Source organism: Agelaius tricolor, unplaced genomic scaffold, assembly GCF_023055355.1.
Source record: "Agelaius tricolor isolate 1412-34295 unplaced genomic scaffold, bAgeTri1.0.p SCAF_2, whole genome shotgun sequence".
NCBI classification, from domain to species: Eukaryota; Metazoa; Chordata; class Aves; order Passeriformes; family Icteridae; genus Agelaius; species Agelaius tricolor.
In genome coordinates, this window is record NW_027269262.1 from 66,424,553 (window position 1) to 66,496,641 (window position 72,089).

At 38.5% G+C, this 72,089-nt stretch overlaps 1 long non-coding RNA gene across 1 annotated transcript; it reads right to left on the reverse strand.

The window, feature by feature from the left end:
- Window positions 1-4,677: 4,677 nt before the first annotated feature.
- On the reverse strand, window positions 4,678-59,086 carry LOC139600815 (uncharacterized). Its single transcript, XR_011682678.1, has 3 exons — window positions 59,008-59,086; window positions 33,477-33,549; window positions 4,678-6,702 (listed from the first exon to the last, which is right to left on the reverse strand). It is a non-coding gene; the product is annotated as an uncharacterized lncRNA (long non-coding RNA).
- Between the last annotated feature and the right edge of the window lie 13,003 nt (window positions 59,087-72,089).

The window sequence follows — 72,089 nt, forward strand, 5'->3', positions numbered from 1 at the left end:
TGGGAAGAGTGCTCTTGGTTCTTTTGTTGAGGTTTTTCAATTCCTAAGAGTTTTATGTCTTTATCTTCAGTCCTACACATTCAATATTTATTTTCTAGAAGAAATGAAAGAAAATTTAACATTTCTAATGTGCTTTTGACTTCAAAAATGTATTTGAAACATGACAAAAACCCTTGCTTTCAAATATGTTTTCTCCAAAGCCAGTAATAGGTTTTAATGGCTCAGAAAGAATATAATAAATACAGCATCATCAAACCTAATCTACCATGAGAAGAATAGTAATATCAAATGGCCTCTCCTACAGAAATGTATTTTAATTAATTACCTAATTTGTTGCAGCATTTGTAATATATATTTAATGACACTACAGTCTGGCACAGCCTTCCAGACAGCGTTCTGAGGAAACATGATCTAAGCATAGCCTCAAGCTGATATTATCAAATAACTCACCATGCTGTGTAAAAAAATCCAGATAAAACAAGCAGCTAATGTTTCAGCTTACAGGGCCCCAGGAAAGCCTCTTTTCACCCTAGCATTTCTCTCTGGCAGCTCCATCACCCCTGCCTTTATATCTGGAACATGCAGTAAATAAATATTCAGCACTGGCCTGACTGTAGGTAGCACCAAGCAAACAATAACCCATTACTATATATCACACTCCAATTACTAAAGATCTTGCCATGTGTCTAATAGTCTGATATAAACAGTCCATTAGGCTTTCTAATGGTGGTGTTAAATAAAGGGTGAACAAATAGTACTAGAACAGCAAGAAGCCCCTGGGCAGCTTTGCATCCTGCCATGCCACTCCCTTTAATGAGATTATGTTATTGCTTTGGTCGATAGAAACTCATTTGAAGGTTTCCAGTTCTCCTGCCCTTTTGTGTTGTACTGACAAGGAAGATGTATCTAAATATTTACCCCTTGGTTTATTTTCTTCAACAGAGTAAAGTTCTTGCCCTTTATTCCTACCTACATCACTGCCTCTTTTTGCCAGACAGAACAATGCATCTCTCCTGGTCAAGTAGGGAATCTCTGGTACAGCCACTCCCTGGAATCTAATGCAGCCCATGAATCTCTCAGCATCTTTGAGAGAAAGCATCAGTCATGTTAATGACCCCTGCACCAGTGTTCTGGCAAGGCATTGTAAGAGTTTATTCAATTACGGTACAATATTTTTTCCAATTAGGGGAATGTCCATTATTTTTCTTTATTTTAATTAAAAATAGTAGAGCCTTTCAAAGTAAGAATAACTACAAAAAAAAGCTACTTAAGACTTGGAAACCTAAGCTCAAAAGACAACATATCAGAAATAATGAGTAAAATAATTTAATAACAATTTAATAATTTAAAAAAAAATAATTGAAGAAGTATTAGACTAGAATAAAAATGTTTACAGAAGTGTAAAACTAAGTTTCCTTTATAATGGCTATAGCATAGTTGGTGTGTGTAATACAGAAGATTGGCAACGAAACACCAGAGAATAACATTCAGTAATGATCTCCATCATAGATGAAGCTGCCTTAACTGCTGAGCTTAAGTACACTGAAGAAAATGACAAAACTGACTTTAAATGCCTGAGTCTCACAGACTGATTATTGTTTAGTTTAAGCTATAATGAACAGTAAACTATGGACATGCTGTTTACTTTTAGAGATGTTAGTATACCAGAGACAGAAATTAGGCAGCTCTTTAGTTTAGATCTAGCTGACAAAACCTGTTAAATTGTTGTAAAAACTCAATTTTGATATCATACACTAACCAAGTCCAGAATGATGGGGTATTTCATATGTAAAACACAATAAAATGTTACATGTAATATTCTGGCACTTATAATTTGTTTCAGCAGTGTTTCTTTCTTTTAAATTCTGCTGATTTAGTAATCACAAAAACAATCAACAAGCTTTTCATCCATTGGTCCTCTATGAAGCTAATGGATTTAGCAGGAACCATGATAAAAACCAGCATCATAGCACTGGAGTGATGCAGTGCTGCACCAAGGGGACCTCCTTTCAAGACTAGAAAATAAGCTGGCATCTTGCTTTCAGTAATTTTGGGGAAACTGCCTGATATAACACCTTGGGTGTCATCTAGGGATGACTGTGACTATGGTTTGCAATGTATTTTACTGTATTTTACAGACGAATTTTCCAATTTTTTCCCTGTTTTCCAAATTTTCCACAGTTGTCACTGAACAAACTTTGCAATAATATCAATCAAAGATTACATGATAAATTCTGCTCTGCATTGTTTTGTTCAGTTTGGTCAGGATTTCCCTAATGGCTCAAGCAAAATGTAATGTAATCAAGGATACAAAGAGGCTCTATCACTTTGTGACACAGCCTCAAATAGAAAAACATTTTTAAATAAGTGGTTGTGCTCCAGAACTTCATGGTGAGGAAAGGGGATCTCCTGGAAGCTCTCAGGAGCCAGAGTTAATCAAATGGGAGCAGAGACTGCACTTTCCTCCAGTATACCAGCTGCTAGCTCTGCATCTGTAGGAGTGTTCTTTGTTCTTCTAAGAAGGAAGCAGTTAAAAATCTGAAAAGGACAAAATGAAGAGCATTCACAGAAGTCACAGAATGAGAAGAAGATTCTGTTCCTTGAATAAGTTGAGGCCTGAAGTCATTTAGTGGAAAGCAAAAAACCAAAAGCTATTGGAAATGAGACTGCACACACAGATGGAAGCCACATCCAGGGATGTCAGGAGTTTCTGATGGAATTGACAGATATTAAGGCAACCTACATATTAAACTTCACAGATTTATGTTATATGTCGTTTAGACTGACCTCATTTTAGATACCTAAACTGTGGATTTTTTACCTCTGACCTCATTGCTGGAGGTTCTTCTTGTAATTGACAGTACAAAGGAGGTATATAGGTAGTTTTAGGGCATATTTCATCTTAGCTGCTCTTGCCTTAGATGAATCTCATTTTACAAATGCATATTTCATTTCACTCATTAAAAATTAATTTTAGGCCACCAGTTCAGTCACAAAGCCAGATCCACATTATAGTCAGTCACATCAGATCAAATGTGAAGCTGGAAATGTCAATGTCCCAAACCACAAATATTTAGAACAAAGAATCTGAAAAGCTTCTAGCTTGTGGAGAAAAAAGAAAAGAACTTCTAACAGCTAAAAATCATCAGCCACTTAGTATGCTATGAGGAAGCCAACAGATATTGAATTTGGACTTCTTGTTACTATGACTTCATGCAACATCAAGTAATGATTAAAGCAGGGTATGAGGGAGCTGTTATGCTGTATTACCCTGGCATATCACTTCAAGGAAAAAGAGATTGTAAATCACAAATCATTGACTGGTCTACTTGAACAACCTTCACCACTTCAGACATTGTAAGAAAGCCAAATGGTGATGTGAGGCCACACACTGATGTTAAGAAATAGTCTATAAATAATCTCTCTCATATTAACAATAGTAAAAAACAGGAAGAAAAACTGTAGCAGTTTAAACTTTTCATACATTACCATCTTCAACACACCTGAGCATGAAATGAAATGCCTCCTGGTTGTCTCAGTTCTGCAAGAGCCTTTTAGATTCATTAAAGTGTTGAAGACATTTCAGACTTAATAAAGGGCCCTCATTTAAGACATGAGAATTAAAGGCAAGCAGTCAGGTAACTGTCTTTAATTCCACAGGACAAACAAATATTTGGTAAGAGGGTAAACAGCAGCTGCATAACCAAACAGGACTGGAAAGAACAGTCTGGCTCACCACACCCAGTCTCATTCTAAAATCTCCTGAACTTACAAATCTCCATCTAAAGAAAATTTCTTTTTTATCCTAATCCCTTCCTAGAAGTCTATTGCAGAATCATCACCAAACCTTTAAACCAAAGATTTTTTTTTTTTTTTGGTCATAAAAAAAAAAAAAAAAAAAAAAAAAAAAAAACATTAACAGAGGAATTTCTGCAGTTTATTTGCAGTCTAGGCTAATTGAGGAGAATGCTGCCTTTTTCATAATCTCTGACCACCTTGCTTTCCATATCAGCTCATATGTCACAGCAAACCTTTTACTCAGTGCAACTTCCTCTTCAGAATACTTCTTTGAAGCATTATTTCTTTGATTGAAAGAGAATACCTATGTGCCGATTTTGGCTAAGGTAGAGTTAATTTTCTCCACAGTAGCTAGTATGGGGCTACATTTTGGATTTGTGTTGGAAACAGAGGGATCTGTGCTTGATAACACAGGGATGTTTTAGCAATAACTGAGCAGTGCTTACACAGGGTCAAGGCCTTTTCTTCTCCCCATCTTCACACCAAAGGAATATGTGAGAAGAAGCATAATATGAATCATTTTTACTACTTTTTTAAATTATAACTATGATATATAGCTTATCAGAAATGACAAACGATTGGCCATCAATGTTTTGCAATTTTCCATATCAGTGCTCCCTTCTCTTTTGAATAGCTGGAGTCATACCTTGCAAAAGCTCCCTCACTGCCAGAATTCTGCCAAGAGTTAATTTTATTATTTATTTATCTCTGAATGCTCAGTCCCATTTAAATATCCATATTCTCATTATATACCCAGAAATATTTACTGTTCATTACTTGCTGCAGTTCCACTGAAAATCTTTTGGTTAACCACTAGGGAAAAGAAATGACACTGTAAGAGTTAGATGTGCAATAAGGCTTTATAGAGACAGAATAAAAGCCAGCAGAAAGTTGAGGAGTTAGGTCTTGAAATGAAAAAGTCGAGATTCTGAGGTGTGAGGGTGTAAAGGGGTGAATGTTGCCCAGGAGATGGAAAACCACATTAAAAAAGATTTGTCTGCTGTACTACACTGAAGAAAATTGTTAGCATAAAGTGGAGGAAAATTGCAAATTGAGTGAGTAATAAACACAGATGCTTGAACACAAAAAGCAAATGCACAATCAATATTTATTTGCAAACATATATGGGCAGAAGCAATTGTTACCCCTCAGTGTCACATTAAGTGTAAAAGGGATCTTGCAATAATTGGGTTTTGCCATTGTTCCGGTCAAACTACATAAATTCTGGAAAGCTGCTGAACTTAAACATGTGTGACTGCAGTGAAATCATTTTCCAACTTAGAAAAAAGCCTTCAGGAGGCTCTGTCTGTGCTATAACCAAATCACCACAAGGAAATTACACCCACAACCTACAATTAGGCAAAACCTGACTAAACAAAAGAGGCATTCAAAAAACTTAACACATTTAAAAGCACGAGCTCTGCTCTGACATTTCAACTTGCCCTAGTGTGGACTTGGGCTTTATTTTTTTATTTGAAAGTCCTATGGCAAGGCCCATCTGGTCTGTGTGAGTTCAAAAAGAGAAGAACTTTGTCTGAGACACTCACACAGGTCAATATGAAACTCCTCAAAGGTCTCCTTCATATAAAATGTACATGCCCAAAAAGATTAGGCGGCTGCTGCTACTGGGCATTGCATCCCAGGTTTAATCTGTTGGCTATCTTAATTATTTCCTTCTGTATTACTTACTTCATAAAAGAAATTGCTAAAAGCCCATATGTGGTGAAAGTCCACCTGTTACTTGTGGATATAAAAAGCCTCCAGAGAAAAATGTAGGAGTAGAAAATACAGAAGCAATTATTTTAGCTGCGACAAAAGCAGATTTTACTTACTACGTTTTCCTCCTCTAAATAATTCAGCAACTGGGAGATTTCATGTCAGCGATTTCATTATAGGAATGAAATTATTTCACAACCCCCTTTCCTTTCACAATTGACACAGGTTCAGCTCCTCAGAGAGACTCTTGAATTCTTAAATGTCAACACTAGTGCTAATAACCGTCAGCCCCTTCACTTTGTTGCTTAAATTTCCTTAGCACATGGAAGAATGGATCCTTTAATATCTGGATTACTGCATTTCTAAAGAGAATGGAAAGTGAGCTACACTGTAACTAACTGGGCATAATGAGCTTTTACTGGGATTTAGAAGATGTTAATAACCACAGTCTGTCTCCTTAAATTAAAAACAATACCTGGCCTCTTATAGTTTTCCCTCGCTTGGTATCTGTCTTGTTCATACTTTATGGTGGCTGTCAGTGCATTTATTGTACTAGAAGTGAAGATTTCCCAAATGGAAGATGTATTTCTAGGAAAAACTGCCACCACTGTACAGGTAAGAGAAATACTGTCCTTTAATAAATATGAGCAAGAACTTTGAGTGAATGTTTTAATCTTTGCACAAAATATTGAAAATTGTCTTCCTGTAGCACAGAGGAAATATTAAACCAGCAGGGCAGTTAATGCACTTCCTGGGACTAATATGAAAAAATAATGAGATAAAATCAGATAAATTATGTTAAAGACAGGATATGAAAATGCAGGCACAACAGTACACCTGCAATAGCAAACAAGAGGGAAGCAGAGGTAAATGGTGTTCTGTAGCACAGCCCATTGGCAGCAGCATGCTGAGGGCACTGTATTAATCTTTTCCATCTTCACTGTATTAATCTTTTCCAACCTGACTTTTAAAAATATATATATTTTTTCCCTGAAAAGTACATTTCTGTATTCTGGGACAGCTATATTTCCTCTAGGTGCTGCAGGAGCTTTCCCACTTGTTCTCTCTGTGTTTCTATGTGGCAGTGGCATGTGCTCCCTTCCCTTCTCAGTCCATGCACAGCAGTGAGTTCCAGAGACACATTTTCTCTGTTCCTCTTCTGACTGGTGGTAGAACAGGCTGGATAATCTGCATGCAAGCACAAAAAAAGGTAAGGATTGAGAAATATTTTCCCTTTCCAGTCATCCTGCATTCAGTACCCCACCCTGATTTATAAAGTATATTATACTAACACCTAAGGAGACCTATTTTTAGCAGTCTCTGAAGGCAAGGGACATAGGCACATTCCCTGTTCTAAATCCTGCCTACTTTCTCTCTGAAATAACCTCTTGCAAATGCTGCCCAATTTCAAAATGCTGCAGCCCATTCTCAGCACACTCCCCATGCCTCCAGATCTCCCCGAGGGATAACAGGGACATGAGTCCCCACACTCCCTTCACAGCTCCAACAGAGCTAATTTTTAAAACCCCTTGGTTTTGTAGTCTTTGAGAGATGTAACTACATTTTTAAGCTGCTGAATCTTTCTTTGTAATTTTTAAATCTGTTCTGGTACAGGGACTTCCTATAACTGAGGAAAATCCTGTTCAGATTGCTAATAAGGGAATCTATCATTAAAATAGGCAAATTTCTAAGAGCAAAAAACAAAAAAATCTCTTTTGTAAATAACAGCACTACCTCTATAGATATCTTGGAAATTCAGTATTTTCTTGAACCTGTAACTTACTGGTGATTATGATGCTTGAATGTGACTCAGTGATTTAAACATAATCAACCATTTTTCTCTTTCTATTGTCTCATTTTCTCACTGGTAATTAATGTCTTAAATGATGCATTCACTGGATTATAGAAAAACCTCTGCTCGACCATTTCAGCTTTTTTACCTTTTTCAGATTCTTTCCCAGAACTCACCTCTGACAAGTGTCGTTGTTCCAACTAATTGTTATTTTTCAGAGTATTTCCTCCCTTTCTTGCAAGCACATATACTCATATTTTTCCCCAGGAAAGGGAATGGAAAAGGCAGCACAACAAGTCCAGTTTTCATGAAGAAAATCACCTTCTTCAAGCAGAGTTCTAATCCTCTGTCAAGCAATACCAAAATGTTCCAGGCATCATGACTAATGGTGGGGTGACTCCCTCTTACTGGCATTGCACACACCACAGCACCTTCCAGGAGACCAAGTCCAACACCAGGAAAAGCTGCCCAGTGTCCTGCTTGAACTTATGCTTTCAGAAAGTGAGAAACTTCTGTCTACAAATTGTAGTTAGAAAAACATTACTTCATGTCAAAACATATGTAGAGGAGGAAGTCAGTGATCCCTAGTATTGGTTTCTTGAAAGTGTTTTGTCCTTCATGAATTTCAGAAGCCTGAGCATTCATGGAACAAGATAAAGTAGATTTATTTTTTGTCTCTTAATATACAGCATTTATTATTTCCTCCATAATGTAGATCAGAGGAAAATTATGCAACTGATATTACATGGAAAGATGAAATTGCTTCTTTAATACCTCTTAGCAATTTCTGCAATCTTTGGAATTCTTCTGATATCCTGTTCTCTGAGAGATATATGGGTCACTTCAGAAAGACTAAATCCAAGCTCTAAGAGCTACATGTACTAATTAGATTTTTCAATAAATAATTTAGCAAGCCTGTTTCAGTTGAGAGGTTTCATTAAATACTTGAAAATAATTTAAAATTTTGTATCTTTTTACATCTGACCCAGGTTTGTCTCCCCAGAGATGTCTCTAGGTTTTTAAATGCAATTGCACTGTTATTCCAATAAACCATTTGCAGCTATTCTGCATACATTTGCTTTGTCATATTGATTATTTCAATTGTTCTTTTTTAAATTTTGTCTAGAGTTCATTGGTATTCACTCTTTAAAGAGGGAAACCTTAACCTGAGGCTTACAAAGGTCTATCTTGCCTCTGGAAATTTTTCTGCCATGGGATTAATGAAAGTTACATATAAAATAATACGAGAAGAACACCATATTTTACTATTCCACCCTCTTTCACAAATTTTATTTCCTCTCTTAATTTTAAATCACTTTTGCTTCGTAATTGAGCAGATTTTTTGTTCAATATTTTCCTTTCTTATAACAAACAAGGCTTCAGTCTGTGAAATCTGCATGGGAGTATAAGAATGTTCCTGTTTTGTGGGTGGTGTTTCACGTCATTACAGTGTCTTATTAATGGCTCCGTTGTACTTCTCTGAATAATTAAATTCTGCTAATGGCTGTAGTATTTTAATGAGCAACATAATCCTTTTTTTTTATTATTATTACTGCCAAAGAAGAATAGGAAGATGCCAACCACTAAAATGCAGCTCTTGTGGAACCCAAGGACATATATTTAGCATAAATCAATCCCATCAGAATGAACTACAGAACAAGGCAAAGAGTTTTTCTGGAAGACTTTCAAAGCACCATCAATAAAGTGATGCTACGATTGATTACTTCTCAGCACACATTCCAAGATAAATGACCTGTGATTCCATTTAAAAGTTAATGCTGAAAGGTCTTCAAATGCTAATAGCAAAGAGCAAGACATAAACACTATAAAAAGAACCAAACAGATATTAGAGACAAAAAAATACAGACATGCAGATATACTACAAAAATGCACACAAAGACCTTTTTCAATACCCAAATATGTTTGTTTCACAGGTATTTACAAAGTAAAATATAGTTACTAGATAGATAAAACAATGAAACTTTGAAGTTAATCCACAAGTTAAAACTCTTTCAGCAAGATAAAACTTGTTTCTGAGTTTTATCAGTTACTGTTTAAACTCCTACATTTCTCTCTTAATAAATCCTGAGTGGCTAAATCACACCATTAAAGCACAGCATGCAGTAGGGTTGTTTGCTCAGAGCTCCTTTGTCTTGGAGGCAGCTTATGGCAGCCCACTCAGCAGTCCATTCCACAATAAAAATGGGAAATACATAGACTTGCGTTCTCCAGGAATCTTGACAGTTCTGTAGATGTGCACAGATGTCAGACAAACAAATAGAATGAGACAGACAAACAAATAGACTGTCCAGACCTCTTTTGGCCTTTGCAGTGTGGAAAGGCACTTTGTTCATGATGTTATGTCACTACTGCCAGCCCAGGCAGACACACACAACACAGCCAGGATCACTTAGGAGCCAAAACCAGCTTGTCCTGATGGAGCCATTTCTGGGAAGTCAACAACACGTGTGCAATGCATTTACACCAGCATCTAGAGAAAGATTTCTATGCCACGTAGAAGGGAGGTACTAAAATATATTCCACTCAGAAACATTGGATGGTAACAAACAGTGATTTTAATATAGAGGCCTATGAAATACTTATGGGGAGGGGCCATTATGGAAAGGCATATAATTGTCACCTCAAATAACCAACAACTGAATGTCATAACCCATTTTGCTCCTTCCAGTCTGCCACCCAGCTTGTGTTTATTTGCAAACTGGCTTTGGTCCACATTTACCAGGACAAGCTAGTTACAAGGGAAATGTTTCTATTTAGAATAGATACACAGTATAATTTTTTTCCCAAATGATTATATATTAACCTGAAGACCTATGAAAATCTGCTTTTCATTTTTGACATTCTTATTAAAAGATTGTCTCATTAAAAATGCTGGCTCATTCTGGTGTTTTTAGTTTGGATTACTAAGTAACATACACTTGCAAATATGCCTGGTGACTCATGTGAAAACAGAAGTTATTTAACTTGCAGACAATTTTCCTACTTCACTGCAGAGATTCCTCCATTGTCAAAGATACCTGTTACCAAGAGCTACATTCACTTCTTACACTCACAATGGCTACAATCACCTGCACAGCTGTCAGCCAGACTTGGTGGCTAATTGTATTTCTGAAGTGCATTATATGTGTTCTGCTAATAGAAATAATGAAAGTTTAATGTTCGCTGCTCCTAGAGCAGAATGGTGATGAGTGTATGATTTTTAAAAACAGATTAATTTATTGAAACTATGCCTTTTTTGCAAGAAAATGAGCATGTCAATCTTTATAATAGAGAGGAAAGAGAAAAAACACTGCCATGTCATTTTCGACCACAACAAAAGTGCATTGGATATTTTATCTTTAAAGAAAAAAAAAAAGCTCCTTTTTTCCCTCTCTAAGAAGAAAGATGAATAATACAGACCTGTACTTTCCTTGAAACTGCTGTGCTGAACCAAGAGTGATGACAGGATCTGAGTGTGTCTTGAGCAGCAAAAACAAATAAACTTTTTCATCTGCAATACTTTAGAACAGACTACCTTACATTAGTTAGGAATAATTAGAATCAAAAGATAGCAATTTTAGAACATGCCCAGCTTGAATACACAGGGATGAATTCCTTGATCAGGTAAGATTTGATGGTGATTTATCATTTTAGACCAGTAGAAAATCCAACTCCTCCATTACAAAATTAACATTAGACATAGTATCAACAAAAAAGTATCCACCTCTACAATATTTTGATCAACCTCTTTAATTTCTTGTTCCAATGATAAACGTAAGGAAATAAAATCTTTGACCCTCATTCAGATCCAGGTTGAATCTTGGGATAATCATCCTCCAGAGATAAGAACCATTGTCTCAATGACTGTACTCTGCTGAGACTCTGGCAACAGGTATTCAGATACCCTTTATTACCTTTAAGGACATGGCAACCACTAGCAAATGAAATCACCTAACAATGCTGAACTGTATATTGATATTGTAATCACAGGATGATTCTTGCATATTAGATAAACATTTTTCAATTTGAATAATACTACTTTTCAATTAATTTCTTATTCACATCTCCAACTCAAATTACTAAAGTGCATCAAATATTCACAACTATCATCAATATCTAGCTGCCTGAGAAGGAATCTCTAATGATAACATGAATAAAGCAAAAATGTTGAATGTGATCATAGAATAATTTATTTTTTACCTTTCATTATAGCAAGAACCCTTTGATGCATATTTTAACGAATACCTTCTTCTAGCTGTAAACTTTAGAGTGTTGTGAAAAAATAAATTGGAGGATTGCTTTTTTTAACTAATGAGTCAAATTTAAATCTTCTCATCAGCACATGTATTTACTATGCCTCCAAAATGTCCTTATGTCTGCTTAAACAAAGCCTTTATAATAATTCAACCTGATTTCCTTCCTCCCATCACCCGTCAGGGGGTTCACTGAATGATCTGACATGCATAGTACATTATCTATCATAAAGGATGATGAATACTTATAAACCCCTGCTTCTGTGGAAATCAGGACCTATGTGGAGAAGGCCTGGACTTGGTGAGGTCATCTACTCTGGGGCCACTGCTGATCCTGTTGGGCCATGAGCAGACAACAAGAGTCCACCTCAAAAAGCCCAAGCCCTTCCCAGTGGGTCATTGGAAGGAAATCCAAAGGAAGACAATAGCGAAGGCCATGCTTAACATTTCCCAAACTAAATTGAGATGTCATTTCAAAGATTAAAATTACTGTGCTTGTTTGCTTTTGGGCAGTAAAATTGAGAGGAGATATAAAAAGAGCTTCAAAAAGGAAAAAAAAAAGTTTTGGGGAACTTTTATGCAGTAAGGAAAGAAAAAGTATATGTATGATAGAATAGGAAACTTTTTATAACTATTGAGGAAAAGTTACATAAAATATTTCTCCACTCTGAGTGTGTGTTCATGTGTGTCCTAGAATTGTGCACACCTATAAAGACACAGGGAGAGATGAAACTGCACAAGTTGTGCATTATTGTAACAAGCATTTCCTTCCTTCTCAATGTGCTCAATATTATTTGTGGATCACACTCAAAAGTTCAAATTCAATTTCTGCTCAGGTAGGAGCCCAGCTAATGCCAATGGGAGTGTTATTCATTTCAAGGATTAAAAAAATAATAATTAGACCCTCAGGTAATAAAATATCTTACCACAGGGACATTTTATTTTAAAGATCCTATAATTGTTTCCTCCAAAACTTTATGAAGCAACAGACAGAACCTCAACTACAAGCAAAGGTCCTGCCAGGTGAATGGCCTCATGTACACACCCTTTTTTGGGCAAAAAAAAAGGTTTCTGACCTGACAGGAAACACAGGAAACTGCCTCCACTTGCAATTGAGTTCTGGTCTTAATGGCTTTTTTATGAAATTCTGTGGGCAAAAGGACAGGCATTCTGTCTGGTCTTATATTTTGGCATCCAAGCTCTGCATTTTCACACCACAGATAACCTGAAATTGAAAATACTTGTCACAAGAGGGTTATTTTTCCATCATCAGTTTTCAAAGCTGTCAGTGAAGCATCTTCTAGGAATCCCCATGGGCTCGATTTCTGCTTGACTGAGGTTAGATTTCTCTGCCAAACCCCCTACAAGGAAGGCAGAATACATCTCTGCACAAAGGAGGCAAAAATGCAATGAAGCCCTCCTCATGTGTGAATGAAATGCAAGGGAGCACTTCATGGATAGCTGGAAGTCATAGAGGAGCTTTTCCCATTCCTGGTGTTCTACCTTAAAAATTAGACACCTGCCATCCTAATAGATGTGAATCTAAACCATTGACTTTGGGCTCTCAGAATCCTTGCAAATCCTACCAGAATTTTCCAAACTGTCTTGAAATTCACATTAGTATAAACTTGCTGGTGATTTTTTAGGATGTGTATGAGCCATTTGTTGCATAATAGCATTATTAAATGTCCTGCAGCTAAGGAATCTTTCCTGTATAGAAGAGCTGTTGCCTACATTTCTCTGACGTCTAATTCTGCTTAGATTTATGGTGCCTGCTCACTGTCCATTATTAAATGCTTCTATTAACTTTTCTGTTACATTTTTTCACAGCTTACAGCTCTATAAAATTGAGTAACTATCTATGCAAATTCATATCATTTGCATTTGTAGAAGTCCTGATCCAAATAAATGTGTTATCTCTCTACATATTTGGTATATGTAGAAGCAAACCTTTTCCTAGTTTTTCAAGATGCAGTGACTTCTCATATTTCACCAAATCTGATTAAAATAAGCCTCTGTACCATCTTATGATGATGTGGGGGCAAGGTATAAAGTTAGAGTCAGATCTGACCAATATGTAGTGGTGACAGCAATTCTTTAAGTCATGATCTTCCTTAGTCAAGAACTTCCAAATTTGTTTTGGTTTTCTATCTATGGACTAGGTCCACAAAAATATTGCATTACAATTATTTAAGGACGTTGTTTTCTTGGTTACTCTTACCACAGATCCAGATTTCCAAGTTTCAGTAGTGCTATGCCAGGTGCCTGGAATATAACTATATGCAAAGATTTAAGATTTCCCTTTGTCCTTACTCTTTCCTACTGAACAGTTTAGGCAACTGGCTCCCCAGCCCAGCACTCTTTGTGGATAACATTCCCTTTGTCCTGCAAACACAGCTTGGAGGTCACACTGAAGGCTGTAGAGAGTTCTCTAGGGCTCAAGGAATCAATAAATGGTAGTTCACAATCAAGGGAGATCAGTTAGCTTCTTCCTTATGCTCACTGTCACAGAGCAGGTTCATGATCCCGTCAACCTTTTTGCACTGAAAAGGAATGGAAATAAAATTTACCTCTTTATTGTCCATTGCCAAATTTATCTAATGCAATTTTGGAGAAAATATTTCAACAGCAACTTTATTTTTTTAACATTTTTTTGGAAAATTTTGGTGCTCCTGCTACTCAGATATATACACAATTCTGCTATATTACTCAAGCTACAGTTATTCTACCCTGATCTATTAAAAACATTTTTTTCAGAAGTCATGTCCTTCACTTCTTTGTATTGTAACAAACCAAAACAAGCTCCAAAGAAACAAAAATACAAACAAACAAATCACAGTTTAAAAAACTAGCAAATCTGTGGTATACCTTAAGAATGATCCAGGTCACTATGTGAATGAGTGCAATACTTCACAGTTTTATGTTATTATTTTTAATCTCCTTCAATAGTCTTCAGAAAGAACTTTGCCCAGTATAGCAAATAAAACAAATGAATCCTGAATCAATCATCTAGTCACAAAAGATCCATATGGAGATTTGTTTTATAGGTGTTATTCTTCTATGAATAAAAAGGATCAGAGAATCAAAGAACTTAGTGCAATCATGTGATTTCATGCCAGTCAGTGAAATATCACTGAGGGCTTGTAGTGGGACAGCAATATGGGACTATTTTGCTACCACAGAAAAGAAAATGTAGAAAGTTTGCAGGAAAAAGTTAAAAATAAGGAAAAAATATGGTATTTTGAGACAGGAACTTTGTAGTTTTGCAGAAAAAATTAATCATAAAGCTTATTTTCCAGAGAAAATTTCTGAAAATTCCTCAACTTGTCAAAAAATCTTTGCAAAGGGAAGAGAGAGGTACTTCTATTCTTAAATTCTTTCAATTCTTAAATTCTATTCTGTGAGTGATATACATTTACACTATCTTTTGGTGATATGAAGAAACTCAAAGGAGAAAGAATAGTGAGTATCATTAATAAAGACATTAAAATGTACCCTTGTGATCAATGTTTCTCAGGATTCAGGGGTTTATTCAAGCTGGTAGAGTAGAATAGTCAGATCCACACCTTATTTTATTCCTCATCTAAGTCTAACTATCATATCCAGAGTTTGGTATGTTGATTTCTCAATTGATCATACCAAAGTTCTACACATTCCCTGGGTCTCACAGGCCTCTAGGTCTGTGGCATTTCACCTACATCTTTTTTGTGTCTTTTCAAGCAATAACTCTTGCTGCAACTATGAAGAATATTTTCTACACATTTTTATTTTCCTCTGCTCAATTTCAAGACTTATCAATACCTTTTAGAATCTGATTATGAAACTATATTTGCTATGCATCAGAGAGCAACAGTCATGACTCCCCTTTCTCCTATCAGAAGCAGAAGGGTTCTCAAGGTCCTGTGAGTAGAGATGGAATAGAAATAAAGATGCAATTACTCTTGAAAATATTTTCACACAACAGATATTTTCTGGGCCCAGCTTACTCTCACAGTTGTTTCAGTTTTATGTTCATAGTTTCTAAATCCTAAAAACTATGGCACCAGAACATGTAAAGGAAACTTTCTAATGGATGGACTGACATGCTGCCACTGTATGCTTTGAGACAAAACACAAATGAGACAAAAAGAAACACAGAAATCAAAGGAAGGCCTGAAGGTGAGATTAGTTCTCCTGACAAAACCTCATTGACTTTTATGGTAGAGGAGTTTGTCCTAAGTTTGAATTGATTAAAGGGAAGTCATGAAGGGAGGGATGCAGAGAGCATTGGGAAATGGCTTATGGACCTATCAGGTATTGGAGTGAGCTAAAATTAATGTTCTCTTGTCTGGTAGACTTCCTATCTGCTCAGGGTGTGATCTCATTGTTCAATCTGTGGAGAACTGAATCTGCAGAATTTTAGGGATCTAACTTTGCCACTAGGTCAGCTTTGTTAACAGGAGAGTAGTTATACTGAGATAGTATCCCAGACCTCTGTTACAATGAGTTTGGGGTTGGTTTTTTTTCCCTTAAAAGTCCTTCCTTTATTGATAGATGCTGGGACTCATGGATGCAGTTTCTGGGACTCATGGATGCAGTTTCTTCATGGATGCAGGCTGGGAGGAGGAGGGGGTTACCCTGCAGCAAGAAGGGTTCATGTCTGAAATGTTTGAAACAAGGCAAGAAGCACAGCCATTCATCTGTGGTTAGTTTTTTAAATGATTTTGAAATAATAATTTCATTTGGTTTAAGTTGGGATTAAAGGTTCCCTTTAATAACGCAAAAAATCAAAAATGGCTCAGAACAACATTGGCCAATCAGAGTTTAAAGCAGTAAAATTCAGTCTTCCCTAAGCAGAGGAAAAAAGAGAATTAAAAACAGACTCTAAGAACTTTCTCCAAAGTTAAATCCAAAAAGAAGGAAAAGAAATATTGATGTAATCCTCGACTTTAAACAAACACAGATTTTGACTATAAATCTCCTAATTATCTCTTGTCATTCACAAATTTCTGAAAGAATTATAGATATTAGTGGCTTCATCTGAGGTCCTTTCCTTTGAAATATTTTTATTTCTATTCCCTGTTGTGCAGGAATAGAAATAAAATATTTTTATTCTATTCCCTATTGTACAGGACCATCTTGTTTCTGACTTGAGTGTAATCACTTGTTCTTAAGCACTCCAGGGTAAGCTTCTCTCTTTTGCAAACTTGTTTCTTTCCCTAGGTCTCAGATCAGTTCTGAAGTTCAGATTTCTAGCAGTTTAGAGTAATTAAAATTCCACTTAATCAGTAACTTTTTGCAGAGGCATCTTTTATCCATACAAATATATCTTTGAATGCATTTTCTCTCCTTAGAAGACAGAGGCTTATACTAAACATTGGTTTTACACCCTTTGCTCCAGTTACCCAGTTGCTAAAGATTTTTTCTTTTCTTTTCTCTTTTCTTTTCTTTTCTTTTCTTTTCTTTTCTTTTCTTTTCTTTTCTTTTCTTTTCTCTTTCTTTTCTTTTCTTTTCTTTTCTTTTCTTTTCTTTTCTTTTCTTTTCTTTTCTTTTCTTTTCTTTTCTTTTCTTTTCTTTTCTTTTCTTTTCTTTTCTTTTCTTCTTTTCTTCCTGGAAAGGCTGCATTTTTATATAACCCAAGCCTATTGACCACATTTTTCAAATCAGTCTTTGTTTGCACTAAGGATCCCTGAGCTGTTTTGGATTAAGCACCAGCTCCTTCTCTGTCACTGCTTTGTTTATGGGAGAGATCTTCACAGGCATGTTGATGATTCAGTTATGCCTAGATACAGATCTTCTCCTGTTTTGTATTCAAATCCATCAAACATCACACAGATCTACCCATTATCTGCTGAAACTGCCTGTATTTGAAAACAAATTTTGTGCTCTGTGGGACATCCCAGTTCAAAACAAGGGTAAAGCAAGTATTTAGGCAACATGGAGAAAAGTAAGAGGAAGAAATGAGAAAAAAAGAAGGAGGCAAACCAGAGGAAATCCAGTAAACATGTTTTTCTTAGCCAGTTTTGTTTGAATTGCTTTTGTTTTTTTCTCTGACCAAAGTACAAACATTCACTCCTCTGGGTTTTACTCACTAGCAAATGATCTGGACTGCATCCTTCACAGAGACATTCACAAAGTCCCTCCTCTACAGGACATGTTTTAAGAATAAGTAGGTCATAACCTCTAGCTTCTTCTAGCAGTGTTCTGAAAACTTGAATTTTTTTCAGATGCCCCTTACAAGTGGCAAACAAATGAAAGTAAAAAATGGTATTTACTAAATAGATGCTGTTCACACTGATCCTCTTAATTTTTGTCAGATTTGGCATTAAATATTAAGTGTTTATTCAAACAGGACTGAATCAATAGAAAAGAGATATCTAACAGCTACATTAGCATTCTGCAGCTGCTACATAAGTAAAAGCCTTTTATGTTAGAATTATGGTTACTGTATCAGAACAAAATCATGTTCTTGTCTTCTAAAACAGAAAATTCCACCCAAAACAAAAGAGACTTCCAAAAGCAGCTCAATATCTAAGACAGGTAATTACAATATGCATGCATCTTTGTAAATTATGACACAACTGTGGCAAGATGATAAACAACAAAATGTTCCTCTGTTTTTCATAATAAAGATTCTGAAGAAAACCATATAGACAAAGTCTCCTCAAACTCATTTAGTAAGCAGGGTACACCTCTCAGAGATTCATCACCTTTAGATGAATCACCTTTAGAAGATCTAGCACTATTCTTTGTAGATGATTTCATAGCCTGATGTGATAATCTGCAAAGCTATTCCTTGAAGTTCTTCATAGAAAGGAATAAACACTCCAGAATTTTCAAGTGCCATAAGCATAATGGAGTCAAGGAAATATCTTGTTCTTCTCCATAGTAATGAAAAAAACATTGCTTTCACTTTCAGCCTTGAAAGAGTCCAGTACCAAAGTCAAAAGCATCTCATTCATTTGCATCTCTTCTTCAGTCTGTCTTCCTTAAAATTGAAAAACTTCTCTTCCCCTCTTTTTGCCTCATTCCATTTAGGGTAGACATAACCTCCAGTCTTAAGCACAGAGCACTCTCCAGAAAGGTGATGGATGCAATCAGAATCCACTCAGGCTCAGGGACAGGGAAATGTAGGGAAGAAAGAGAACAGCAGAACCATGAAAACAGTCTTTAAAGGAAAGCTATGAGGTAGTACTTTTGAAAGAGGGTACTGGACTTAGGACCTGCAGTAGAAAGAACCTTTTAAAGTCTCAAACCACTGGGAGGACAAAATACTGGTGACAAGCCAAGCAGAGGAATTGCCTGCCTCTTCAGAAATCTACTCTAGATGGCTCCCAGCCAAACAGGCCATTTCCCTGGATCATAGGGAGCACAGATCTATTTGGTTTATATCTAGAATGGACATTGAAAAGAACCTACAAACACTCGAACACTGCATGCTGTGGTGATCATATAATGATGTTTAACACCTCCTAAATTTCCATTTAGACACTGATTTACAAGGTTTTGTATACTCCAGCTCCATCTCATTTACTCCCCTGGAGACATAACACCTACCTGCCTGCAACAATTATTTTGTGAGTAAAGCCTCAGAGGTGCTGAAGAAGGGTACCTTGACTGCATCCGTGGTAGTGTGAAACCTACTAAATTACTCTAGACCCACAAAGCAGACATTTTTTCCCCACCTAATTTTCCCTTATGTCCTAATCTATAGTATTTTTGAAATATAGTACTAAAGGAAATACTGGTTTATCAAGTGCCTCTTTAGAGCTCACTTGTGGGATGCAGAAATACCGGTTGCCTCTCTTGTTCTGTGCCTATTTCTGCCATTTGGCTTCATACCTGGAGAATGGTTTTCACTGTAAATTGAGCCAAAAATAAAGCAAGAATCAGTAGTGCAGCAGTTGGACTTTACTGTGATGCTGTTGGTACCCATTACATTCTCAGTACACCGCATATGAGAGGTCTGGTCATTCTGTGAAGCAGAAGTGAGAGCTAACCATGCAACTGAGAGCTAGCCATGACCCTGCCTTCCAAGCTTTCTCCCATTTCTGGTGTAAAACACTTAAATACTGCACAGAGAGATCTTGGATAGATAGAAACTGAAATCTGAGAAATGACCAACTGTTTCTTACTAACTCTGTAGTAATCTGGAAACTACTTCATCCATTTGCCCTTGGGTGAAAAACTGAACATGAATCCAGGGATAACAGTAAAAAATTTCTCCTGTGGCAAGAATTAAGGAATCAAATGGTTTTTATTCCAATTTACTTTCTAGAAAAACATTTGAAAAAAATAACTGTTTGAATGAACATTTTTAGTTCACTCTATGGAAAAAAATTCCATTGTCCATGGGGCATCTCTCACATCAAATTTCTCATAAAAATCACCATTTAATAGATAGAAAACAGCTTGATGTTGGCACTGATGCAAAAATTACTCTAATATCAGTAATGTTTGCTCGGATAATTATGTTTGCCACATCATTCTTCCTATTATCACTCCACTCCTCACACTGTGGAGAACAGACCCAATTTTTCAAATCAAATCCACATTGGTATGTGTATTTCAGAAATTGATATTGGGACTACTTGCAAAAGTCTTGCTGTAAAATCATAGAGTCTATAGAACACTCAAAAACCAATGGAAGAATTATTCCCAAAGCAGAAGGCAACATCCCTGACTCAGAGCTGGTTTTCCACATTGCCAAGTTGAAAAGAGAATCACTGTTTCTCTTAAAAATCATCCCTAGAGGAGAGGATTGTCTTTGTTCATCTCTTTGCAACTCCAGTGCAGTTGTATGCATTTTAAAATAAATTATAGAAGAATCCTGAATGCACTAAAAAAATATTTAAATAGGAATAAAACAGCTCCACTTGTAACTGGGTTATGGTACACATTGATTATTTTGGGCTGCTGAATTTCCTTTTGGGATCACTTGGAGCCAAAACTTCAGTTCTAGGAACTGTCTGTGGGCTATCTTAGTCTCAAAGGACAAAGTTGGCATAAAGTTTGTTCTTGGCCCACTACCAAGGTGTTTTCAGGAAAGGGAGGATTAGCCAAATAATCCTTGTCAAATATTCAGTGATGCTTAGCAACATGCTGCAGTCTTTGCAATGCTCCTGCACCTCTTCCAACACGGCATAATTCTCATACTCTCAACAGAGATCTGTACAATCCTATCCCAGCATGGGCTGAATTATTTTGCTGAATTGACTCTATAGCCTATGGAGGGCAAACAATGATAACAAAAGAATGAAAAAATTATTTTCAGGCGAGCTGAATGCAGATGGTACCTTTTGTCATCTAACATCTTTGTCATGTGGGCCTGTGCCTGGATATTGTACTGGAGGTTGTCCCATTCTCCATGTTTGTCCTAGAGGAGTACACAGTGTCTGTTAACCTTATAGTCATCTCATGGATCTCTCCTATTTATAAAGCATATTGTGTAAGAGCAAAACTTTAGGGTAAATTTTGAATCAATAATTGTGAAGTAAAAAACCCCAGAACTTCTAAATGGACTGGAACTGATACAAAGCTTTTTACTATGTACAAATGTACTGTTTTTAAACACAATTGAGGTGGTCATATTTGTCAGATAGCCTTCCACTCAAAACCAAAACCTGCACCTGACTGGACCTTAATGCAGATCACTTGATGTTGAAATTACTGCTCCATTGAGTAGTTTGCTAAAGATGGCTTTGTTTGGGAGTCATCATGCCTTGAGTTGCAGGATAATTCACATAGAGATGTCTACAGTTCACATGGAGAGTCCTTATTGATGCCATTCCTAAAGTGGCAGTAGTCACCACAGGGTGAAATAAATCATCTTAAGGTTTCATGATTAAATTTGAAGTTCTATCATCAGGGCAGTTTGTTTATCAAAACATAGCAGCCCAGCAAACATGATGAGAATGCATTTCAGTTCCCTGAGCCTTTAATCATTAACCTGGCAATGCTGCTGTTCTTAGTTGTCTATGCAAGAATAAACCAGATCCCACATGCTCCCTGGATTCCATCACACTCAATTTTTATTACTCTTCTCCCTCACAGAGACAGAAAATAACATCTGCAATAGATATTGGATAATGGGTAAAAATATTTGTTAACAAATAATAGAAATTTTTAAGAACAGAATGGCAAAATAAAAAGGCTGAAGAGGAAGTGATCACAAAAAGAACAAAGATAAACCTAATCAGACTAAACATATCCATGAAAATACACTCCCACAATAAAAATTTTTAAATTGAACATTTTTAAATCTGTTACATTTCACATTGAGAATTCATTCCTTCAACCCTAACACATTTATAAAATGAAAGGATAAAAATTATCCAATCCTGCAGTAACAGTTATCCTTCATGCCAATCGTCCAGGATACCATAGTCTCTGAAATGAATGGTCATTAGATATTCCCTCAGAAATCTCCATCTATCATAAGAGTTATTCAAGCAATATGAATAATTTTAGAATACCATCTATAAGATCTGCTGCTGAAAAGAGGATTCATGTTCCAGAAAAGAAAACATGTATGGGGAAGAGACAGAAAAAGACAACAGTTTCTTTAATATTTGGTCACAAGCTCAAAATTGCTCAACTACAATAAAAAAATCTTTACAAAGTGAATAGTGTTTGTGCAGAGATGTTCTATAGTCCATTTATTTCTGTGTTTTTCTCACAATACCTAAGGAATAATTGCTCTTAGAAGGTCTGCAAATTGCTCTGTGTGTCCCCTATCCTTGAGGACTAAAGTGCACTCCAAGTAGAACTCAGTCAGAGTCCATACCTGGATGTGCACAGGCATGTTTCCATATGGATCCATAGGGATATTTCCAGGTTTTAGGATCCAGGTTATATGATGGCACAGACCTCACTCAGAGCTTCTCAGAGGCAAAACCATCAATTGCTATCTCAAGAAAAAAATAATTTTTACCTGCAACACCAAAAAAGAAATTCTGCAGTACTGACATAAGCAGGCAGCTGGTATGATCCCTGAGAAGTATTCAGAAAGGTTTCATGAGAAATTGTGAACAGAGCACTAGCACAAGAGACTCAGAGACCTGTGGCAGGTCTGGGGAAACTCCAAGCAGATTTGATGTAGGTGGGAGGTACCAAGGAAGGGAGATGTTTCCATGACTTTTCATATGCTTCCTGCCTGCAGGAGCCAATCTGATTTCCTAAGAAGCTCAGCAGCCACCTCAAGAGGATTTTGTCCTGGCTGGTGGCTACAGTGCTAGGAAAGGTTTCCCAGATGCATCTGGTGGTGAAGCAGAAGCAGGGATGTTGGGCTGGGATGTGCAGATACTCAAGGAGCAGACTTCACCCAAATGCTGCTGCTTGCAGGGGAGCACAGTTGAGGGAGAAAGAGCAGCCACTGCATCCATTGGTGAGTCAGGGAAAGCCAGTGCTACACAGGGAAGGAAAAGGCAGTGTGATGCACCCTCTAACATGGATCTGATTCCTTGGCCTGACAGCTCTTTCATGGCTGGCACAAACAAAACAAACTCTTGTCCTCCTAAAACCCAGGAACCAGAGTTAAGGAATATAAAGACTCGCAATCTGATTTTCCTACTGCTCTTTTCTTTCCTTTGTTTTCCACAGGAAAAGCCAGTTCTTGGAGAGTCTTTAGTTGGAATGAGAAATGCCAGCTCTCCAAAGAGATGCAAAGTGTTGCTATAACCTTTCAGAGGGCACCAAAGTCAGCCAAAGACAGAAATGTCACTAGATCTTGTCTTACAGTGCCCCAGCCTTCAAAAATTAGTGCCTCCTGCCTCAGGTATAGCAAGCAGGGAGCTCCACCAAATTTCTCATCACATGCTAAATGAAAGGAAAAGTACACCCCTACTGTAATGTCAGAAATGCAAATAATGAACAACAAGAAGAGCAAATATTGTAACTCAAATATTTATAAAAGGCTGCTGTACTGAATTATCCAACCTTTTAGTGATCAGCCTCAAAATTATATGGTTTTGCTAACACTGGTGTATCTACACTTCTGCCCTTCCAGATGGATGATTAACTAAAACTGTATGTTAGCATGTTTTGTTCAGCATAGCATCTTTTAAAAGCACTCCACAGATCATCTATAAGAGATGATGTTCTGCACAACAGAAGGAAGAAAACATATTTCAACAGGGAAAGAACTATTTTCTCCAGGCCAAAAATAAGAAGAAAAACAACTGTCACACAAATGTCTAAGTACATAAATAGGGTTGCCTTGGACTTGTAAAAGTTCTGAGAAAACACAATTCAAAGTTTGCATTGTTCTGAAGGAGTGTAAGGGAGCCCAGGGTCAACCCCAGTGGCTCCAAAATGGTCAGATTGGTGCTGTAACACACTGAAAGCTGGCAGCTTTAAAGGAAGACTATCCTCAATAAATTAATCAGTGTCATTTGATAAAACTTTTGGACACTAGCTGTTAAAGCAATGCAGTCTGTCAAACAGGGCTGTGAAGGAAAGCAACATCTGATTCAGAGGTGTCAGCTCGGAGAGAACGAGAGAACATGGCTGAGGGAAAACAGCTCTGCTTGAGAGTCTATAACTGCTCCTTCCTGTGGTGGCATTGGAACTATAGCTGGGATGGATTAGTGGCTTCAGATGGGAAATCAGTAGGGAGAAACTTGAAATCCATTTTGTGCACTGCTGTGCTAATGTGCCAAATGCCACTGTCTCCTGGTTGGCTGCCTCAGGGAGGGAACTTGCAGTTTTCCATCAGTTTCTTGTAGATTGCCAATCTGGAAGATTTTAAGTCAAGCAAACCCATGTTACTTCATTGAATCAACAACACAGAATGAAAATCGTCATGAGCTGTGGCATTGTAATAGTGACTTCAGTCATAAATTAATAATATTATTTGAGAACACAGAAGTGTTAGAGCAGAGATTGCTTGGAACTGTGGTCTGAGATTATGGAGATGAAGCATCAAGAGAAATTATTTTCAAACTCCCTCTTTTCTCCCTGATCTTCACCTTTGTAATTAATTCTGGGATGCAGACCAAGCTGTGAGGAACACATACATATTAGGAAATGTATGTAAATGTAGTGGCCACTCTAGGGTCCTCACAGTCTACACAAACTAGAAATGGAAGCAGAATCTCATCTTCCATTTCCTTGATGAATCGAGGAATTTACTTGCTTGCCTGGGGCTATGTGGGAAGCCTTTGGCAGCAGGCAGGACCTCTTCTGCCAGGAGTCCATTCAGTCTGCTGCCCAGGACACCTTCCCCATAGCCACTTATTATTGTATCTACAGGAATGCCTCGATGAAGGCAGGAATGATGCATCTGACTCCATCTTCTCAGGAGGCTAATTTACTACTTTTTTGTACTACTTTATATTAAAGAATACTATACTATACTAGACTAGACTAGACTATAGAATACAGAAAAGGTACTTACTGAATGCTAAAAACATAATCATGAAAACTCATGACTCTTTCCAGAGTGTCAACACAGCTTGGCCCCAATTGGCCAAAGAGTCAAAACAACTCACACCAGAATCCAATCAGGCAATCACCTGTAGGTAAACAATCTCCAAACACATTCCACATGAGCAAAACACAGGAGAAGCAAATGAGATAATAATTGTTTTCATTTTCTCTGAGGCTTCTCAGCTGCCCAGAAGAAAAATCCTAGGCGCAGGAATTTTTTCAGAGAATGTGAATGCCACAGCCTATCAGCTATTTGCTTTTGTATGATTCCACCACGCCTTAGAAAATACGCATTAGACATTTGCAAAAAGGAAGCAGGAGAAAAGGTCTGCAAAAGAAAAAGTAAAGACATTCCTCAAAGACAAAAGTTCTCACCCCACTGGCCAAGGTGAGCTTACCCTGGAGAAGTTCAGAGGATAAAAAATGTGTCTGCAAAGAAAGAATTAATGCCTGATGAATCACTTACAATGGATGAAAACTGTAAAGATGATTGATGGTATTTACATTCAGCTAGAGTAATAGCCCTGCACTAACCTGTTCAAACCTATAAAATCCAAGTCTGTTTTCTTACACTGTTAAGGTCAGTGGAAATTTTCCCTTGGTTTTGTCTATAAGAAAAGGAGACAGAGGGGGGTTAAGTATGCTGTGAGTTATGTTAAAGCAGTGTTTGCATGATCTAATGGCAAATTATTAAGTCCTGGCACGCAAGAACATGATCATTCACATTTACAGTGTGGCAATTAAGAGGACAGCAGACATATGAGATAAAAGGGCAGAGAGGGGGGAGAAAGAGGAAGGAAGAGGACAAATTGCAAACCAACCAAAATTCAGTATACAAAACTGTACTTTAGGTAGGGAAACAGTATCAACTTCAAAGCCTCAAACTGAAAGCTCTTCTGACATTTTCCCATGAAATAGCTTGTCATGTGAAAATGACAAATGACTGAAGTTGAAAGTGCTTAAGGAAAATTTTCCCCATTATTTTCATAAGTCCAATGATTTTAGACTATAGTTCTTATGGCAAAGACAGAAAAAAGGACAATTTCACTATGGAACAGCTAATAGCCTAGTGATCTCTGCACTCTACCTGCCTGCAGGTAGGTTGTGCTATTTTCTAAGAGAATACCCTCAGTACTAAACTGCTTTACAGTGAGCATGTTCTCTCTCTTTTTTTGTTTTGTTTTTTTTTTTCTTTAATACACAAAATACTTTGGAACATTTATTTTTCCCTTTTGATTGTGGAAAAGCAAGAATATATATAAAATATTCACAAGTATTTAAAAAATGTGGTGTCTTCAGTGGGCCATATCTAGCATTTAGGTCATGTGCCTATCATGTTAATTGAGTGTCACTATGCATTAAGAGCTGGTGGCACTTTTGAGAGGAGGGAAGGGGAGCAGCTCATTTAAAGTTGTTACACCATGAAAGGCTGCCTACCAAGGCAGGCTGAGTGATTCACAATGAATAATTTATTCTCTCCTTTCTCTTGTGGAGTAGAGACAAGCAGGTTGTGAAGGGCTCCTTTTTTCTACTATATTGTATATATATCGTGTCTATTTTGTTTCTCTAAGCCTGACCAAAAGCCAGCCCAGGTTGATGGAGGACTTTGAACTCAGACATGCTCCATGGTTCACAATGAATGCCAGTAGGTAGCAACCCAGGCAAAGGTATGCTGCCAGGACTTTTGCTATATAGAGAGGAAAAAATCAATGATCCTGCTTTAAGAAGCAGATTATAACATACAGTCCAAACTGGAAACATCTTAAGCAGCTCTGAAGTCCCTCTGCAAGGGTTTTTGCAGGGACAATAATTTTGGAGTCAGGAGCATCTCTCTTATGAGGAGAAACTGTGGGAGCTGGACCTGTTAATTCTGGAGAAGACAAGGCTGAGAGGGGATCATCAATGCATATAAATACCTCAAAGACAGGTGCCAGGGGGATGGTGCCAGAGTGTTTTCAATGGTGCTCAGCGACAAGATAGGGAGCAATGGCCATAAACTAAAACACAAGAAGTTGTACCTCAACATGAGGAAGAACTTCTTTACATTCTGGGTGGCAGAGCACAGAAACAGGCTGCCCAGGAAGGCTGGCAAGTCTCCCTCTCTGGAGACATTCAAAACCCAGAAAACCACCTGGACACATTCCTGGACCACCTGCCTTACACGACCCTGCCTGGGGAGGGAGTTGGACTCAATAATCTGCAGAAGTCCCTTCCAATCTCAACAATTCTGTGATTCCGTGAAAAGATGCAAACACAAATTCACCACTTTCTCCCATCAACATGGGACAAGATCACAATAAGAAATTCTTTACTAGCCCTTCTGAGCATAGTTTTCCATAACTGCTCTATGAGAAAGGGGATAGAGTATACAAAAAGACGACTGCTTATTATGTGAATATTAGGTTTTTTCTTCTAAGTGATAAAAATTACATGAGTACTACTACTAGTATGAACAAAACCACTTTTCCACTATGTTGTTCATATTTTCTGTGACCATTCTCATTAGATAATCACTGCCACTTGATCCTCAGAGATTAACAGAAAGTACACACAAAAAGGACAGTGAAAGAAATTACACTACCAGTAAATATTGGAAAACAATTTAAAATATTCTGACAACTTTCCTAGTTTAGATGTATTTCATATCTCAGCTCAAAAGTGAAAGAAATAAATTGAACCACAGTTTGAAAAGCTGCATGGAACCTTTTTAAGCTAATTGCACCATTTTTCTGAGTGTCTGCTTGATAAATTTGGGAGATTAGCAACTTTCTTGTACAGAGACATTTTTAGTGTGTACCTCCTGGGAATTTTGCAGCAATAAGCAACATCCTCAAGCAAGAAAAGAAGATCCTCTTAATATTTAAAAAATCTAAACCAAATCCTAGCAGGGGCCACATGGCACTCTCCCATCCACAACCCAGGAACTGGTAAGGGTCAGGGCCAAATTCCAGTTACAGTTGTGGAGGTAGCCACTAGTTTTGCAGTATTTGAATGTATGGGTGGAGGCAGTTCAGTGCTATTTTGAAATACTGGCATAAACATGGCTTTAGAAACCTCAGCCTGTTGTTTTTTGACCCATGATCAATAATAATTTAATGACATTTGCAGGTTTCATTTGTTGGTTGGTTGGGTTTTTTAATATTTTTATTTTGGTTTGAATGTGGGCAAGAGAAACCACACAGTAATTTAGGAACAATATCATCCTCCAGGATGTGGTAGACTCTTTAAAACAGAAACTTGAGCCCTAATGTTTGGCATGAGTGAACCACAGTGACCAGACTCTACATGAAGATGGGTTGATAGGGTTGACGTTCCTGCCATATAAAGCTCCATCCTGGACCTGAGAAGCATTTTTCAATAGAAGTTTAGCTGAAATGGGGTGTTTTCAGTGAATTGTACTTTACAATATAAAAAAGGCATGGCAGATATTTGAAATTCCTTTGAATGTCATTTGCTGGTTTTGGTTGAGATGACAGAGTTAAATTTCTTCACAGTAGCTAATATAAGGCTGTGTTTTGGATTTGTGCTGGAAACAGTGTTCAGGGATACTTTTGTGTTTCTGAGCAGCACTTACACAGAGTCAAGGCCTTTTCTGCTTCTCCCACTGGCCCAGTGGTGAACAGGCTGGGGGTGCATGAGGTGCTGGGAGAGGGCATGGCTGGAACAGCTGGTGCCCACTGACAAAAGGGATATCCTAGACCATGATATTCTGTGCAAAACAATATAAAGCTTGGGAAAAAGAAGGAAGGAGGGACCCTTGGAGTTATGACATTTGTGCTCCCAACTAACTGTTACACGTGATGAAGCCCTGCTTTCCTGGAGATGGCTGAACCTCCTCCAGATGATGGGACATGGTGAAAGAATTCCTTGTTTTGCACTGTTTACATGCACAGTTTTTATCTATTAAACTTTTATTTCACCATGACTTTCTTGCTTTTACTCCTCTGATTCTCTACCCCACCCCAGTGGTGGGGGGGAGGCAGAAGTGGCTGGATCATGCTTAGTTGCTACCTGGAGTTAAACCACAACATTCCTTATCAGAATATAATGTGGGGTTCAAAGCATTCATGACATATGATGACATGATGACAGAGTTGATTGGACTGTGCTAGATCTAATTTATAGTTGGTGTTGCTGTTTAGATATCAACTGCCAAGCTCCTGTGCTTGCCATGGGGCTTGCTGGCCTGACTATGCTTTAGAATCTAGTGCTCATTAGTGGCTATTTTTTGCTTCCACTGCTTCTTCTCTTCCTCTGCTGCGCCTGGGAACATTTTGATAATAACAATTGTGATGTGCCCAGGCTGGCGGACAGCCAGGGCATCACTGCTGTGCCTGTGTTGCTGAGCTGGAGAGGCTGGAAACCCAGTGTGAAGTTGAGCTGAAGGTTCTGTGACCTGTGGATGAGCCCACAGGGGTGCAGGGCACCCCAAAATGTCTGTGGCCATGGAAAAGTCCATACCAGAGCAGGTGCATCTCAAAGCACCAGTGGCCATGGTTATGGTCTGTGCTGAGGCAGGCACACCTTGAAGCACTGGTGGCTGTGCATGAGCTTGTGAAGGAGCACCTCAAAGTGTGGGGACACCTCCCACATCTGCTACACGTAGCAGTGATCCTTAAATACGAGTAACCTCTGCAAACAATGAGCACAAAGTGTTTTGTCAAATGAAAATTATCTATAACATTTCAGGGATTCTGCAGCTAATTATCCATCTCAAAAGAAAAGCGGAAGAAAATAGTTTGAAATATTACAGCTGGTTTCAATTCAACTCAAAGAGAAGAGCAGGAAACACAGGCTCCATTTCCCATTCAAGAACAAACACAAAGCAACTCTCGTGATATGTAAAGGCCTGCACAACAGCCCCTGTCACAAGGAAGGGACTATTCCTCCCTCTTGTTACTTTATCACTTGTGTTCCTGCCTCACTCTAAAAGTAAAGATTGGAGGGCTGTCTGTGCACTGAACCTTGATATAGCTACTTTTGTCATAGCAACAAAAAACCAGCTTTTTTGTTGCTATGAAAAAACATAAAAATGTACCATGAGATCTTTCTAGGAGATTATTCTTCTCCTTAAGTCTCCAGATCATGTTTTCCCACCATCCACCCATTTCCTTCATATTTCCTTCTGACAACCCACTGCAAAGCTCTCCAACCTTATAGCTTTTTCCAGGTAGACTAACCAAAGTGAGGCGTGTCTGTTTCTTTCCCCACATAGATATTCTTTCTCTATGCTTCTAGGGCACAGCAAAAAGTAAAAGAAAAAAAAAAAAGAAAAAAAAAAGAAACAAAAGAGAGGAAAAAAAGCAGAACATGTATTATTTCTTGTTCTTTCACCCGATCCTAGAGCAGCCTGCAGCAGACCATGGACCAAGTGCTAACTTGCCTGATCCAGAGCATGAAAATTAAATTTTGTTCAGTTTATAGTCTTCAGTTGGCAGTCTTGGGATGTTTAGAAAGAAAGTGCTGGCAAATCTCTACTACTGTATGCAAACCAAGTTGTTTCAAGGGTCAACATCAAAGCCATTTTGGATGGATACATGGACTTGAGATCATAAAAATATATACTCATTTGTTAACATTTGTGTCTTGTTTCTCTTACAACTTGTGCGCACTAAGGCATTCTTTTGTTATTATTCTCACTGGGTAGGGTTTGAAATTTGGTCTAGTTAGACAGTTGAGACAGCAAGTAAATAACTGATACTGAAACAAATGTTTGGAGAGCATAATAAAATTTTTCAATCATGCTGCTCAATTTCTTGTTTGTTTTTCTAGATGGTACATTATTCACATCTATTTCTACTGTAAACAAATCTGAGTCTTCACTGCTGCCCAGAGTTTGTACTACAGATCTGTCATAACATTTTTTTCATCCCTAACAAGGCAGTATGCAGAGTTATGTAGATCCTGACTGTATGGGTATTAATTTATTGTTCTACAACCAGCAGAATGTAGGGACATTTCTCTAGGAACAAAAGATAATTATATTCTTCTACTAATTAATTGTTTCTTTTGTAAATTCCCAAAGAAAACATTAAGCACATTATTCGAACCTTTACAATCTCTAAAAAGGTAAATTGCTTCAGAGTTCTTCTTGAATTACTTTAAGTAACAATCAAACAAAAAGACTGTCTCACATTCTACTTAAAAATACAGAGCAACTCTCCTAAGTTATTAGACTTTTGAATCTTCACTATTTGAACCATATCAAAAGACATCACTGGAGATGGGTCACTTGGTTACATCTCACCTGTAGAGCTTCAGTGGGGTTCTAATCACTGAGCTGAAGTTCTTGCTGCCTCAATTTTCATTATTCTCTGTAAATTTCAAACACAAGTCACTTATAATAATTTAGAAAAATTTGATTGTTCAGGGTCCATCAGTTTCCACTTCCAAGGTTTAAGACATTCTTCTCAACATTGCTAATTTTTCTTTGCAAAATATTTTTTTTCCATTTAAGTGCACAAATTAGACATCTTATGTCCATATTTTAGCCTGGTGCTCCAAAGAGGTAGTTCATACTATAGACATTCCTATCTAATTGGCATTTTTAATGAAAAATGAAAGAGGGACAGAAACCTCCAAGACTATTAAGACCCTAAAGGTTTTTCATAATAAATGGCCAAGTAAAAAGAGAGTACTTCAAGTCCCTATGTCTTCTGAAGAGCACCTTCTGTTCTGCCCTGTGGAACAACATATCATTGCAACATATCATAGTTTTTCTTACTGCAGTTCCTGGTTCTTAAAGCAGGTATTACTGCCTTGTTGACTCAATATTTCAAGCCATTTTCTTCTCAAAAGAATAAGGCAAATCCTTGCTTCTGTGCATCAGGCTGTATGTGCACACCCAAACACATGAAGGCTTACATGGTGCTGTACATATATAAATGTGTATATAGATGCACACACAGAGGTAAAAAATAAAAGCTTCTTTCCAATTTCACGTTCTTTTCCTTAATGTTTTTTGTTGTTGCTCAGACAGTCTATGTCATCTTTAGTTTTTCTCAGCATTCATGTCTCTGCTTCAGAAAGTGTGTTTGGTGCAGTAAATTCCTTTTTTTAGACCTTCTGTCATTTCCCAGCTCTGTCTTCCACCCATTGCAAAATATTAACTGTTATTGCCATCAGAAATCTTTAGGGTCTTCAAGAAGTTTAGAAAGTCAAACAGAAGTTAAGAAAGAAGTTAAACTCAAATAGAGTCTAAATTGTCTTATTCACAAAACTAAAGTGTCCTTTCTGTAGAATTTTTAGAGATACTTGGCTGACTTTCTCTGACAGTGTATTATGAAACTGCAGGGTGTACTCAGAGTCATCATGAATTTGAGAATAGTTCTGTTCAATTTCCAAAAATACAATTCAGAACTCCCCAGTGAATGAATAACCCATTTTTCAAACTTGGTGTCTGTATTTCATTCTTAAACAGCAACATAATCATAAGATTGCCTGATAGCAAAATAATTTATGTCTACTTATCATCAGTATGTGACCTTGAATTCCTCAAATGGAATTATTTGGAAGGAAACATACAGTATTACTTTTAAGAATCATATTGATGTCTGTTCTATTTGCAAACATTTTTTTTCTTTCTGGAACATGTCCCATTAGTGTTGTTTGTGCAAATTTCTCTCGGAGTTTTGGTTTTTTGGGTTGTTTTTGGCTGCTGAAAGCACAATATAGCACAAAACATAAATAATTATCAGTATTTTTACATATTTCTCTCTTTTGGTGTGGCAGGTGTGACTTTTTTCCAGTCACTTTTCCCACTAACTTGAAAAATATCTCATTGGTGAATCGAATAGTGAGAGATAGATTTGGCTGAAGAGGTAAAAGCAGCATAATGAATTATGTGGGTGTACTCTGAATAAAACATTTCTTAGAACAGCAGTAAATTTAATGACCTGCCTTTAAGTGCTTCAAAATACAGTGTTTCTGGATATCATTAGCATATCATACAGATGATGGTTTTCAAGGAAGATGAGAATTACTATTACAAGATGATTCGTAGAATTATTGAGTTATTTAGGTTGGAAAAGACCCCAAGAGCATCAAGCCCAATGGTTAACCCAGCACTGACAAGTTCACTACTAAACCAGTCCCCCAGATCCATATCTACAAGTCTTTTAAAAACCTCCAGGAATGGTGAATCCACCACTCCCCGGTCCAGCCTGTATCAATTCAGTCACCCTTTCAGTGAAGAAATATTCCCTAGAATCCAATCTAAACCTCCCCTGACACAATTTGAGGCAATTTCCTCTTGTTCTGCCCCTTGTTACTGGGGAGAAGTAACCCCCACCTGGCTGTAACCTCCTTCCAGGCAGCTGAGGAGAGTGATGGTCTCTTTTTCTCCAGGCTAAACAAGCCCTGCTCTCTCAGCTTCTCCCCATCAGACCTGTGCTCCAGACCCTTCACCAGCTCCATTGCCCTTCTCTGGACACGCTCCAGCACCTCAATGTCCTTCTTGGAGTAAGACTGGAAAGACAGAGGAGCCGCTGCTTGTGCTCCTGATCACTTACCCACTCATTCCAAGTCCATGAAGTCTCTCCTGATTACCCTTGGAATTCTTGTTGCAATTTCACTGCTGATTACCTGAAAAATCAATAAAGAATGATAATCTGAGGGCTGTACTAGGGTGAGAAGCTTTTTCCCCACATCTTTAATCCAGAAGGTGTTACAAAGTGGTGAGCAGGTGCCAGCACTGTCAGGCCTTGAACAGGCACAGACACAGAGATGTAGGGATGTTCAATCCAACAATTTAGGTTTTGTCTTGCTGTCAGTGAAGGGATTCCCCTTCAGTCTCTGGATTGACTGTTAATGTCAGGTAATGAAGAGGCCAGACACAAACCTGTGGGAAACAAGCATATTCCTTTCTGTGGGTGATGGAACCAATTTGCCTTTCTTTCACCCACCAAGAAACAAGAAAAGCAGTAGAAAACTTCAAATACCAGAATCCTTGAAATGCATAAGAAAGATTATGAGGTCTACCATGAAGTTAAACAGTTTCTGCCATGGTACTTGCAGCAAACTTCTCCAAAGTAAGCACAAAGAAACAGGAAGCACACAAGTTTTTAACCACATCATTTTTTTCACTGATGGGACCAAATGATATCAAAGAACAAAATATTGACACAAACTGCTTCCAGAGGTTATCTCCTCACTAGATCAATAAAAACATCTTTTCCTATCCATATGCCCAGAACTGCACAGAATCTCACCCAGCCATGCCTAGTCTCATAAGCAGGAATTCTCATTTCAAAGACTGATTTGAAGTGCCTACTCTTCTATGTAAAAGTTTTTGCAACCTCTCTTACAAAGCTCACGAATGTAGATCTACATAATAAGATTATGGCTGAAAAAGTGAACAGTAGAGCTCATTTATTCTACATGCCTACTCCAGAAAAAGATGATCATCATGCATCAATAGCATGCACTGGAATGAAGAATCCCAGAGAGGACAAATACAGCTGCTGCCAGAGACACAAAGGAGACAACATTGTGATCACTGTGGAAATTCTCACACAATATTTGGGATAATCATTAAAAGAGCCAACAAAGCTCAGTGGCATTGGCAAACTGTTTGGTTCAGACTCATTAATGGACTACATGGGCAGTTTCAATAAATTACAGCATTTCAGAGTGGCTGCACTGGAAGTCAACTCGAGGGCAAAAGGAAGCATGAATCAATAAAATACAGTTGTTACAAAAATTAGAGTTTAGTCTATTTAAATTACATTGGTGTCAGGGACAAAATCTGAAGTGTAAAGATGATCTTAAAGGTCTTTTCTAACCTTAGAATTCTGACATTCTGTGAATATACATTAATGGCCCAATAGGCCAGTACTGCAGCACAATCAGGAACACAACTCTTCCAGGCATAACACAGTCTGTCATTTGAATGGGTGGCCACATGGTAAGAGGAAAAGACAATGAACTTAATCACATCCCATTGATTCAGGTCTTTCTGTACCAGGGGTTTTATCAGAATTGCATTTTGAAATTAAACCATAAAAGAAAGAAAAGTTGGACAATGTCAGCATAACCTTGACTTCTTCTCACTAAAAGGCACTTCCATTCCCTTTGATTTTTCTAAATGTTGCATTATGCTAATATTTACAGTATGTATGGTAAATATATATTTCAGTATTCTTTTTGATAACAGAAAATATGTAAAGAATACATTCTATAATTGCCATGAAATCTCTCTGCTTTCTAGAAATATATGCAAAGTTCACCATATCCAGCATTTGAAGTAGTCCTTTGTACTCACTGCTTACTGCACACACTCAAAAAATTTTTTCTTCAATGTATTAGTAACTGAGATTACAAAGGTTAAGCCAAACTGATAACTTGCTTTGTTTCTGTCATTCACAAAAACTCCATTAGCTAGATATCCCTATTTTTAAAATTTCTTAACTCTTATATCGCCTTTCAAATTGCTTCATCTTTTGACAAGAGATGAAAGATGAATAGACACCACCCACTTCTCATGAGCAGTGATGCTTTGGCTATCTAAGGCTGTTAGCTTTGTCAAAACATAATTTTGATGGCTCCCAAAGGAAATTAACATAAAAAGTAATTGCCATGCAAAATGAAATTACTGCATTTATTTATATAAGACACAGATTGATTCAATATATGGCACCATGACTTCAGTGAGACATATTAACACCCAATAAGAAACATTCAGTGCTGCAGCATTCTGCAACCCTTTAATATGACTTGGTGGTCAGCAGAGTTGCCACTCTGCTGTGACTCCCAGCAGCACTGCAGATGATGTCTGAATGAGCCATTAGCTCATTTTCAGTGGACAAATACCTGTGTTTTCATCAATATGTAATCCTACCAGAAGATGAAATTGAAGTCCAGAGGCCACAATGCAATCATATTTTCCACCTTGATTTATCTTGGTTTGGTTTTGTTTTCCTTTAAGTCTGTGGTGTTCTTGCAGTTTTTCTTGTACCTTCTACTTTCTGGTGCATGCACAAAATTACTTAATGAAATGTATTGCTGAATACTCCTCTATTCAGTGCATTTTGTTCTGAATATTGTTACTGATCTTCCTTTTTTCCCTGCTTTTCCTAAATAGATATTCTAACAAATTTAGAACTAAAATCTAATTTTAGCTATCACAAATGTCATCACTAAATTGTCTGTATAAAAATTTCACTGCAAACCTAACCACATTACTTTGTGAAAGTATATGGTTACCTATGTGCTTTAATATGCTTACAAGTAGATTTTGGCTGTTCAGTTTGGTACATGTGACAGTGATCTCACAGTGACACATCAGGAAATTTTCTCCATGGAAGCTGCTGGTGTGACTGAAATCTCTCATGACATTCTAGTAAAGATCCATTCTGAATGTCAAACAGTGAATGTTTTCAAATGATCCAAAAGTTCTGAAAATACTCCAAAGTGCTTTTGACCATGTCAGCCATGACTATTTACTTTAATATCTTAACTCATCGAGAGACATTGAGGTATGAAAGCCAATGGGTTTTTGCTCCTGTATATGCTGAAGGTGGTCAAGACCCTGGATGGGCTGAAATAATTTCAGATTTCAAAGAGCATTTTCTTTGAATCAGCCATTCCATCCTGCCTCATGCTATAGCCAAAGTCAACACCTCCATAGAACACGTTTTATGTTGCAGAGATTGTAGCTACTACTTCTGCATTGCTCAGTACATGAGAGGCATGAACTGAAGAGTCCAGCAAAGGGCCACAAACCTCATTAAGTAACTGGAGCATCTCTTCATTCTGTAAGGAGAGGTTGAGAGAGGTGGAGCTGTTTGGAAAGCAGAAGTGAATTCATTAATGCCTATAAATACCTGAATAAAGGAGGCAAAGAGGACAGACCTAGGCTCTTCTCAGTGGTACCCAGTGACAGGATCAGAGGCAATGAGCACACACTGAAACATGGGACATTCCCTGTCAAGATCAGGAAACACTTTTTTACAGTAAGGGTGACCAAGCACTGGTACTGGTTGCCCAGAAAAGTTGTGGAGTTTCCATCCTTGGAGATATTCAAAAGCCATTTGGACATGGTTCTGGACAGCCTGCTTGAGAAGAAGGGCTGTACCAGTCAACCTTCAGAGGTCCCTTTAAACCTCAATGATATTGTGATTCTGTGTGATTCTACTTACAGACACAAACTCCAGTTTGAAAGAACTGAAAGCTCTGCCATTACTGTACTGGAATTCAAAACATGGGGCTGAAACATTCTACCTCAGGTCTTACATGGTGTGTTTCCTTCACACAGGGAGCAGCCTGTGTAAAGGAAATCCTTAGTTAAGCCACCATCTCTCCTGAGGTCCTGTACACACTGACAAGAGGAAAGATCCTTCAGAAAGCATTAAAGAGCAGAAATCTATTTTAGCCATCTGTCTTCTTCTCTCTCTCTCCCTTGACATAGCTTAGGATGAAAAGGCAGCTCTATCTTGCGCTGGGGACAATGCCCCTAAAATTTACAAACAGCTGTCCCATTGCAATGCTATACAGCATACCTCATATTGCAGAAGAAACTTTGGCTTTTCATACAGCTTTTCAGGTCAGAGCATGAAATTTTTGTTTATCCTCCAGGAGCACACAAGCATGCACATCCAGGGTATGACTCACACAGAAGAAGGCTTGCCAAGCTCAGAAGAGATGTACCATTAAAGTACACACAGGTTTGAAGCTGGCAGCTGGGCCCTTCCCAGCAGAGTCACACAGGATCTGCCTGGGACAGAGGTCACAGTGGTCGGGAGAGGTTTTGTTAACAGTCCCAGACAAGGCAAGGTGATTAACCTGGTGATGAGGGTCCATACAGGAATTCCCTCTCAGAACTGTTGGAGGTGGAGACAGACACAGGGTTGGTGGCAAACTTACAATGTAGGTCCAACCTCCATGAAAGGAACAAGGATTAGACATAGGCTAACCTAAAATACAAAGATTTGGTGTCTGGATCTGTGCTGAAACAGGGCACACAGACAGGGCTATGAGAAGCTGGGTAGAGCCAGTTGAGCCTGGTAGTCCCCTCAGAGTCTGGACATCTGTTGAACCTACAGACTAACTAATGCTGGATCTTCCTTGGCCATGTGTTGGCCTGTAAGGATTGCCTTTATATGTACACAGCATCAATTTCACTTCCTTCTACTAATGCCACTATTTCAGATGTGGAATGACCTCCAAAGGCAATCTTTTGCAAACATTCTAACACAGAAAGTTCTGCTAAGAATCACTGCAGGTGACTTGCAAAAATGCAAATGTCCTGGTTTCCTGGGTGAGGATTTGCATCCATCAGTCTTTCTACTGGATAAAAATTGACTCAGCTTAAAACCTTTGATTTCCTAATTTACTAGAAAATTTGTCACAGTTAGTAACTAAGACATCACTTTTAATGTGCCCTTTATATTTTTCATTCTTGTACATTTTTGCCACTATATATCACTTTAAAATAGGTACCTTTTATCTAGGAAGATAACTGTGAAATAACTGGGGAATCACAAATAGTCTTGCTTCTCCTTTATTTAAAGGTAACCCCTGTTTATTTCTCACTTTAAGTTAGAAATACAGTATTTCTCCAATGTGGTCTTAAAAATGTTTCATTTATCACGGTACAAACAAACCCATGATCCTCAAAACTCCTTCTAAACTGTATTTTAAAAAGCTTAGATAAACAAATAGTGTTCTAAAGCAGTTGTTCTAGAAACTTGCAGAAATTAAAGTTCTTGTTTTATGAACTATTTTATAAAAGATAATTTTCTTTTATATCCTTAAGAGCTTTCTGACAAGGCTGGAAAGGCTGCGCATTGGTTAAAAAATGTGAGTGAAAAACAATACCTGGAAGAGATGGGAGCTCTGCAGTGTTGTCACAGTGTCCCACGGCACTGAGCACACTGGAGGTGACCAGCTGCTCCTCTGGAGCTGGATATTGCCTGGAGAGGGGCAGAGCAGTCAGCAAGGCAGGAGGGAACAGCAGGGGCTTGCTCTCAAGGTGGAATTATGTGTCACATGGCCTAAAGGGCAAAACTGAGAGATGTGCAAAGAGTCCCTAGCAGCTTCAGACTAATTAATCTCACAAGCTCACATCATATCCTGACTTTCTACAATGGTGCCAAGAGGTACAGAAGATTTCAGTCCAGCCTACATTTAAGCATTTCTGAAGAGTGCATTCATTCCATATTGTTCATTTTGTTTTCTTTAGATTTTGGTTTGCTGCTTTATTAAAGCCCATACTTTGCAGGATCCAAAATAGGAACCTCACATGAGCAGAGTGCACAGTTAACATCCTGAACAGCAATAAAATCCAAAATACAATCAGCTTTCCATAAATAAGACAGAAATTTATAGAGTACAATTACTGTCTATTTACATCTCTGCAGAACACACTCAGCTGCTGCATTTTATATATATCACAAAGTATATTATTCCACACATTCAAAGCAATTAATAATGCTCTCTTTTGCCTTGCCCTGCTATATAGAACACATTTTTTCCTATCCTGCATTGGGTACATGGGGTAAATCACAAAGGTCACACCAGTCTGTCAGAAGACAAGCTTATGTTCTTGTTCTATAACATGACAGGTTGCTTAAGCACATTAAGAGGTGCTAGATAATTTTCATTTTCCAGGCCTCCAGCCTCCCTTTGATCTCCATATATCACTTTCCAATTCCTTTCAATTCTACTCCCACATGGATGGATGCAGCTATGCAACCACAGAGGTTATTTGTAATTAACCCTGAATTGAAGACATGATCTCCTTGCCAAGCACCAGCCCTAGAACAGAGCCTTCCCCACCTTTCCTGTTGTGTGGTTAATTGCCACTGGGGCCACGGCATTCCCTGTGAAGTGTCTGCAAGCAGCTCAGAGCCAGAGTGACAATGAGGACCTGCATAAGCAGGGGCTGATGACACCAAAATTACAGCTTATTTAACAGCATGATTCATCCAGATACTTAACCACAGATTTAAAAATAAATATACACCCTCTCCTTTTGAAGTTAGTAGGACAGAAATACATCTTATTGAACAAAGCATGTGTCTGACAAATTCTGTAATGAATTTCTACCACCAAGACTTAACTAAATTCAGTCACATTTCTATTCTTACAAGCTACTATTGCAAGAGTGCCCAGGAGTCATCAACAAGGGCTTTATTTGTTTAGCTCTGTACAGGGTCAGAGGGGTAAAAAGGACAAAAGTCTGACAACACAAGAGAAGAGACAACCAGCAGGGAGGAGATGGGAGTGATGGGACAGAGGGTGGGCAGCACAGCCAAGAGGGACTCTCCTGTCACAAGCACTCTGCCCATGGAGAGCTTTCCATGCTGTGTGGTAGAGGGTAATGAGGCAGCTCCACTGAGGTGTGCAGAGAGCTCCTGCAGGCAGTGAGAGAAGACACAAGAGTGCTCCTTTGAAATGCTAACAAGTGCAGGCTGAAGCTGGCTGGCACCAGTGACCTATCAGGGCTAGGAGATTACACTTTCGGTGAACTATAGGTGATCTGTAGGGAAGGTGCAGCTTTGAAGGGCCTCGAAGGTGAAGTGAAGTGCTTCACCTTTAATGTGATATAAAAAGAAAAGCCAGCAGTGGGGTGATGAGAGGGAGCAAAGTGACAGCCCAGTGGAATTATTTTGCAGCAGCATGATGAAGGTCAGGAAAAGGCTACATCCCTGCCCAGATCATTCCCTCCCATGACCACAATCTCCCAGCTGATCCTCCTCACTACATCAGTACATGAGGCACTTCCACTAGCACTCGGCAAGTTAGATTTTTTTATTCTCAAATTCAGGGCATGTATGTGATGGTGACTGTACCCAGGATAAGAAGTAGGATAAAAAAATGAAAACAAAAAATAAAAAATGAAAAAATAATTTAAAAATTAAAATATAATGAAAAATTCAAATTTCTCTTATATTATATATTGATAAATTAATCACCAGATAATCAAAAGAAAGTAATCAGTCATTGCCTTATTTTTAGATTTCAATTCATGTTCTTAATTTCCCAGGAATTCACAAGATAAAGGGGCATATTACTCCATTAATATGTGTATTTCATAAAAGAACCAAAATTACAAGTAGTAAAAACTGCTTAACTTTTAACATAGCAATCAGGTATAAATAAGTGGAAAAATAAATTACACTAACAAATATAAGTTTTTTGTTTAATTGTGAGGGAGTTTTTTTCATCTCATAAAAGCATTTGCTTTCATTTTCTTTCACCTTTTCATCTCTCAGAATTACATAGGTGCTGTCATATTCTCTAGACATTGACCCACTGAATAGATCACTGGAGATCTAACCTGTCACATCCCTTGTCTGAATCCCCACATGGGGCACATAATCATCATTAGCCTGCTGTAATATTCCATATCCACTCGCTGTTTTGCTGTAATTTACTCCTTTTATTCTGTTCTCCAGCTCTTGTTAAAAACCTCATGCACTGACTGTTTTAAAAGGAATCCCAGACTTTTCTTCTCAGCCTCCAGCAATGACCAAACATGACCACTGTGAAAAGAGGTCTGGTGAGCACCATTCTCCTACATCATTCATTAATAACCAAGTACGTATTACACATCTTCTCAGCATCATTTCCTACTGGGTTCTTTACACAACATTACTTCCTGCCATTTCCTTCCACTCAGCTTTGCTTGGAATGCACACACTTAAAAACATCCAACAACCAATTAAACAAACAGCAACCAAAAAGGGCCTGGTGCAGCTGCATGGAAAAATACCCCAGCATCCTTGCACATTTGCACATGGACAGTAGGAGTTGACTGGGATTCACCTCCCTTAATTTTAGCCAACTGAAAGGCATTGCATCTTAGCCATTGATTTTGACTGTTTCTTTAGCTGTGAAGAGAAGTGGCTGCCTCGGGCTATTGATCCATCCTTCCCTCTTTTTGCATCTTCTTAGATGAGACTTCTGACCCTCAAGTAGCTACAGGTGCACACAGCACAGAGCCCTGTAAGGAGGCTTCTTCCTCCTGTGAACGGGGCTCCTTCTTGCAGTGCAGAGCTGCTGCTCTCCTGCCAGAGTCCTGCATTCAACAGGGATGAATGCATTTGCCTTGGTTAAAACAGAAATGGTGAAAAAAGGCTCAGTGACTTGTTCCCCACCAGAAGGAAAAAGAAGGCATTCTTCTTTCTCAGCTGCCTCCTGTGTAATGACAAGGCAATGATTTAGCCTTCTACAGATGTCCTTAAATGTTCCATGTTCCAGACCTTCCTGAAAGCAGACCTTCCTTACTCTGCTCTGTTGTCTGGCCACCTCTGGGATACCACAGTTCTGGAAACAGTCCCCATCACTCCACACTTACTCAGCTCACTGAAGCATTTCCAGCTGCAGGAAAGCTTTCCCTGATAAGCCAATAAATCTTTAAATAATTGCATACATGTGTGCAAAACGTCTCCATTATTTACATGTGTAAGTTCAATGATATTTTTGAAGTAGTAAAATAGCTGTTGAAACAAAACATTTCCTTTCCCAAACTCATAGTTTTGCTTTCTTGTCAAGTTCATGTCTCTTTCCCATGCATGCTCCTAACTCATCAAAACCAAGTGAGAAAAAACACATGCACAGTTCTTAAAAAGCAAACAGTGTCCTGGTAAGAACTCAGAGTTGGAAGATAACATTTTCATATAAATCAAGTGCTGGAAACATTATTTAAAAAATGAAAAAAAAACCCAAACACCACAAAAACAAGTATTTTGAGAAGCTCTGAACAGGGCATGGGGCAAACTTAACACAACTCCACCTTGACTGCTAAAATAGTTGTGGATGTAGCTGAAATGCATCGCAGCACAGAAACGATCTCCTCTGCAATTTCCAGGTGAATGGTTAAGGATCCTTTTCTTTTCCTGCTTCTTATTGTCTCACTCCCTTTTCTGTGGACTTCAAGGTCCCTGTGTTTTTAATTTTCACTTTTATTCCAGTGATAGCCCTTTGAGAGAAATTTCTGTTTACATTCTAGAAAAATTCATATTCCTGCAAGGGAGGCTTCACATCCAGTATTAATTCTTGATTCTGTGATTTAGAAGTCCCAGTGAAACTCAAGAAAATGAAGAGAAAATAACAAGGCTTCCAAAAAATACCAGAATTGAACTTTTGGAAATGCACTGCTGAAAGTGGAGGAATGACAGATATTTAGATCAGGAATGAATGCAAATTAAGGGTCCAAATTAAAATTTATTGGGTAATTTGGCAACATATACTTCTATCCCAAGATACAATATTTTTTTGTCTTGACACTATTTTTCTAAATCTGAGCTCTAAGAAATATTTTAAACATTTTTCTTGAAACTGTGACTTGAACTATGTACTCATTTATTGAATTATCTAGCCCAGAATGCAAACTGGAGGTGTTCTAAATCTAATAGGTGGAGTCCTTTCAGTTCTTGAAGATATTTTTTCAGTATTTGGATCTAGTTTCATTAAGCAACACACAACACAGCTACCATGCAGTAGTATCCACCACATTTGTGCTGTCCTTATCTAAGAGGAAAGGTCATACAAGCCGTTCCGGGGTCTGCTTTATGAGATTTCAGTGTGGTTGTCTACATTGCAAGATTAAAACAGCAAAGAGCAACATTAGCCCCGAAAAAGATGACTGAGAATTTGCAAATCATTAATAAGTTTATAATCAGGTGTGAAAAGTTTAACTCAGGTCATTGGAAACATTCTTTTCTGTTTCCAAGTGAGAGAAATTCAAGAGTGGTCAGAATGGTAGGAATGTGACTGAGACCAGACTGCTCTATTCTTGCCACATCAAAAGGATGTGATTTAATGTCCACTCAGCTTCGTGCCTGAGAAAAGATCAAAAAGGATGTATCATAAAAGAAAGATTATCTTCTCCACCAAAATGCTCTAGCCCTGCCTGCAGATAGATTTCTCTGGGAGCAAAAGCGAATCCAGGCATCAAAAGGGAAGGAAGCCAAGCAGAAAGCAGCGGCAGAGCAGCCCCAGCTGTGTGTGTGCCACAGCAGAGCCAGGCAGGGCAGAGCAGCCCCAGCTGTGTGTGTGCCACAGCAGAGCCAGGCAGGGCAGAGCAGCCCCAGCTGTGTGTGTGCCACAGCAGAGCCAGGCAGGGCAGAGCAGCCCCAGCTGTGTGTGTGCCACAGCAGAGCCAGGCAGGGCAGAGCAGCCCCAGCTGTGTGTGTGCCACAGCAGAGCCAGGCAGGGCAGAGCAGCCCCAGCTGTGTGTGTGCCACAGCAGAGCCAGGCAGGGCAAGGCTGCACCTGGAGGGCAGAGCCACCTCCAGCCTGGCTCCTCCTCTGCTCCAGCCCCCGAGCACAAACAGCATCAGATCAGCAAAGGTTAGAAAAGGTTAGAAGCTTCCTTCAGCCTTCACTGATCAAACTAAAGTTCACTTACATTTCTTGAAAAATATGTTCTGCAAAAAAAAAAAAAAAGAAAATATTTTTTATTCTACTAATGGAATGTTTTAAATAAAATTTTAATAAATTATCAGAAATATTAGTTATACATTCATCTACATTAATAAGTAACAACACATTCATATACATTAATAAATTCCATTTATATCATTCTAGCTCTATAGTTAATATTTTAAAAGTACTCTGATTCTGTCTCACTGACAGTCCAAGAAAAAAAAAGTCATGTTTGAGTTTCTAGAAAAGAAAACTTTCCCTTTACTGGCGAATACTTTTTTTAAGTTTAAGGTTAGGCAGACTGGAATATTTATTAGAATAGAAATTAAACATTTCATTGCACTTGTATTTAAACCTACCTGGTCTTTAAAAAGTATCTCTTTATTTTAAACCAAGGTATTTTAAAATCTAAAGATTTGGAGGGTTTTTTTCTCTCTTCTTTCCTATGTGGACACTAGTATCTGAATTCATTATTAATTTGTGAATGACTGAGGCATTTGATGGGGCCTTTTCTGTGAATAACAATTTTTTTAATCATTAAGCTCTCATCCTCCTGTCTGTAGGAACATGGATGACCTAGAGGTAGCATATTATATAAATGTGTTGGTATATGTACATAAGTATATATTTCTGCATTATATATATTGGTTAAAAACAATTTAAGGTATGAAATAAGACATACCCACTTTTTTCAGACTGAAAACAGCTACTAAAACCAGAAATTGAAATAACTTTGATTTCCTGTTCTTCCACTAAGATCTGGGAACTATGTTGACTCCAAGTAGGAATTCCAGAGCAGTAGAACATGTTCAATGTATGTCCCACAGAACTCAATATCTTGCCAAATATCAAACTGTTGTTGTTCTATTTCTAAAGTCCCATACTACTGTTCTTGTTATCAGATTTCTAATGTCCATACCTCCTCGGTGTAATCTCATGGCTGCAGATCTTCACAGCACAGACTCCTTCTGCACGCTGTTCTCTCTCAGTTCAGGGCTCCTCCAAGGCTCTCCCTGACTGGCTGACCCACCCCCTTTTATCCCAGTCATCTTCATTGGTTACAGCTGCAGCCCAATTAAGGACATCACAGCTGCAGCCCATCAAGGACAACCAGTACCTCCGGGGCAAAGCCTCTATAGAGATATTTAAATACATTTCCTCTACTATATGTCCCCCTTTTCTTTTACATGTTAACAGTTGTACAGATGTTCAAGTACAATGCACATATTTCCCCATGACTCACAGGCCATGTACAACGCACATAGCTCCTTGCTCAAAGGCCATACTCTTTCACAGCTCCTTGACCCAAAGGCTATGTTCTCTCACAGCTCTTGGCTGCCACATCTTCTACCAAATATCACCACAGCTCTTGGCTGCCTTATCTTCTACCAAATATCACCACAGCTCTTGGCTGCCACAGTTCTTGTCTGTCTCATCTTCTGCTAACTATCACATTGGGGTCACCAACCGTTGTTGTTGTTCTATTTCTAAAGTCCCATACTACTGTTCTCATTATCAGATTTCTAGAGTCCATACCTCCTCAGTGTATTCTCAGAGCTGCAGATCTTCACAGCACAGACTCCTTCTTCTGCAGGCTGCTCTCTCTCAGGTCAGAGCTCCTCCAAGGCTCTCCCTGACTGGCTAACCCACCCCCTTTTATCCCGGTTACTTCCTTGGTCACAGCTGCAGCCCAATTAAGGACATCACAGCTGCAGCGCATCAAGGGCAACCGGTACCTCTGGGGCAAAGCCTCTATACAGAAATTCAAATACATTTCCTCTACTATATCAAACCAAAATAATTCTGTCATTAAACGAAACATTTAAATCCCTCACTGAAAACTGAAAAGATCATGCAGGGAAGTTGCCACTTAGAATCTCTTGACTATTAAAACTAATAAACTAATTCTTCCAACTTTTATTTCTAAGACTGATTCCACTACCAAAAAGCATCTCTCCAATGCAAAGTTATTTTTCCTCTTATTGAAATTCTATAATTTGTTACTGAGGGGAAAAAAAACCCACTGAAATGCAGTAAGGGACAAATCAACCTGGGAAGGACAATGCAGCTGTCAAACAACTGATTTGCCTAGGACAAAGAATAATAGCACTTCTAGTATTGGAAATATAAATGGAGTTTGTTGTTGTTTACAAATTGTGGTCTAAAATTATTCTAGGAACCTCAGAATACTTCCCCTCAGAAATGTTTTCTTTGTTGAAAGCAGACTAATCCATTTAACACACCTTTTGTATAACATTTTTTAACATCCTTGTCCATCAGCCATAAAACTGAAAGTCATTTACAAGGCAAAATAATTATGAAAAAATTCAGTTATCAGTCTCCACTGGAATGAAATTCCAAAACCATTACACAATCTTACTCCTGAGCCAGGTACAAAGACACATTTAATTTCAAAGATTTGATAAATACATAACAATGACAGTACTGACCTTTTTACAAGGCTGACTATTCATGTCATTCCTTTTGATACTAAAAAAATGGGTGGAAGGAAGAACAATTGTACTTAAAAATAAGAGAAACATAATTATTATAGTTTATGAAAATGTAGGTTTCTTGATGTCAGAAGAGGGGCTTTTTGACTGTTCTTTGTGTAAGAAAAGTATGTAGAAAATCCCTTCATATCTTCAAAGAAGGATTTAGCTACAGTTACTCTCAGGAAAGAATAGTAACAAATAGCAAAGGGTGTCTATCAATTAGTGGAAAAAATACATCTAAAAGTAGACAGAAATGAGACAGTCAAGATAGATTTTTCCTAGCAATTTCCAGTAATTTTGGTCATGTGGATATAAATTCTGCTGTGGTACTTGCCCTCGGATATCATATCCTAGAGAACACACTCTATTCAGTTTATCGATAAGACAAAACTTTTTCTTACTTTTTTTCCTGCTTATAGAGATTAATTTCATACATGTCAATCACCTAGCCTATGTAATTCTAGCATATATAATGTACTGGCTAGAGCATCTATTCTATTGAATACTTAAATTATATGCACCTTTTACTAGGTCACTGTGTTTCAGTATGCAGAGCAAATTATATAATACCCATCTTGGAAAGGATGGGCAACCACACCAGCCTGTCACGAACAAATGCATTTGGATCCAGGACTCACAGTGTTTGCATCTGCTGGTCACCTCCCAAGGGACAAGGGAAGAGTCAGCTCTCCAAGCCTCAGTTCTTCAAATGTTATCAGACTGCATGTTGCAATATGGTTTTGTCAATTTTAACAAGCACATACTTAAAGTACTGGAGATGCTAATAGTGTCCATTTTGATTATCTTGATTTCACTGTTCAATATATTTGTACTGGAAGTTGACCAGTGCACCATCAGTAAGGATGAAGTAGTTTGCTTGCACTGGGATAGCAGTGTGATATGGAGAAAATAAAGATGACAGACAAGCTAATGCCACTACTACAATGTTTATTAGATGCAGCAGCACATATAAATGATGAAGAATTACAGTGCTCACAGTAGAGAAGTTCCTTTACTGATAACCAAGGAAGACCTCAAAGCAGATTTCTATATGGCACTTTCTCATTTCAGCTGTTTTGAACATCCATTGAAGCTGAAGAATGGCAGCTTCTCTCCCACTGGAGACTGCCCTGCACCCTTGCAATAACTGGAGGTGTCTCAGTGGAGACCAAGCAGAAGGATTAATTGAGATTTCTAGGATGACATTTCTCATGCCCTGATTAAATTCCTGTAAATCCATAAAGCAGAACCATCATAAGTCCCAAGTGCGGTCCAGGTGCACTCTTGGCAAGGCCTTACCCACTTTCTGTCTGGCAGCACACACAGTTTTATGCAGCTCCTTACATTGGAGTCATCCCATCAGTCACTGGTAATCATTGCTTTATAATGTCATGTGGAAACATAATCTAAAGATGCGGCTGAGGCCAGTGCAAACAGTATTAATTGAAGACAAGAGACTTTCCATGGGCCAAAGCACTTACAGCCCAAATAAATAAGACACTAAAAGAGGTGAGAAAGTTAATAAGTTTCATCAATATTGTCAAGTTCATATTAACTGATGAAGACAGGAAATCAGTAATCTGTGTCTGCATGCACACACAGCCCTCCAGTGGGTGTCTGTTAACGTCCCCTGGCTGCATTAATCCACAGAGGATGGGTTGATACATCTGAATTCCTGCTCTGTGATAGTACAAGCTCTTGTAACACACATTATTAATTAGGGAAGTTTCTTGGCTTAACCTGTCATGTATCAGCAACAGATGAGCAGGCAGAGAATGTACTGATATTGAGCACTAAGAAGAAAAATGGACTAAATTGTTGTCTAAGTTCATGGGATGCACCTTGGTAATTGAACCTTGAGCATGGTACTTGTTAAGTAAAATACATTAGTTTTAAACCACCATTACATTTGCCTTGACAGTTGCACATAAGTAGACCTAACTTGCTAAGCTGCAGTAACTCTTTCTGTTCCAAATAGTTCTTTACAGTTTTTTACATAGAGGAGTACAAAAGTACTAAATTAAACGCGATGAAAAGCAGAGATTCATTTTTTTATAGGAATCTCACTCTTTCTTTTCTTACCTGTCTATATTTTCCATCCCTTCCAATTAAGGACACACTGGTCATTCCCATCAGAGATGACACCTAGCACTGGTGGGACCAGGACATGGACCCTCTGCTCCCCTGTTCAGTGCCTGAGGCTGCAGGGCAGCAAGTCTGAGTGCTGCTGTTCTGGGGGGAGTCTGAGCTGCAGTGGGGTAACACCAGCAGGCAGGAGAAACAAGGCAGATTTGGGACTGAAGCCACAGCCCTGAGCTAGGGCAGGACAGACAGATGGACCAGCAAGCCCTGACAGTGGGGTTTGTCCCTGATGGGGCAGTGACACACATGGCCACGATGCTGATATTGGCTGGGGGTTTGGGTTGCCTGAAATAAGTTAACTTCTCACAGGGCTTCACTGGCCTACAAGATCTCCTCTCTGCTTTTGCCTTGTGTAAAGTAACACTGGAGATGGGAAACACAAGAGAAGACCCCAAAAGAAAGGGAATGTCAAATCCTAAGATCTCTACCTTGGATAGGCAGAGAAAGGTGCTGACTGTGAGATGTCCTGCATTTCTTAAACTCAGCCAACACATAATCCAAACTCCTATCATCACAACACTTAAATTACATTTAAAGGTCTCTTTCTCTTAAAAGACAGCGAAGGTAGTGTTGCTGGGGCTTCTTTCAGCTTTCCACATCAGACCTGAGTTTAGACTACACACTCAGATTTCAAAAATTAGGAGCAGAGAATTAGATTCTTTCTCCAAATCAGAATTGCAAAATGAATGACCTGATTTTCTGAAGTTTTTACACTTAACAGCTCCCACAGATATCAGCAAAAACTTTAATTCAGTGTTTAACTTCAGTGCTTTAGAAATCAGGTCACTTGTTCAAGTACCTAAATATAGAAGAGTAGCTACTTTCTTTTTTTTTTTTTTTAATACTTAGGTTTAGAGTTCAAAGCAGGTTATTCCTTCAGATCCTGCAAAAGAACTTTGCAGAATTTGGTTCAGGTTCCAAATTTGGTAAGCAGACACAAAGTCCACGGGTGTACAGAGCCATGGCTTCAGTCCCCAGCCATCAGCAGGAGGAATCTCAGCCTTTTGTTCTAGTTATCCTGTAAAAGACCCTGATAACTCAACAGCAGCCCCTTCCACAGGTGCTCTTTGTTCACCTTCAGCCAGCTTACTAAAACCCTGAATTAATAATAAATGCATTACTGGGTACAAGAAAGGCAGGTATTGGGAGTGCCACCTCACATATTAAAAAAAAAGCATGAGTATGCAGAAATTATTATTTACATGGGTTTAATTGTCTTCAATGGTATAATGTACACAACTATAAAAATAAACATTAAGTGGCATATTTTTCTCTGAGTGCTTTCCTTAGATTTGCCTAAAAGAGATGATTGTTTGTTTTTGTGTATATTTGTGCTTATTTGTGTACTAATTTGCTGCCAGGAAGTAGAGAGATAAACAGAGGAACAACTCTTGCAAATGACAGATCTGGAATCACTAAGCAGAAACCTACTAGAGGCAGAATCAGATGGGAACCTTGATAATTTCATGCTGTATTCATTGTGCACGAGATGATCCTTATGAATTTTTTTTAAGGCTCAGTACTTAGTTCAGGACTATAGTTCCAGCTGTTGAGGGGTGATTATTTGCTCTTTTTCTACAGCTGTCTGATGAAAGACTTCTTGTATCTCTGCTTTCAGCCTAGCAAAACCATGCAGCATTGTCCCTTCAAAATTAAATCTTTGTTTCTGCCCCTAAACTTCCCTCTATTTTAACAAAAGAAATTATCTTTGGCAGGCCAAAGACCTTAACACCTGAGAGAACAAGATTACTCCTTCACATCTTCTTCAAAACAAACTTTTCCTGCACCTCAAAATACACAACGCATGCCAAAAAAAAAAAAAAAAAAAGTCAATATTGGGCTCTACATCTAGATTTCTATTTACCTAAATCTTTCTTTGCATCAGTCTGTAAACCTTCCTTGAGCCCAGATGGCCTTCATCTCTAGCTGGAAGACAGGGAGAATCCCTGTTGTAGAGAGTAATGAGCATGACTGGCAATGGGTCAATAGTCTGTTTACTCCCCACTTCTTCCTAAGGTCATCTTCTGTAAGATTTAGTGTGCTCTTTAATGGTCAGCTGAATACCCATAAATCTGTTGGTTTACTTTCCAGAGTGCTCTGCAGACAAATTACATCCTGTGCCAGGTCCATTACGAGCACAGACATACGTCATACCCAGCTGGCAAGGAGAGGGGACAGAGAAACGCTCTGGGTGACAGAGCAAGGTGACACTTGAGAGCAGCTTCTGCTTTGGGGGGTTTTGAATAGGAGCAGCAACAGATGAGTCTCACACTTACCACATCTGTTCCTAAGGGGTCCATAGAACCACAGTGTAAATTCTGCAGTGTAACTGCAATTATGCACACAGGAAGCTGGCTTTGAGGAATGCCATTAACCCACGGAGAATTGAGAAGCCCAGTGTGTGTTGTGGCCAGCTGAGCAGTCAGAATGGCACAGCAGCACAGGGCCAGCGTGTTCTGTGAGGCAGAGCAGAGAGTGACCTGCAGCAGCAGCAGCAGCAGGGAGCTGGCAGCCCCAGCGCTCCAGGCAGCTCTCAGCTAGCAGCTGCTAGACATGCACTGCACTCTGCTCCTCTTTACTGCCTCCCCCTCTTCCATTGTCTGGTTTTCTCACTCTTACCCCATGCAACATTTGACTAGAAACCTGATGGATTTTACAAGTCATAGAGAAAAGGTTTTTTCATCCAGGAAGACAACCAAGCCAAGCATTCAGTTTTTCATACACAAACAGTCCCTATGGACACTCCTGGATTCCCCATGGTCACCTGCCTTCCAGGAGCTGCCAGAGGATGGGAGAAAATGAATTCCCTTCCTGCATTTGCCCTTCTATATGTCTGTATTATTTCCATATTGTTTAAACTATGGGTTTCCAAGTGACTGCAACATAGAGGGAAAGTTCAGGATGCTGACAGCAGGGATGTTGCCATGGTGACAGAGAGGGAGACAGGGTGGTTAGAAACTTGCAGAAAGGTAATTAAAGATGCCCAGAAGCCAGGGACAAGGGTTTGATATTGCCCTGTTACCCTGAGGCAAAATTCAAATGAAGATGAAACTTTCTGCCCCATGCTTGTAATTAATGCTTCCAATTGTGCTCTCAGGCCCAGGGATTCAGAGCCCTGTGTTCAGCTGGGGAAAAGCACTGTTTGTAACAGAACACTGATTCATCATTTTCCTGTGCAGTTTGGCTTCTGTGTTTCTGTAGTGACAGCAAACAGCTGACACAAAATTCCTTGCCAGCTGTGGATGACCCTGTAATTTGTGACATCAGGCTTGTTTGGTATCCATTATTCACAATGTAAATTGTCAGTGAGTGTGGTAGGCTGGACACCACCTGCCCACCAAGCTGCACTGTCACCCTGCTCCTCAGCAGGATGGCAGCGGGGGGGAAGAAAATAAACTGGGAAAAGGTCATGGACCAAGACAAAGAGCGTTCAATAAAGCAAAAGCAAAGACCACACACTAAAGAGAAAGAAAACAGAAGATTTTATCTCCTCTTCCCATCAGTACGTGATGTCCAGCTGTCTCAGAGGAACAGGGCCTGTAGTGGATGCCCACTCTCTCTTCCTTTCTGTTAACTTTTATTGCTGAGCACGTGTCATATATGGAATATCCCTTAGGTCTGTTTGAGTCAGCTCTCCTGGCTCTGTCCCCTCACACACTGGGTGTATCTTTCTCACCCTCAGCCTACTGGTGAGGGAGGGAATGTTGCAGAGACAGCATTGGTGCTGTGGGAGCAGTGCTCAGCCAGCATGAGGGAGTGTTGCCAGTGACTCTCCAGCTCCAGATATAAAGCAGTAAAGCACAGCACTGTGAGGGTTGCTGTGGGGAAAACTGATTCCATCCCAGCCAGACCCAATACAATGAGTCAAAATATTCTGAAAATAAGATCTGACTCATTATAGTTTGAACAATGATAAGATTTTTAAAACATATATTTTTTTTAAATTACCTATTTTCTAGGAGAAACGAGAGTCCAAGCCTTGTGCCTTTGGATTGCAGATATATATGGTTCAGCATGAAAAATAAAATTTCAACTTTCTTCCCTCTGTGTTAGTAAGCATACAATTATGCACAGTTAATTCATTTGCATTCATTACGTCCACATGGATACTTAGGTACCTCGACTGAGACACTCGTGCTGCTGCAGGCAGGGCCCTTTATGCTCTGTGATTTGGTGACTCTGCAGTTTTATCCCTTGCTGCAAAATGTGTTCCAGGTACCCAGCTTTCCTCGAGCACAAAGATGGCTCTACAAAGCCTTTGTGGTGCAAGGCAGAGCCTGAGGATGTGAGCAGAATGCCAACTGCAGCAGTCGTGATTCCTGCACTGACAAGTGCTCTGAAACAATAGCACACAGACCTCAGCAACACAATTTATCTCAAAGGGCTGCTAACTCCAACGCTATGAAAGTAGGAAACGATCAGCAAAAGTGTGGAAACATCACAAAATAATGTAGCAATTGTAACAGAAGATTGTTTGCCCAGTTCTGAATCTCAATCTCCATTTAAACGCATTTGAAGCTCCTGCAGAACTGATCACATTCCCAGCAGTGAGGTAAAATCTATGGATCTTGGCACAAATTTTTGATGTGTTTGGCTTTGTTGTAGGATGTCTTTCACCTACAAACAGATGCAATAATACATGCAGAAATCCAAGTGCATGACTTTTTTATATATGTTTGCGGGAAATGTTATTGTAGCTAATGCAATATATCTCATTAACAGAACTTGGAAAACGTGGCATGACTGATATATGTGTAACTGTTTTGCACTGAAAGTCTTTTTATCCACTGTGTGTTGTCAATATTTTATGCTATCTGCACACTAAAAAATCTGAAACTAAAGAATTATTGTGAATTTTGTAAAAAACAAAAGAAAAAACCAAAAACCAAACAAATGAAAAAAAACATCCCAGAAGAGAAAGCATGGTCTTGTTTTTGTTTTGTTTAAAAATGTTGAGGAAGCAGAACATATCAGTAGTATTTTAAAACACTGAAAACTTGGACTTGTAAAGAAGATGTACAAATAACCTCAACTCTGCCCTTGATTACTGACATATGGAAAGTCTTTTTTCCATCAGCTGATTCCAGCCTCCTTCCCCTGCAGCAAGAAAGAGGCCATTGATTCAGCTCAACACCTGGCAACCTGCCTTGCTTCTGGAGCTAAATGTCTGTGTCAGAGATTTTCAGGGGAAGACAACAGTGGCAGATCCTTCAATAGCAGCTGCTTCATTTAATGAAGGGAAAGAGTCTTACTGCTGGAGTGATTTGTTGCCATAGCTGCCCATGTCAAAGCCAGAGAAACCATTAGAGCATCTTTCTACCAGAGACCAAAGATTTTCATTCAATTACACCCATTCTGAGTGCAATAATTTGAGTTTAGCATAAGCATATCTCCCCAAAAGCTATCCACATTCACTTTAAATGTGCATGCTATTTCTCATTTCAGCTTCTGAGGTTTTGACTTGTAGCTACTAGTTCTTCCTCTTCATCTTCTTATTGTTGGATATTTTTGAAACCAGGGGAAGATTTAGACGTTCAGATCAAGTCCCTTCTGATAAACTGTCTGTTGTGACCATATGTCAAGCAAAGAGCATCCTACCTTGCATTCTTACTCTACAATTTTGATTCATAAGCTAGCTCTCATCTTGACATAAATAGTCAAAAAATACTTTCTGCCCTCCCTTTAAAGGTCTATAATACTCTTTTATGCATCAGAGTGAGGACTATAAGTATGCACCTCTGAGGAATGAAAATCCCTCTCTCTCAATCATTTTTTTTCTCTCCCCACCAAGGAAGTCAGCAGCTTTGTTTGTTTTTAAAGATGGGCAAGCAGAAGCACAAAAAGGATAAAGCTTTACTCTGTATTGCATATCAGACAAGGGCAGACCCCTGCAGCCTAAATCTCCTAGCTAAATCCAGCAATGCACTAATAACACCAGTGCTGTTATCCCTTGCTGCTGGTTGTCTTCCCTACACAAACATATTCTGGTATTTCACAGTTTTCACTGTGTAAAATGTATCAAAGATGTCTATTACTGACATTTTTTAGGAGATTCCTATTTGTTTTCCTACAAGACACTTGCAGATTCACAATCTACAAAGTTCAATTTTTATCCTTTGGTTTCTTAGCAGACAGAGAAGAAAACAATGCAGACAGGAACCCAAACCATTATTACTTATTATTACTTGTAGTTTTGGGTGTTCTGTTTAAGGTGCATGCCAAACAAAAGCAAAACAGAAACAACTGACTATCCCAGAAAAAATACAGTAATTTGGGCATGAAACACAAAGAGTGAGCCCTACACCCTGTATTCTGAATACACTGATCTCCCAGACTAACAGAAGGGTAATTTCCTACCAACAAGGTATTGATCTCCACATTACACAAGCATTTCCTGGAAGGGTCAGATGGTGGATTTATAAAGACTGCAAAAATTAGGAGCACAGATGTGTATTTACTGAATTGTTTCACTACTACACATGCCATTCAGTCTCATGTTTTATTTCGAATAAGTAACCTATATTTAATAACTTTAGTGATTTAATTACTGTGAAGTCTCAGTGTATACATGCAATAGGAAGTCAACTAGCCTATTTTCAGGCCAGGCTAAACTGATCCATGCCACAGCTGTAAATCAACACACATCAGAGCACACATCAAACTGCACTCTTGCTGTTCCAGGAGAAAAAAAATATGCTGTCAAATCATCATGTTCTACAGTAGAAGTAGACAGCATAAAAAAGACTCAGTAACTATTTACTTGTTTACTACTAACATTGTGATTTACAGAGAGTAAAGTGTCAAATTCCTTACAAGACATGATGTGAATCTGTTGGAATGATTTGACCTAATAGTGTTAGAGCATACATAGCTTAGATAAGTCATTCATAATTTACCATCTACAAGTGGTATCTTCCTACCTACCAATGTTCTCAGATGGATCCCATTAAATCCCATTTCACAGTGGTCATGGATTTCTTCTGACACACTTGATTATCAAGGCAGGACTTGTTTTCAAACATTAGATCATAATTTGACTGCTGATGCCCACATGAGTGTCAAACAGTGGCAGTAAAGACAGGATGTCTTTGGTCCCAGATTGAAATTCAGCATCCAGGACAACCAAAAGAAGAGGGAAGACATGGTTTGTCCTGCAGTAGACCTATTGCCTCCCCAGTTGATGGAGGAATTCAGATGAGATTCCCTGAAGAATCTAAAAGTGTGCCAAACCATTCTACTCTGGACACAACACTTGCTTAACTGTTTCCAGCCCAGGGACTTAATTTAATGTTCAAAGTGATAACAAGGCACATGAAAACCAATTCCTTGTCACAGCAGAGTAACGTGCTATTTGTATATGTTCACTACTCAAAACTTATCCACAAAATCAATCAGACCTTTAATGTTTTGTTTTCTTCACTGCTTTATTTGCAGGTTAAGAAACTGTAATCATTCACAGGGAAAACTTGGGCCCCCCCATAATCAAATTTTGTTGTGGAGACAGACTAGCATTGTTAGGATTGCAAAATTATTGGGATGCACTGTGCTGCCTTCAAATGCCAGTGTCATTCTCCTCCTCTCTCCTGCCACTGTTGGCAGCAACCAAATGGAGAGACTCTTCCCACAGTGCAAGATGGTTATCCCATTTCAAATTCCAGGCTGGACTTAGAACAGGATCAAAGTTGTGTGTGCATGCACATAGCTGCACAGCTATGGGGACTGGGGGGGCACATTCCTATATGTTCCTGCCTGTCCACCTGCCCACCTGCCTGTGACTGTATGAGAAAGTTTCAGAAAGGTTTAAAGAGCTGTTTTCCCTTCTGTGTTCTTGGGCCTTTCTACTGATTTCTGCAAGAATCCTTGAACTATGATCTAATTCCCCTACTTCTTCCACTGGGTTATACCTTATGATAGAGAAGTACAACTTTCACAGCTTGCTGGTCCTTGGTGAAGAACAAGAGTTTGTGCTTTTGCAGTTGTCCATCAGTAGGGGAGAATGAACAGGGAACTCTTCCTGCCCCAATCACAGAAGGTAGACACAAACCATCCTGTGTATTTTTCACCCACAGGAATTATTTGTCTGATCACTTTTGTACTCGTCAGGTTTTAGTTTAGCTGGTATGCACAGGGAAGAAATCTGAATTAGAGGATTCCTATTGGCATAGTAATTATCGTCAGACTTCTGTTGTCTCCAAGAGTCTCAGTTGTCTACTGGGTCTCTACTAAATCTCTGTCTACTCAGTTTCTCAGGCATCTTTTGATTTTTGCAATATTCTTAAATCAGAACTAGCAATTCCACAGGAGTTTCAATATAAAACTGATTAACAAAATGTCATGTGGATACACACTTTCCAGAGTACTGCTACCATGTTTAACTATGAAAAGAAGTTAGATAAACCTTCAGCTTTGTTTTAGTAGTTGCTTTACATCAATTTAAAGCCTACTAAATGCTAAAACCACTTCCAAGAATGTACACCATGAATTGATCTAAATTTACTACTTTGATTTTCCTTGCAATCTGTAAAATTATAGACTTTCATTCCATGTATATTGCCAGATAGCAGCCACTAAATATTAAAAAAAATATTTCATAGCTGACATTGCTATTTCATTTCAGACACTGCTACCTCCAAAAGTCAAATAAATCTAAATACAAGTATATTTTAAAAAGGAAAGTGAAGGATCTTTGATTAAACTCAAAAAGAATCAAAACATATTCAGGAATGATTGGTAAATGGTATTATTTGCACGAATAAGACACATTCAAATTGCAACTGCAGGAGGATAACAGAAGTCTGAAACAACCAGTGTAGATAAAGTAATTGTACCTGGTAGCACTCCAGATCTGAAATACCCACTCCCAGTAGCAGCTGAATGTTATCAGTTGTTAGTAGGCATTTTCATTTGTTTTAAATTCCCTGAGAGTAACTGGACTCAAATTTAGGAACTCAACTTACTTTTGAAAGAAAGACTCTGGATAAATGTTAGAAGTATAACCTTCTCAATATTAATTCTGATGCAAGAAAAATATGGGAATTCATAAATGCACCAAAAGTACTGCATTTTTATGTGACTTAGTACCCTCAGAGTTAGAGATGATGAAAAATAGATTTAATGCTCTCTTGTTTATTTTACAACAATTTTGTTAAGTAACTTTATGCCAGTAAAATTTTATTGTGTGTTTTTTATTGTATTTCCCTGTCCTTTTAAAATTTGGAATACAATTTCAATTGATCTTGGGATAATACATTTTTAAAACAAAGTAGCATAAAGGATCAGAACAATTATCCTCTTGAACAGGTAGCTTATTTGGAAACACATCAATACACTAGGAAAAATGCATATTATTCTTTCTATCAAACATGAAAAATCTATCAGTTCCTCTAGATCACTTCTGTGCCACAAGAAACAGCAATAGACTCTTGGAGTCTGTCAAATCTTAGATTAATAATAAATGAGCTCCAAATGATAAACAGAACCTTTCACTGTTCTATTGCTGAAGATTACTGCAGGGTAAACACTAACAGGAAACTGAGCAATGTTAAACATACATCTTGATGGATACATTATTGACAACCTGAAAATAAATCCAGAATTCACACTAAACTAAAAGGAGTATGTCATGAAAAAAAGGGCAAAAGTTAAAAAATAATCATGTGCTTTGAAACACAAATTATAAAGTAAATAATTTTCAATATTTAGTTGCAGAAATGTCCAGAGAATTAGGAGTTCTCTTAGGCTGTACAACTAAAGCTTTTGATTTGTTGATGCTGCTGAGGTAGAGCTGAATGATAATTGGGAAGAGAAATGCTATTTGGGAAGGGTAGAGGACCTAAAATTTCCGCAGAATTTTGGTGAGAGAATGAAATTACCCAAATCAGAATATGTTCAGAAGAAAGTCCTTGCTGTAGTCATCCTTACAGAGTGACAGACCCCATTAGAATTTCTCTTTTAGAAAACAAAGACAAGAAAATATCTTCTAACACCACATTTAATATAGCCAGCTGGAGGACCATGCATTTAGGAATCTTACCTAAAGGATTCATGAAAGCAGTAACAATAAGGAGCACCTCAGATTCCCAATACAAAGTTGGACCAGCCATATCTTCATCCTATCATAAACAGGAAAGAAAGCAGAAGTAAATGTTTAGAAATACGTATTTGAGGGAATTTTTCCTTTGTTTAGCACATAAGTGAAACTACTAGTAATCTAATAGTAGTAACCCCTTGTATTGTCAAAAGTCTGTTGAAAACATGCCTCATCCTGAAAGTAGCTGAGTAGGACTGAGTTGCCTGTTTCTTATATGTAAATCAAAATTACTTTTATAAAAAAACAGATAGGAAACACAGATCAAGGAGATACCATGCTTAAAAAATAATCATGAATGCCTAAATTTCTTTGCCCAGTGCATCAACACTTTTTCTGGGCCATGAGTATGTGATCCTAACCAGGAACTTCTCTGCTCACAGGGATTTTGAGTCCTCACCCACCACGCTGGTTGCACCCTATAGTGCTTAGGGTAGGTTGCTATACAATCTGTCCCCCATCCAAAGAGATGAGACTGCTGTGGAGGCATTTCATCAAACACAATGTCCCCTTAGTCACTCTCTCTTTCTGTGACCATCTTAATGCTCTGATTTCCTGTGGGGAGGTTACCTGTGTTTTTTGATGCCAGAGAGGGACCCCACTGTAAATAGTAAGTGTTAATGCAAAATGCATATTCAGGAACAGATCACAGCTTGGGAAGTATCGGAAATGTACTCCTGGATTTTGCAGAATGGTGGGCAGAAGATTGTATAAAATGCCAAGAGGATTGCATTCAGATTCCTGGACAGTTTCTGCTACTGGAAGTTGCATTTAAGGCTCTTCCTTAGAGGAAGAAGGGGAGGCAGCAGGGTAAGGTCTGTTCGTGATGGATGCAAGATAAGCAAATAATCATCATTCCACCTAAGACTAGACTTGGAAATGAGGGAGCATTAATTAATCTACTCCTAACTCAGCTGTTCCTTTTTAACACCTCTCCTGAATACACAAATAAAGTCCTTCCCCTATCCAGGACAAATGCTTTGTGTTGGACAGGACCTTAAAGATCATTTAATTCCACCCCCCTGCTATGGGTAGGGACATCCTTCACTGGACCAGGTTGCTTAGAGGCTCAAGGAAAGGTCCTGGGAAAAGGAGTCACCTCTCTGAGCTTCACAGGCAAAATCCTAGTTCTATAAACCAGGATTTTCTTGGGTTTCCAGGTAAGAAAAGTCTTGTTACTCTATTCCAGAGTCCTCACAATATCACATTGTCATTTTCTGCTATAAAGATGAAAAAAACCCATCTAAATGACCTCTGGAAAATAAATACATTAATAGCAACAACTCATCTTCCCTGCAAGAGCCAGGCTTAATTCAAAAGTAAGGAACTTTGATTTCCTAATAGCCCAGAGACCCAAGTAGGGAGAGCACCAAATGGTGTATCTTCAGGACTATGTGTTCAACACATTAAAAAAATTTCTGTGAGTAAAGTTCAAAAATAAAGAACAGGTAGCCCTTTTCTGATTGTTTTGCTGCCAAAATCTCAGATCATTTTAATGACCAAAAATAATGATGCATGTTTCATTCATTCTAATATCATTCCCTTCTCAAATACAAACATTAACAGACAATCATAACAAGTTCCCACAAAATTATTTTTTCAGTAGAGAGAAAAGGCAGAGAGAATGGATATCACTAATCCATCATTATAATTTGAATTTCTTGCACAGCTAGCACTGTGTTTTCAGCCTTTACATTCAGCAATTCTTCCAAGGTTTCTACCATTTTCCCACCCTTTTTCTTCCTGGTCTTTGTGTTGCCACTTACTCCTGGACTATTGTTGGATTACCTGGCTGTACAGAATAAGTTATTAAACTCAACATGCCTAAAACCATACAAAAAAAGGAGCACCAAGGGGTTCTTACCATTCACCTCTGGCAGGAATTTCAAGCTTTGATTTTTTTCAAGCCCTCATCTTCTTAGCCCAGTGGCCACTGAAGGATGAAAAACAGCCAACAGAACACCGCAAAATATATGTGAATTTTCAAATCAGCTTGCTAAAAGGTAAAAACTAAAAATCTCAAGTGCTTCTCTGCTTGATCACTTTGTACCTTTTTTACTGCTGCACAGGTATGGGGCTTAGGAGAGCAGATAGAACAAAGAGTGAATGAATCACAGCTTAAAATCATCATATTTTGGGGTTTAATCTTTCTTCCTAATGTAAAGATGATGTATATTAGCAGGCAGTGACATAATTAGTGAAAATCATACCAATTATATCAGGTTTCCATTAGTCCTCTACTGCACATTCCCTTCTGCCATCCCTATTATATGTTTATTTCTATAATTCCAGGAAAAAGAACAGCCTAGATTCTCCAGCATGAAAAGCTTTGAAACCAATGGATTTACACACAATGGTAAGTGTTCCTCAGCACCAAAACAAAACAAAACAAAAAAAAAAAAAAAAAAAAAGGAAGAGAAAAAGGCCTAAACTCTGTCACCAAGGGTGCTGCCTTCACATTGTTTCACCCTTCATAGCCTCAGGGCCCCTCCATCACTTTCTATCATAGTTTTCAAGAGAAGTCTCATCTCAGAGTGACTATTATGGACTTCACCAGCAAGAATTCACAGTCTTCTAAAGAATTACTGCAAAACCTTTTATGTGAAATGCCAAATGTTTTGCAAATACGTATTCACTAAATTCCATTGCAGTCAGTGACATTATATTATCCAGAAACAGGCAGGTTGAAATAAGGAGAAGGTAAGTGACCTTCCTAAAGTTGTAGTAGAAGCCAGAGGTATATTTTAAACATTCTTGCTGTTCTCTGATAAGAGCAGTACATTTTCTTAGCCCACCTGCAATTTTGCAAGATTGTTCATGGTTCAATGAACATCCAAATTACCAGAGTACTAAATAAAAAATGGCCCTGAGATACTTTTTAAATCTATCATGGGAAACCTGTTCAGACTAGCACCAGTCCAGTCATAAAAAAATTGCTCGTGACAGCCTGGTACTAGTAGAAAGACTGATATTCAGTACCAGTTACTATTTGGCTGAGGCCTTTATTTCCATGCTATAATTTCAGGCATTTGCAGAAATAAAGAGTAAAAACCATCTCTACTTCTATATATTCTTAAGATCAGCACACTTGCAGAGAGAAAAAAAAAATAAACCACAGCAAATGCCATGTGTTTTATAAACCAGAAAAGCTTTTTTTCTACATGCTTTCTGCACACCAAGGCACTCACTAAATCTGGCCCATCAGGAAGAATTCACCTGGGGGACTGTCTTGTTGATTTCTATCAAGAACCAAGGAAAGCACTTTTCCAGAGAAGATGCATGAAAAAACCCACACATTTCTTAACCAATATTTCACCGAGGACAGAGCTGCAGAAAGAGAAACAATGGGAGTCATCCCCTTATACCTACCACCCACCCAAGAAAGTGGAAGTCTCAGCATAATCAGATCAGACTGCTCTGCAGTGTGGCTGGCCTTTGTTTCCTTTATGTGCTTCCTTTATTACTGATCTGTGCTGAAAATCAAAGCTTAATGGCTGACACCCATTTTTAATGAATCAGTGTGACAGACAGAAGGGACAGGATCATTACTGCCATCCCAATATATGCAAACATTGCTTTTGTTCAACTGCCCTTTCCACATCACTTGATCAAATTGGACGTGTTTCTTGTGGATCATACGCCCAACCAATTTATAAACATCAGCTGTTTCAGACCAAGAGGTTTTCTTAGCATTGTACACAGCCCTTTACTCCCCTCCAGTAACAATAATGTCTGCTTTCTTTAAATAAATAATAAATAAATAGAAACAGAGTGAACTGAGTCTAGTGAGAGGTTTAGAGATGGTAGAGCTTGTTTCTGCCTTTGTTCTACTTCTGTAAATTATTATGCTGCAGCTACACGGAGAACATAAGCCATTATGACCTGCAGCATTTCTCCAGGGATACAGTACAAAAGTGGTCTATCAGAAATGCAATCAATTCCAGAGATGACTGCTTCCTGCACGCTTCCAAGCTGCTGCTTTATAAAACAGCTCCTCATAAAAGGAGCAGGAAATGCATGACATCGTTTAGCAACCAGTCATTAGAACTTAATGGAAGAGGATTAAAATAAAAAAATGCCATGCTTACAGACCTTTCCATACATTACCACAGCCTTTGAGAGAAGGAATTGGTGACATATTGGTAAAGCCTTAACCCATTCTTCTACCTTCAGAGACTGAAATATCCAAAAATCAAATAATAATCTTATTTGAAAGATAAGTTAAACAAAAATCAAACCTCCAAATGAAAGTGGAGTCAAAGGTTAGATTTCTCTATTTTTACCTAAAAACCCCTGGGGGAAATGGAAACATGTTCCCTAATCTTGATTTCTCTGACCTGTCTTTCCTCAGGTGCTATACCATGACATTTCTTGTGTTTTAGCAGTTGTCTCATTTCTAGTTGTCTACATGAAAGTGCATGTGCACTCCCTCTTCCATATGCTCAAGGTACAGTGAGAACAAACCAAATAACCTCTGAAATTATGTTCTTACTGATATATTGTACACATTTATTGAACACGTTCTACACTGAAAACACCTGGTGGGCAGTATCATGATCATTGATAATAATTCTGGCATAGCTTTTTTCTAGAGCAAAGCAAGTATTTACAGCTACAGCAGAATGCTGGTGATTAAGTCATTCTTATCACAATCAAAAGATAACTTGAACAGTAGGAATATCTCCGTCTCTTGAGATTCAGCTGTGTCTAAATCACCCCCAGAAGGTTTTATGAATCTTTCTTTCCTCGACAAGTCTTAAAACTGACGACTGCATGGTGCTGATAACCAATATCTGTATAAATGCTTTTCCCACTATATGTTAAATTGTGTCGCTAAAAATAAGTTACAGATCATCTATCTTTAAAAAGCACATTACGTATCTCTTAATGATTACATATCTCTTAAATGACAAGTCTTTTCACTGTACGAGCCAGAAGCCAGAGTAGAGGTATGTTTTTTTGGCAACTTTTCTGTCTCTCACACTTCACAAGAACGTGGGAGTCAGAGCCTTGCCCAGCATATGGATGACCTGCTGCATGACAGAGCTACGTAGTCACACCTTGCCATCCCATAGCCTGAGGAAACAGCAAAGTGCAGTTACAGGAATTCAAGGTACTCAACTGGTAGGAAACAGCATCTTCTAGTACTGTGAGAAGTGTTGACTCACAAGGTTTGTCCGACTCACATTAAATATTTACAGTTATTGGCTACTTTAGTCGCTCAGCTGTAATAAAATGTACTCCCTGCAGCCACGCCACCCCAGGCTGTGATCCAGCCATGCTCCACACCCAAGGTTCTGTCAGCAAGCCAGCAAATGCTGTCTCCTGCCATCTCCAAAGCAGTGTGGCAAGGACAGCTGTCTAACACTGGGAACAGCTGCTGTTCCATGACCAGCACCTCATCCAGAAGGAGCAGCTGGGAAAAGGTGCAGCTGAAAGCATCGCATGCTGAGGGAAACTAAAAAAACATTCTGGCCATTTCTGACTATCAAAGCAAGGAAGATGCCTTCTCCCAAAGCCCAAAACTTTAATTCATCACTCTTGAACCAAATGATCTTCATTTGACTCAGAATTTGACAATCCTCTTGTGGTTTTGGCGCAGCATCACCTGACTATACCACCTCTCTAAGGACAATGTTTCAAATCTCCTACTATTGCAATCAGACATTTCATTCTTCATGTCACAAATGTCAAATATAGTGTTGCTGTTTATTGCTAGAAATCATCATGTTCAACCCAAAGCTAGATTTATTTTACTACTATACAAAAGCATTCATATATATGTATAAGAAAAAAACCCTATTCTTCATGCCAAAAAATGGCATAAACACCAAGACTAAGAAACTTGGGATGCCCCTCGGCTCTATTCCTTTATTCCAACTGCACATTTAACACACCCAGCTTTTTTTTACAGCTGTGAAATTATGCAATGTTGCAACAATAAAGCTTAATTCAAAATGAACATGAAGTATCAATAGGAAACTGTGTCTGCTTTAAATTATTATCCTTTATTATTGCAGTCATTTAGAGTTCAGGTAGCCTATGATTTTGAAAATCATCTAAATGACTAATTTAACACTTCCTTAGAAAAACATGCTTTAATTTAACAGTCACAGGTTTTTGAGAAGCATTTCTAGTGCGGAAATCACCAACACCAGCCACAAAGGTAAAATTCAGATCTAACTGTCTATTCCAAGCTCATTTTCACAGCACTTCTTATATCTAATATTTTAAAATTTTTTTAATGCATATAGAAACAAATTATAAGAAGATACAAGAAATACAAGAAGAACATAACACTGCCTCAGAGCAAGGGCTTACTACGTTGTGCTTTCAGCCATGGTCATGAGGGGACATGGGACATGTAGGGAAGAGAAAGAAAAGGGGACATAGGGGATCAACCCACTTTCAGGCAGAGATTTTCCAATTCTGGCACAGCTGGTAACCCAATTAATAAACATTAACATATCTCTCTCCCAAGCATTTGTCCAGTCTGCTTTCCCACCCACCTGTATGAAACATCCTTTGACAAGGAGCTCCACAGGTTCACTGCATGCCACACAAAGAACCATATCCTTTCCTCTGTTTTAAACCTGACTCAAATTAACCTAATTCTATGGGATCTGCATCTGAAAAATACAATGATCAGTAAGCTGGTCTCTGGCATTCCTCACCATGCCACTCAGAATTGTGTGGACCTCTCCCATACTTCCAAATCATTTATGTTCCAGGTTGAAGCGTTCACCTCAGCTATTCACATTGTACAGTAGATAATAGGAGTGCATTTGTAAAACAAAATTATTGATGTAGAGTCTCCAGGACCCTCAGCAGGCTTTTTTCTTCCAATTAGTATAAAAATGCTCCTGCAGATTGTATAGTCATTAGCAGTTGGATTGCACTGGGCTTGTTCCAGAATTGCACATGTTCCAGCGTAGGCTGGTTTTGTTTCCAAATGGAATTCAGTTCAAGTGCTCCAAGACTGTCCTCTGCTTGAGCCAAAGTGCAGTAAATGAGGATGATTTGAAGATATATTTCAAAACCACATGCCTGATCTGGACTAAAACTGGCAGATTTACCTTGGTTTTCCTTACATAGAAGTTGCTCCATAACTGTGAATTGTCCTTGTCACTATGCACTGAACCTTTTCCCCTTTAAGGACATACTTTTTGAAGATGGGAGGACCAGAACTGCACACAGCCATTAAAGCATGGGAAAACCATTAATGTATTTGCTTTCATTCGGATGTCTTCTGTTTTCTCCTTTAATTCTTTCTCTATATTTGTATTTGTTTTCTTTTCATACTACTGATGAACACTAAGCTAACAATTTCATGGTCCTCAAGGTCTCACTCCTGAGTTGTAATGGTCTCTCAAAACACAACATTTTAGATGTTAAGTCAAAATTACTTTTCCCTGTATGTATTGCTATACATTTACCCATGTATCTCATTTTTGACACACATGTGAAATCTAAGAATTGATAGAAACATCTCACACAGCACAAACATCAATTAATCAGCCAGTTATGGCAAACTCAAAAAAGGGAGGAGCTTTTTATCAGTGGAGCAATGAATTCCCCCTAAATTTCTCCTACTTTTAGTAAATTAAAAACTTGCCACAACTAGAAAGGAACCCTGGAAAACCCTTCTGGTAGAGCTACTTCCAGCAGAGATCCTCCAGTTAATATGCAGTTTGGGACCACTAGTATCACCTAAATAACACATTATAACCTCGGGTAATCATGTCAGAAAAGAGCATCCAAAAGTTAATTATGCTTTTGAATGGCCTGGCTGTTCCTCACCACTTGCCAGGAGCAACCTTAGGAAGGACATTCAGGTGCTCCAGACAGCAGCATTCTCTGGTAATAGTAACTCAAGTTCAAATAAGCACAGCCTAGCTCCCTCTTTTTCATACTGAGATATTACAGGTTTCTAAATTTATTACAAAGCTGCTGAATTTTAAGAATTTTAATGCATAACACCAGATGATTGGCTCTAGGAAGAATTCTTGAAAACAGAAAACATATAAAAAGAGACATTTCAGCTCAGATCTAAATTCTGGCAGGACATAACAGACATCTTAGTCAGCCAATACATCAGGCTTTTTATGGGAATAGCTTAACTAAAAAAAATCTCACATTTTAATTTCAGATTTTCAATTACTTGGTCCAAAAACTTGCATTGTAGCTTTTTTTCTCTCTTAAGGAAAGATTGAGATATATGAATATTCCAGAATTAGAACAGAGACCCTTGAGAAGAAAGATATTAATCTGAAAATCATGAAATTAGATATACTTAATGCATTCTATTATATAAAACTTATTTATTGTATAATTGAAATATATTTAATATATACACATCTTATTGATGCCTTCTGGCTTTATGGTGTTGGCATTCCCTCAGATTGCATATTCTTCATAAAAATGAAACCCAGAGAGCTTTTTGAAAATGAAAGTTTAAGTTCCTAAACTCTGATTCAGATCTTGTCAAGCAGGCAAATGCCCTCATGCTTGGCTTTTCTCAGGGTAAGGACTTTTTACCCTGTGTGATGAAAGCTGATCCAGTGCAGTGTGGATGACAAACATTAAAATGTGCAGGTCTAAAGCACCGTGGTTTTAGTGTGTGTGTGGGCATTTGAGCTTCCTTCCCTGTGTCCCAGTCAAGTGTCTTTGCTCTTCAGTTGAAAGGCTTGTACCTTCCTCTGTAAATAAAAAGACCCCACACAAAACAAGACTGAACAATCCCTTGGATTGCACAAGGCAGAAACCCTTTGGGCATTGGTGCAATTCTTGAAGGAACTGAATTCCAGGGGAAATCAAAGCAACATCTCATTGCCTGCTGAGCTCTTCCTGCCCAGTCCCCTCCAGCCTGTGCTCCAGCTGGAGGGGCTGAGCCCCCCAGCCCAGATCTGCCCGAGTGCTTTGCCCTGTGAGCCCTACAGGTGCAGCACTGCAAGCTGCCAGGGCACATGAAGGCACAGCAGGACAAAGAGAGCTAAACCAGCACAGATTATATCTGCAACCATACCTAAATGGGCTAGAGTCTGGAAAGGCACTTTTCTGTGAGATTCAGAAGTCAGCCTCATCAGTAAGGCAATGTCAATTCAACTGCTGTATCCTAAGTCTGCTAGGGTTATGTCCTCCAAAAATGTGTGAGAAAGTTCTGAAGGTTCAAGTCTGCATCCATACCTGTAGGCTTTTCTTTGAAGGAGCAGTTGTGGGGATTTCCTTAGAGAAGGATCTTCTCCAGAAATTTTGTCTTGTACAATGATTTCTTGATCTGGAGAAGTGTGTTTCATTATGAATCTCTCTTTTTTACTAAGGAAATGTGATTAATGTGATGCTAAGACTCCATTAATTCAGTATGACTTCTCATCTCATATATTTTCTTTTTCCAATCTGTTGATTGAAGATATTTTGTAGCCTTAACTTTTAGATTAAAGTAATGGTTAAAACAATTGAAATGAAAATATATTTGCTATCTTTATAGTCTGTAGGGATAATATAATCCATTTAGCCTTTCATAAAACCACATACAGAGAATAACAATTTTAGGAAGTCTATTAATTAACAAGTATGTCTGTGACTGTACCTAATACCCACAAATACAATATATACCACTGTATATCCAAGCATATAATACCTGGATGAACTCCAGAGAATATATAGGAAAAACACATACAGTAGAGCCAGTATATGATGGAGAATCCTTTTAAAAGGTCACTGGCATGGAACTAAACCTGTTAAAGGAGGTTTTACTATACTCCATAAGTGTGCTTTGAAGAAGTTTCCATTATATTCAATTACTATTGATTCATTAGGTACATGAACGGTACAGCTCTAATTAAAAACCTTTTTAGTTCTCTCTTCAAAACCAGTGGGGAAACTTAAATAGCTTTACTCTGAACATAAAAAAAAAAAAAAAAAAAAAAAAAAAAAAAAGTGATAAAAACATTAATTAGAAAAATGGTAACCCAAATTTCCTGGCCTTCTTTGCTGTGATGTCTAAGTAACCATGGTCTCCCTGGCTTTCTGAGATGATGCACTTTCCAAAGCTCTTAGATTGCTTGTCTTCAGCATGAGCAGACCTTGGCATGTCTCACAGGCAGGCCTGCTTGCTCACACACTCTGTCCCTTCCTTCTCTGGCAGGACAAGGTCCCAGTGCTGGGAATCCCAGACAGAAGAGAGGAAAGACAGAAAAGGAAGAATGGCTTTATTTGACTAACCCAGAGACTGACTCAGAGAGCCTTTCTCAGGACAGGGGAAGGGCTGGCAAAACACAGTGCTGGGAATGGCTCTGGCAAGGGGGATTCTGCTCCCAAGGTACATTCCAAAAGCTAGGGGATAACTGCTGGATTTTGCTGAGCTTTCATCGTTCTGTGGATGAAGTCCAGCCTTTACTGATGACCCAGCAGCCAGACTGTGCAAACCCCAAGAGCCTTTCCTTGTAGAAGGTTCTTTATCCTCTGGCCCTGTCCCAGAGCATCATCCAGATGTTACAGTATCAGTAAAAGGCTTTGCCAGCTGGCCTGAAACAAAAATACTCGAAACCTACTCTGGGAGAATGAAATGTGCCTCTCTCTAGATAGCTTGCAACTTCATGCTTAAAAGCCTGTCACCTCTGCTACTTAGGCTTTGATAGCCACTCATAGAAATAATAAGTAGTCAGAAGTACTTAAAATACCCCTGATTATACCTTCTGATTGCCTGGCAATTAATAGCAAATCTGAGATAGGACAAGTCACCTCATGCTTCCAATACCACCCCATGTATTAGTGAGTGGCTAGACTTCCTGAGGACAAAAAAACATCCTAAACATTGCCAGTGCTTGCCAAAACAATCATACACCCAGGCCTTTATTTCTAATGTTATGCAGCTACCAGATGGGTTTGGGCCCCACTTGTGGTAATTCACCAGGCCAGATTGAAACCAGAGGGCTGCACGGTTTTAACATAGACTTCTTCAACCCCCCTGCTCAGCACTTCTTGCTGAGATGGAGGCAGATTCAGGCTGGATCAGGGCAGGCACAGCCCATATGCCCCATCCAACCCAGTGTGACTGGCAGCTGGTAAAACATCAGTCCCTGCCCCAGTTATGCTCCAACAGGGCCAGGCTCCAGGTCCCACAGCCTTGCCCAGCTATAGAAATAGATTTTTGAAAGAACTGTTGGTATTCAATAGCAACAGGAATTTTGTTTACTTACACAAGATATTTTTATGGAACAGAAAATTCCTCCTCTGATCTCCTTTAATCAACTTACAAGGTCTTGCAGTGTGTATAAGTGTATACAAATTAGTGTGATCAGTTGATTTTTCCATAAGGATTTCCTAGACTCAGTTGATTTCAGATAACCATTTCCAAAATAGATCTTCTGCTCTGCTTAATCTTTTTGAAATTTCCTCCTCCTGTGTGATGGAAACAAGTCCACAAGTAAGGACAAGTATTTTTTTATGCCTGCTACACTCAGTGCTGTAACTGTGACAGGTTGCAGCTTCATCAAATTCCTCCCTTAGCAGCTACTTCTGCTCAGCCTCCAGCAGGGATCCAGACCAAGCTGCAGGTACTTTCACACATGAATAAACTTCCACCAGAGGCTGCTGCTTTAATGAACTCTACGTGCAATTCAGACAAATTCAGGTCTACCATCATTTTTATCCACTTAAATACGTTTTAGCCTGTCAAGTGAACAGAAAGAGGAAGCCATTACTTTTGTAAATGTAACAAGAAAAGTGTCAGTTCCATTATTTACACCTGAGTTGGGCAAGGTAGAGAATAATGTATGGTAGAGACCAATTCAGCATGGAATGGACTAAACAACCCACTGAACTCCATTTCATCAGCAATTTACTGACTTTCATTTCATTTTCCTGCATCAATAAGTTTGGTTATTAAGGCATAGACCCCTGCCATGCCTCTGGAGGGCCTCAGCACTGCTTTATACAGCAATTTCACTTCCCCAGCACTGGAAGAATCCCATTTTCTTAATGTTGAGGATATGTTCCATCTAACTTAAAACATCTGTGCCCAATAGTTTAAACATTGCCAAAAACCCTGCTCCCCAGCTCCATCTTCAACAGCTCCCTATGGTCACACTCTAAGAGGACACGCTTCTCAAAGGAGTTCTAAAGGCCAAGAATATAATTTTCATATAAGTAATTTTCAAAGTCCAGACTTCAATAGGAGTTGGCTAAATCACTGCACAATTATTCGAAAATTCAGTGCTTATCTTTTTTTGTTACTTTATGGGGTTATAGAAAAAGTCTTAAAACTATACATGGTCCAAAGGAGAAATTTAATCTTGCATAGTTTCATTTCTGTTAATTGCTAAAGCCAAAAGGAAGTCTGTCAAAGGCTCATAATTCCCCAGCATCTTCTGAGACGTGAACATACATTATCAAATAAGATTACACATTACATTTGTCCTTTGGAGGGCATTCTATGAATGAGGAGTATGCTCTGGGTAAGACTGAGGGTCAGACCTACTCTGATGTATATTTCCATATTTGCACTTAGGCTAATGAAAATGCATGAGTTGCACCACTTGCAGACATTAGTCTTTTTCTTTAAATGTTTATTGTAAAGGCCTGAACTGAGCTAAATCTTTTCAAATGGATCTGCATGGCTTCTCAATAGGTTTCACACATAGCTTACAACTGCTATTTTCTGTGTTCTTCTTGCCTATATATCTTACCTGTTTGATAAAGAAGTAGAGTCACTCAAAAGGAGTGGTTGTTGCCCACTGTCCCACAGACCTCGCTGGTAGAAATTGTTTTCTATCTGACTTCTCTTTTCCTAGGTCTACTGATGTAGGTATGTTTAAATAAGGAGTTCTGGAAACCAAATTCATCAGCTGTATGCAAACTAATTAATTTTAGGGGCATTATCAGACTGTCACTCCGTAAGAATAAAAAAAAAAATTATTTGAAATAACTATGTATAACTAATAACCAGTCACATCTGGTTCATTTAAAAGAACTAATATTATTGGCTAATAATAAAAAAATATTAGGTCTATAGCACCTTACTAAAC